A 72089-nucleotide genomic window follows, 5' to 3' on the forward strand; every position below is an offset into this window, starting at 1 on the left:
CTTCCGCTGACACGTAAGGCAGGGAGACTCCTGTGCTGTGAAACCGGAGGTGGGCAGATAGCTAAACAATAAACAAGCCTTCGTGCCAGGGTGCGTGCTTGCCTGAAAAAAATGCAAAAATGCGCCACTGGTGAATCAGCAAATCTGCTAATGTAAAAGGTGTAGGAGAGTAGGGTCTGCTATCCTATGGTCACCCCAAATTTTTGCTTTTTGCTTCACTGGTTTATGACTTAATGTGGCTGTGGGCCTGCTAATCAGGCTCACAGCCTGCTGTTCTCTCTCTAAATTAATGCCAATGCACTCTAGGTGCATTACGAATTGGAACTGGTTCACCTTATAGGCCCCTGTAAGAGTGTACTCCAGGTACCCAGGGCATAGGTGTATCCAAGGCCTACCAGGGGCTGCAGCATGTATTGTGCCACCCCTGGCCTGGCCTCCATATTTGACACAACTGGCTGATCACTCAGCTGGGGTAAGTTGGTGTAATCACCTCTTACTTAGATATAGTATCCCTATATCTAACCCTAACTGGACACATGTTAACCTATAAGCCACTCCTATGGAAGGCCTCAGCAATCCTGGAAGCAGAGTGCTTGGTTTCATGTGAGATTGTGCTCTGGCACGAGCTGAGCCTGTCTGCAGCTGTCGGGAACAACTCCCTTAGCTGTTCCGGGATATTGCCATACCATATACTCTTAAGTGCATTATAATCCTCGCGGTCATATGCTAACTTTGGTTTGGCTTTATCAAAACATGTCGAGTAAGGTGTCATACGATTTGGAATACTATCCCCTCAACAGTCCTGTCAACGGGGATAGCATTCCACCCTTCTAGAGGGACACGACATGCACATAACCTGAACCCCGGTTAAAGTTAACCAGAGCCTCAGCATCACAAAATGGATGCTGCCACCACAGACACAAGTCTGACCTCCTGCTGCTGGGATTCCTTCCAGCGAGGGAGGCTGGGACAAAGGGTTTCCTGCCTTGGGAGGTGCGAGCACCACCCCAGACAGGATTTTGTGTACTGGGTAGGACAGGGCTGAATAGATTGAGACATGCCTCCTGGGGCACACAAGGTGTCCCCGTGCATAAGCCAGTCCAAACCGGTGCTGGGGCTTTCCAGCCCCAGTCCTGGCACGGAGCTGGACAAAGAAAAGGGGGTGTAACCGCCCCCCTTCCTGGTCCCACCCAGTGGAGGGACCTAGCAGGTGATCCACCCCTCAGATTGGGAATAAGAGTGGGAGCAGTGCCATAGCACCGCAGATTATCCTGAAATCAACTTGAAACTAAGAAGACGACTGGAGTTCGACATTCTGCTGCACAGAAGACTGAAGAGCATCCCCCTTGTGGCCTAGGAGTGGCCACCCTGTGAACACAGGCACCATACAGCAACTCGACATCTGCTTTGCCACCGCCTCCTGCCGAAGCCCGAGCCCAGAGCCCGACGAGACCCAGACTCCCAGACATCTCAGAGCCCAATCCACAGTCCCTGTAAAGAAGAGACCCATGGAGGCACTGAGAGACGTGGGACCGGACATCTCGAAAGACTCCCGAGAAGCTGACTGCGCAGCACCCAAGGCTTCCTCCATGCTGTGCTTTGGGGTTTGAAAAGCCCAACCAGCGAGCAGCATTTGCACCAAAGATCAGCCCCCCAGCATCTCCACAATCTGCGTTGGGCCCTTTTGCACTTTGCCACTTTATGCCACGTGGCTAGCGGCCATCTTGGCGACGAAACCTACAATCAACACTGCGGGTTTGGTTGCTCCAGACTTGCCCTCGCTCCCCTGAAAAGGAGCACCCGCTCTGACCTTGCTGGTCCGAGTGATAAGCTTTCATCACTTCCTGCGTGGCTTGCATTAGCCAAGGCCTGTTTGCTCCAATCAAGTTGCCGACACTGCCATCAGCTAGAGCCTTTGTGGGACAGCTCGTGACCGACTCCTGGACGTCCTCGACCTCTTCGTGTCCACGTGGCTGTGGAGATAAGCTACACCTCATCGCCTGTTTGCACCCGACATTGCCTGGTTCCATCCTGGTTCCACGGTAGTCACTGGCTAGTGACTTTGAACATTGTCCCCTCTGCTTTCAGGTCTTCACCACTTCAGATCCACCCTTGGATCTACCGGAACTCTGCTCGATGACCCGCCTGCAGCATCTTCATCTTCAGGCACCATCGACCTGCGTGACGAAACCCGACACTACTTTGCACCTGTGCACCCGCTTCCTGTGGGTGAGGTAACTCAGCAACGCCGGTGTTCCTACACTGGTACACACCTCTAGTGTTTAGGTTTTAAGTTTTGTCCTTCTAGGTCAGTCGGAAGGTTCCTTAAACACTAACTTTGTAACTTTTACGCACCATTGACATTGCATTGGTGTATGCTATGGTGGTCCCCCTGTTAAAAAAGGCCAATAGTGACCCTGAGGTGTTCTCTAACTTTCGCCCAGTGTCTTTGCTGCTGATCCTGTCTAAAATCCTAGAGAAACATGTTAATAGGCAGCTCTCAGACTTTATCAACGATAACAATCTTTTGCACTTTTCACAATCTGGTTTTAGGAAAGCTCATTCCACGGAGTCCACCTTACTTGGGGTCACAGAGGTCATTCGCCAAGAACTCAATGGGGGAGGCACGGCGGCACTCATCCTCTTGGATTTGAGTGCCGCATTTGACACCATCTGCCATGCAACCCTCATCGAGCGCATGGAAGACATTGGAATTAAGGGGAAAGCACTGAAGTGGCTGGAGTAATTTCTCCGGCAACGAACATACCAGGTCTTCTCCAAAAGCAATCGATCAGAAGTACACACATCTCCTTATGGAGTGCCGCAGGGTTCCATATTAAGTCCCCTTCTGTTTAACGTATATGTCACCCCCCTAGCCGAAATTGCCGAAGAAATGGGTCTCACCATTTACTCTTATGCGGACGACACGCAACTTGTGTTCTCCCTTTCATCTACAGATAAATCTGCTGTCTCTCCTCTCCGGGCCGGACTACTTAAAATGGCCACCTGGCTCCATGAAAATAAATTAAGGATGAACGGAGACAAAACAGAGCTACTAATCTTTGGCAATCAAAAGAATCTCTGGGGCCCAGCCCGCTGGCCCGAGAAGATCGGCGCTGTGCCGACTGCGGTGCAATCCGCACGCAACCTAGGGATAATTATCGATGATAAAATGTCTATGCAGACACACATAGCCAAAACTGCCTCCACATGCTTCCTCATCCTTAAATGGCTGAGGAAAATATTGTGGCAATTACCAGACAGGGCTCAAAAGACTGTTATTCAGGCCTCAATTATGTCACGATTAGACTACGGTAACGTCCTGTTTTTGGGAGTTACATATAGCACACTGAACCAACTGCAAGTAGTGCAGAACTCCGCGGCAAGAATGCTTCTCAATCTCCCAGGACGGACAAGGATGACAGAACATCTTAAAAACTTACACTGGCTGAGGGTGACTAGCAGAGTAAAGTTCAAAGCACTGTGCTATGTGTACAGGATCAGCTCAGGAATAGCCCCGAATTATCTACGTAAAATGGTCCAAAAATACTTACCCACGCGTAACCTACGCTCAGCAAATCAAGCAAAATTCATTGTGCCCAGGGTAAAAAGGGCTCGGCAAGGAGGGCGCTCCTTTTCCTGTATAGCGCCGACATTGTGGAATTCACTCCCCTTACAACTAAGATTAGAAACCTGCTATTTACGCTTCCGCAAGGGAGTGAAAGCATGGCTGTTTGACCAATAATTGCTTCCTGCTCTCTTACAAGTAATACGGATTCAGGGTGCCGGGAAACCCTCAGGGTAGCTGTTGCGACATACAATTGCAATAAATAAATAAATAAATAAATATGCGTGCACTTCAAGCGCTGCACCCGAGTCCCGCGGGCCTTTCCTGACTTCTTCACTGTTAGTCCAGAACAGCTCCAGCGATTCCCCAGGCCCTAGGCCTACTTCCTTTCAGCTAGGTGGTTCTTATACCACTATTTTAGTATATGGTTTAGTTGGCCCCTAGGGCTCATCCATATTGTGCAACTTTTGTATATTTAAACTGTGTTTTGTTTTAACGCATTTGCTTCTGTGCTCATAAAGAGTATAGGGGATATTGTAGTAAATAAATATATATATATATATATTTTCAATATATATCTGTGTGTTGTCCTTTCATTTGGTATTCAAGGGGATTGTGTATGGTAAAACAGCTTGCTTCACATGCCTATACAGAGTTTAGCTTAAGACTGCTTTGTCCATGCTACCTCTTGGATAGCTGGTCTCTAAGGTTGACTTACAACCAATCATCATAAGGGTTGCTTGGCATGGTACAATGTGATCACTAGAACTAGTGAGCATCATATACCAGGCCAACTTCTCACATTGGTGAGCAGCGATTGGGATTTGAACTTGCTGTTGTTTTACCATTACAATATTTGAGAGTATCATTTGAAAGATCATACAGATACCTGCTAGGTACATATAAAACAAGACTAGTATACATAGGTTCTACTGAACTTAGTTGTTGTAGAGGATAGGGAGTAGCACACCCTGACTACAACTACTAGATAGGTTTGGTAGGTAAACACCAGTGTAGGTAGATTGCAGCATATCCACCCACACTAGAGCAATGTCTGGAGCAGAGGGGTCCACTGGACCTGCCCCTGTTGAGAGTGACCCTACAAGGGCACCATCCAAATTTGCTATGCTTAATTTTAAGGAACTGAGGCAGATCTGTACCTAAAGAGGTCTCAAGACGGGTCCAACCCCTACCACAGCCCACCTCAGAGAGCTTTTAGACCAGTCTGAAGCTCTAAAGCCCTCTAAAGCAGACCCCACATGGAATGCTGATGGAGGCTCTCCCACTGAAGATGATAATATTGACACCCCTGTCCCTGTAGTCCAGATAGATGAGGATGGCCAAGTCACTGGAGATACTCAGCCTGATGAGGAGGAGGAGGAAGAAGAGGAGACAGAAGGGGGGAGCAGTAATTCTGACGATGGTAGACTTAGTCAGGTGCCAGCCAGCAGGCTTAGCCAGGCTAACTTAAGTGTATTTGGGACTGAGCTAAGGATGACCTTACCCAGACCCCCAAGTGGACTTAATCAGGAGCATAGGAGGAGGAGGAATCACTCAGGTGAATCCAATACCTCCCAGGCTTCTAGAGGTTCTCATGGTCACTCCAGAAGGGGGGTGACTAGCCCTCAGAGAAGGGAACATGAGGCCAAAATGAGAGAGCTGAGCTTAGGATCCAAAAGCAAGAATTAAAGTTGCCCTGGCCCAAGAGAAACTTGCTAGAGCAAGACAGCCTAGAGAGGGTGGGTTAGTACCCACTGGTGGCAGCATTATCCCTAAGGATAAAGACAGGTCCTATGATCATAGAAACCTGAGTAAGATTGTGCCCCCCTACAAAGCTGGGGATGATATCCACAAATGGAGGACTGCACTTGAGAGAGCCCGCAGAGTACAGCAGATCCCTCAGGAGCAGTGGGCAGCAATCATGTGGCTCTCCTTTGAAGGTAGAGGCCGAGACAGACTCCTCACAGTTAGTGACGGGGATTCTAGAAACTACCTGGTCCTGAAGAGTGCTCTGGTTGATGGGTTAGGCTTAACCACTGAACAGTACAGGTTAATGTTCAGAGAGACCCAGAAGACACAGACTCAGGACTGGTCTGAATTTGTTGCATGTGCCACTAAGGCTCTGGAGGGATGGTTGCTGGGAAGTAAGGTTACAGACTATACAGGATTGTATAATTTAATTATGAGAGAACAAATCTTAAACAATTGTCAGAACCAGCAGTTGCATCAACACCTGATTGACTCAGATCTTACCTCTCCCCAAGAATTGGGAAAAAAGGCAGACAAATGGGTTAGAACCAGGGTTAAGCAAAAGAACCAGAACCAGAACCAGGGTGGTGACCAGAAGAAAACAGACCAGAAGGGTGGGGAGCAGAAAGCTAAAGACCAGAAGTCTTCAACAGGGCCCCAAACTAATACTGAAGGTGGGTCCCAAACTTCCAAGACGAAGAAGAAAGAAGGTCAAAGAAAACCCTGGTGTAGTACATGTAAAAACACCTCTCACTGGACAAGTGAGTGTAAAAAGGGTGGAGCCCTCAACACTGCAGCCCCTACGGCACCTGCACCCACTAGTACAGTTGGCAGTGTTGGTCCACAAACTAAGGGGGTAGTGGGTATCACCTTGGGAACTGAGGGAGATTCTGGCCTAGTCAGAACCCCTACACAGGCTGTTCTGATTTGTGATGGGGACATAGATTTGACCCCTACTATAAGTCCCAGTAATCTGGGCAAGTACAGACAGACACCTTTGATTAATGAAAAAGTGTCTCAAACATACAGGGACACATGTTCCAGTGTCACTATGGTGACACCTAGCTTTGTGGACCCTGGACAATACATACCAGGTGACAATTACCTGGTGACCAATGCCAGCAATGTCACTACTACCTACAGTGTGGCAATTGTTAATTTCTCCTGGGGAGGGGTAACTGGCCTGAAAAGAGTTGTGGTTAGTGCTTATCTCCCAGTTGAATGTTTGTTGGGCAATGGCCTGGAGAGCTCTCTATGGTCAGAAGTTGAGTACAGGACTCATGCAGAGATGTTAGGGATATCATCACATGTCCTTGCTGTGACCAGGTCACAGGCCAAAAAGTGCCTCTCTGAACCTCAGGTCTTGGATCCTGGAACAATGGACTAAGCACCTTCCAAGAAGAAGAACAGGAGGGTAAAGGCTGTGCCTTCCCAACTGCCTACAAGTGAGGATCAGCCTTCACATGAAGATGATCTTGAGACCCCTGAAGGAACTGTCCTTGAAGAACTTGAACCTGATCAGGTTGAGTTTCTGGGGACAGGGGGACCTTCTAGGGCAGACTTGGGGCAGGCTCAGTTAACCTGTCCTTCTCTTGAACCCCTCAGACAGCAGGCTGCTGCTGAGTCTGCTGGGAATGCTCAAGGTACCCATAAAGTATATTGGGATGATGGGCTCCTTTATTCAGAGGGTAGAGACCCCAAGCCTGGTACAACCAGGAGGTTGGTTATACCTCTGCAATTTAGGGGCTTCCTTCTTACCTTGGCCCATGATATTCCCTTAGCAGGACACCTAGGCCAGAATAAGACTTGGGACAGGCTTGTCCCTCACTTTCACTGGCCTCACATGTCTGAAGACGCCAAGGAGTTTTGTCGCTCCTGTGTAACCTGCCAAGCCAGTGGTAAAGCAGGTGGCACAACAAAGGCCCCCCTGATACCACTACCTGTGGTGGGGTTCCCTTTGAAAGAGTGGGGATTGATATTGTAGGTCCAATGGATCTCCCTACAGCATCTGGGCACAGATTCATACTGGTGGTGGTGGACCATGCCACCAGGTACCCAGAGGCAAGTCCTCTTAGGACCACAACAGCCCCTGTTGTGGCCAGTGCCTTACTTGGAGTTTTCTCCAGAGTGGGGTTTCCTAAGGAGGTAGTATCTGATAGAGATGCCAACTTCATGTCAGGATACTTAACAGCTATGTGGAAGGAATGTGGTGTCAACTACAAGTTCACCACTCCTTATCATCCACAGTGTAATGGGCTTGTTGAAAGATTTAACAAGACCCTAAAGGGTATGATCAAAGGATTACCAGAAAAGCTCTGGCGGAGATGGGACATCCTTCTACCCTGCCTTCTGTTTGCTTACAGAGAGGTCCCACAAAAGGGGGTTGGCTTCAGCCCCTTTGAATTGTTGTTTGGGCACCCTGTAAGAGGACCCCTATGTCTGGTGAAGGAAGGATGGGAGTTACCTCTCAAAAAGCCTAAATAAGACATAATGGACTATGTACTTGGTCTTCGCTCCAGGATGGCTGAGTATATGGAGAAGGCATCCAAAAACCTTGAGGCTAGCCAAAAATTACAGAAAACTTGGCATGATCAAAAGGCTGTCTTGACTGAGTATCAGCCTGGACAGAAGGTATGGGTGTTGGAGCCAGTTGCCCCAGCAGCACTCCAAGACTAATGGTCTGGACCCCATACAATTATTGAGAAAAAGGGAGAGGTTACCTACTTGGTGGACCTAGGAACTCCCAGGAGCCCCCACAGGGTGCTCCATGTCAACAGACTGACGGGCATATGTTGACGGGGCAGACATGGGCTTGCTCATGGCTACAGATGAGGGGCAGGAGGAAGAGAGTGACCCTCTCCCAGACCTGTTAACTCAGAACCCTGAAGATGGCTCAGTTGATGGTGCGGCCTTAGGTGGCAGCCTCACTGAACATCCTCAACATGACTGTAGACAAGTTCTGCAGTCATACAGACATATGTTCTCATTGACACCCAGTCAGACTAACTGGTGTACCCATGTGGTGGACCCTGGTGACAGTCTTCCTGTGAAAAGAAAGATTTACAGGCAACCTGACCATGTCAGGGACTGTATAAAGACTGAGGTGCAAAAGATGCTGGAATTAGGTGTTATTGAGCCTTCAGAGAGCCCCTGGGCTAGCCCAGTGGTTCTGGTCCCCAAACCTCACACCAAAGATGGCAGGAGAGAGATTAGGTTCTTTGTGGATTACAGAGGACTCAATGCTGTCACTAGGACAGATGCACACCCTATTCCAAGGGCAGATGAGCTCATTGACAAGTTGGCTTCTGCCAAATATTTGAGCACATTTGATTTGACAGCTGGCTATTGGCAAATCAGATTATCTGAGGACTCCAAAGCCAGACAGCATTTTCTACCCCAGGAGGACATTACCAATTTGTGGTGATGCCCTTTGGTTTGAAAAATGCACCTGCCACCTTTCAAAGGTTGGTGAATCAAGTCCTTACTGGGTTGGATGACTTTTGCGCAGCATATCTGGATGATATTGCTGTCTTCCGCTCCACCTGGGAGGATCACCTGGTCCACCTGAAGGAAGTGCTAGAGGCTCTGCAAAAGGCAGGCCTCACTATCAAGGTCACAAAGTGCCAGATAGGGCAGAGTAAGGTTGTGTACTTGGGCCACCTTGTAGGTGGAGGCCAAGTTCAGCCACTGGAGAGTAAGATCCAGACCATAAAGGACTGGTCCCCTCCAACTACCCAGACTCAGGCCAGAGATTTCTTGGGCCTGACTGGGTACTACAGGAAGTTTGTTAAGAACTATGGGTCCATTGTGACTCCTCTGAATGATCTGACATCCAAGAAGATGCCCAAAAAGGTTCAGTGGACAGTAAACTGTCAAAAGGCATTTGATGACCTGAAGAAGGCCATGTGCTCTGCACCTATCCTGAAGAGTCCTGACTACTCAAGAGAGTTCATTGTCCAAACAGATGCTTCTGAGTTGGGAGTGGGAGCTGTGCTTTCACAACTTAATGTAGATGGTCAAGACCAGCCCATTGCTTTTATTAGCAGAAGGCTGACCCCCAGGGAGAAACGTTGGTCAGCTATTGAGAGGGAGGCCTTTGCTGTGGTGTTGGCCCTGAAGAAGTTGAGACCATACTTATTTGGCACTCACTTCAAGATTCAGATCGACCATAAGCCCCTCTTATGGCTTAATCAGATGAAGGGTGAAAACCCCAAACTACTCAGGTGGTCCATTTCCCTACAGGGGATGGACTTTACAATGGAGCACCGCCCAGGGACTGACCATGGCAACGCAGATGGTCTCTCCAGGTACTTCCACTTAGAACATGAAGACACAACTGGTCAAGGTTAGTCTAATGTCCCTGTGTTTGGGGGCGTTGTGTAGGAGAATAGGGTCTGCTATCTTATGGTCACCCCAAATTTTTGCTTTTTGCTTCACTGGTTTATGACTTAATGTGGCTGTGGGCCTGCTAATCAGACCCACAGCCTGCTGTTCTCTCTCTAAATTAATGCCAATGCACTCTAGGTGCATTACGAATTGGAACTGGTTCACCTTATAGGCCCATGTAACAGTGTACTCCAGGTACCCAGGTCATAGGTGTATCCAAGGTCTACTAGGGGCTGCAGCATGAATTGTGCCACCCCTGGCCTGGCCTCCATATTTGACACAACTGGTTGATCACTCAGCTGGGGTAAGTTGGTGTAAACACCTCTTACTTAGATATAGTATCCCTATATCTAACCCTAACTGGACACATGTTAACCTATAAGCCACTCCTATGGAAGGCCTCAGCAATCCTGGAGGCAGAGTGCTTGGTTTCATGTGAGATGGTGCTCTGGCACAAGCTGAGCCTGTCTGCAGCTGTCGGGAACAACTCCCTTAGCTGTTCCGGGATATTGCCATACCATATACTCTTAAGTGCATTATAATCCTCGCGGTTATATGCTAACATTGGTTTGGCTTTATCAAAACATGTCGAGTAAGGTGTCATACAATTTGGAATACTATCCCCTCGACAGTGATGTTGACGGGGATAGCATTCCACCCTTCTAGAGGGACACGACATGCACATAACCTGAACCCCGGTTAAAGTTAACCAGAGCCTCAGCATCACAAAATGGATGCTGCTACCACAGACACAAGTCTGACCTCCTGCTGCTGGGAGTCCTTCCAGCGAGGGAGGCTGGGACAAAGGGTTTCCTGCCTTGGGAGGTGCGAGCACCACCCCAGACAGGATTTTGTGTATTGGGTAGGACAGGGCTGAATAGATTGAGACATGCCTGGGGCACACAAGGTGTCCCCGTGCATAAGCCAGTCCAAACCGGTGCTGGGGCTTTCCAGCCCCAGTTCTGGCGCGGAGCTGGAGAAAGGAAAGGGGGTGTAACCGCCCCCCTTCCTGGTCCCACCCAGAGGAGGGACCTAGCAGGTGATCCACCCCTCAGATTGGGAATAAGAGTGGGAGCAGTGCCATAGCACCGCAGATCATCCTGAAATCAACTTGAAACTAAGAAGACGACTGGACTTCAACATTCTGCTGCACAGAAGACTGAAGAGCATCTCCCTTGTGGCCTAGGAGTGGCCACCCTGTGAACACAGGCACCATCCAGCAACTCGATGTCTGCTTTGCCGCCGCCTCCTGCCGGAGCCCGAGCCCAAAGCCCAATGCGACCCAGACTCCCAGACATCTCAGAGCCCGATCCACAGTCCCTGCAAAGAAGAGACCCATGGAGGCACCGAGAGATGTGGGACCGGACATCTTGAAAGACCCCCGAGAAGCTGACTGCGCAGCACCCAAGGCACCCACGGTGCTGTACTTTGGGGTTTAAAAATCCCCACCACCGAGCAGCATTTGCACCAAAGATCAGCCCCCCAGCATCTCCACGATCTGCGTGGGGCCCTTTTTGCACTTTGCCACTCGATGCGTCATCCCGGCCACTTGCCACGTGGCTAGCGGCCATCTTGGCAACGAAACCTACAATCAACACTGCGGGTCTGGTTGCTCCAGACTTGCCCTCGCTCCCCTGAAAAGGAGCACCCACTCTGACCTTGCTGGTCTGAGTGATAAGCTTTATTCACTTCCTGCGTGGCTTGCATTAGCCAAGGCCTGTTTACTCCAATCAAGTTGCCGACACCGCCATCAGCTAGAGCCTTTGTGGGACAGCTCGCGACCGACTCCTGGACGTCCTCGACCTCTTCATGTCCTCGTGGCTGCGGAGACAATCTACACCTCATCGCCTGTTTGCACCCGACATTGCCTGGTTCCATCCTGGTTCCACGGTAGTCACTGGCTAGTGACTTTGAACATTGTCCCCTCTGTTTTCAGGGCTTCACCACTTCAGATCCACCCTTGGATCCACCGGAATGCTCCTCGACGACCCGCCTGCAGCATCTTTATCTTCAGGCACCATCGACCTGCGTGACGAAACCCGACACTACTTTGCACCTGTAAACCTGCTTCCTGTGGGTGAGGTAACTCAGCAACGCCGGTGTCCCTACACTGGTACACACCTCTAGTGTCTAGATCTTAAGTTTTGTCCTTCTAGGTCAGTCGGAAGGTTCCTTAAACACTAACTTTGTAACTTTTACGCACCATTGACATTGCATTGGTGTATGCGTGCACTTCAAGCGCTGCACCCGAGTCCCGCGGGCCTTTCCCGACTTCTTCACTGTTAGTCCCGAACAGCTCCAGCGATTCCCCAGGCCCTAGGCCTACTTCCTTTCAGCTAGGTGGTTCTTATACCACTATTTTAGTATATGGTTTAGGTGGCCCCTAGGGCTCATCCATATTGTGCAACTTTTGTATATTTAAACTGTGTTTTGTTTTAACGCATTTGCTTCTGTGCTCATAAAGAGTATAGGGGATATTGTAGTAAATAAATATATATATATTTTCAATATATATCTGTGTGGTGTCCTTTCATTTGGTATTCAAGGGTATTGTGTATGGTAAAACAGCTTGCTTCACATGCCTATACAGAGTTTAGCCTTAGACTTCTTTGTCCATGCTACCTCTGAAGTAGTGTGGCTCACTGGTTAGAGGCGGCAGACCCGAGAGCAGAGGACGGCCCGGGACCAGGGTTCGATTCCCGGCGCGGCAGGTTTCTGGACCAGGGTCAGCGGACTCAATAATTCTCTCGGTTGGTGCCCACTCTGATCAGCGATCACACTCGGCAACTCTGGGCATTAGCTTGCCTCATCTTCACTAACGGCCCCACCAGACCGCCGGGAATGCCTGGTCTCACCCTGGAGATACCCATTAAGGGACCATCTCTCAGGGAAGCCAGGAAGGGTTTTGCAGCGGTCGAAGCGCCTTGGGACCCTACGGGTAAGTAGTGCGCTATATAAATGCCTATACATTTACATTTACATTTACCTCTAGGACAGCTGGTCTATAAGGTTGACTTACAACCAATCATCATAAGGGTTGCTTAACATGGTACAAGGTGATCACTAGAACTAGTGAGCATCATATACCAGGCCAAATTCTCACAAAAGGTGCTTGGTAGCTGGTGCTGGCTTGAATTGATGGATTCATTAGAATCGTTGTGATGATAAAGATTTATTCTTTTTGGTTGGTAGTGCAATAGAGTTACCAGCTGAGTGTTGAAGTGTTTGCTTTTAAGGGACAGGTATTTGAAAGAAAATCTTTATGCACGGTCTGGATATAACTAAAATCTATGGGGCCGATTATGATGGCGGTAAATTGTGACCGCCGGGCCGGCAGTGAGGCCCGCCGGCCCGGCGGTCGTGGATTTACCGCCATCGTCCTTAAAATTCCCACCGCCAAATTAGGACGGTGGTGGGAAGGGAAAAGATACCTCGGCGGACGGAAAGACAGTCCGCCGTGGTCCCGCAAGGCGGGCCTTTTTCGCCCGCCTTGCGGGACCAGGTACAAGGGGTCAATGAAGGCGGTGCCGTGAAGGCACCGCTGTGGGCATTTGGATGCCTGTCTTTTGCGGTGGAGTTCCTGCTGCAAAAAGACAGGCAGAAAATGCCTTTGGGGGCCCGTTGCGGGCCCCCAGGGGGTTGGGGGGTGCACGTGGTGCCTGCCATGTTGTACAAGCAAATGTTAAACATGTGTTTTTACATTGTGGCGGGTGCTGCCACCCGCCACAATGTAAACATACAGAATGCGCTTGCCAGTGTGGCGGGTGCATCCTAATTAGTTTTGCGGGACCGCCGCACCTATGGCGGGCAGTCCCTTTTCCACCAGCGATGGCGGGCAGACAATTGGCCCGGACTGCAGGTAGTCCAGAATACGGCTGCCCGTCTAGTCCTAAATGCCCCCCCTCGCTCCCCTTCTAAACCCCTACTGGAAAAGCTCCATTGGCTGCCTATCAGACAGAGGGCTAAATTCAAGGTATGCTGTACCATACATAAGAGTCTCAATGGTATGGGCCCGGCATACCTGGCCACCAAATTTGTCCCCTACAAGCCCTCCCGCTCACTTCGCTCGAGCGAACAAGGCCTTCTAGTAGTGCCTAGGGCAAGGAAGGCAAGACAGGGCAGTAAAGCTCTCTCAATAGCTGGACCGTCTCTTTGGAATAGCCTTATCAATTCCCTAAGGCTTTGCACAGAATACCTTCCTTTCAGGAAGATGCTAAAGACCCTCCTTTTCAGCTCCTAGACAGCTCACGTTCTCTCGATCGCACTGTGGCAGATGTCAAAAGCGCGGAGATGCTCCCATGGGAGTCGATACCAGCGCTATACAAGCCAGTAAATAAATAAATAAAATAAAGCACCAGTTCATCTTAAACCTTTTTGCAGGTTTTGTAGCAGTCTATCTTGCACATTGTTTAATGCAAGTTTAAAATAATGAATTTCATATTTACAGTGCTTTGTGTCACAAACTGTGACCTCGTAGCCCTAAACATACAAAAATCACTATACTCCACAGCCCCATCCAAAATGTAACACTGTGGCTCTCTGGTTACACCCAGGTTACTATTGCACTACAGTGGATTTGCCATTGATTGACTTAACTTAAAAAAATATTTCTCATTTAAGCTGTGCCATTTTATATGTCGTTAAACTGAAGGTAAAAGATAAAAACAACAACAATAATTTAACCAGACCCCATTGCATGCAGCATCAGAGTTCCCATTCTGTTTTTTAATGCAATTTGACCACTGCTTCAACCAATGGGTGGTTGCATGCAAATAACCATGCACCACCAACAGCAGGGTTAGCTTTAGGGCTGGTGGTGCATTGTGTGACAATGTTTGTTGGTGCCCTACAATGACATCCTTCTCCACAAATTCCTTCACAACTACCCAATCGCAATGCCACTTATCATTCCACAGTCCCTCTCTCATGTGCATTTTATGTGTTTTATAGCACTACATTACTCATACCAGTGTAGGGTGTCAGAGCTCTTTACATCACACACACACACACACACATTATACAGAACCAATGAATCCTACATGTCTAAATCAGTCTGTAGTAAATGTTACATATGACAAGGATTACAAGGTGAAGGTATCATGCGTCATCCATACTAGTAGGCACTATATTTTAAGAGTGTGTGGTAAAGAGAGGCACAAACTCATTATTCAAAATACCACAGGGCTGGTGTTTGACCTTACTGTTAAGAATGCATTTTTACACAAGCAAATGCTTTTAGCAAAATTAGAATAAACTTAGAAAAAAACATACATTTATAACCCATACCAAGCAGTTTGTATAATACTCTTTCATGACAGTTAATAAGTAACGGTGCTATATTAGGATTGTAATTTATAAACTGTAAGTAACAAAAACATCTCTCTGACAAAAGCATTAACCCACTGAACTATGTACATTATATGCCCTTTTGTGGTCTGCATGGTACACATGCTTTGCAGCAGGCATATTAACACTGCTTACTTTATGATGAGTCAAAACTTCCACTAGACAAAACTCTGAACTCTCTCTCCAGCAGGTCCATTAATCACCAGAGTTATCTTGACATTTTTATTGTTGCCTGAAGATTGATGAAGGCAAGAAACTGTGCAGCTGGTAAATTTAAATCCATATTATATATTTGAAAACTCCACCCCCCCTCTCACCCTCGAGGTCAGCACCCGGCATAGTGGCACCAGTCGCACTGCCCTAAGGCTGGCCCTGACCCACAGGACTTTTCTTTGATGTCAATCACATCAGCCCCAGAGCTACTTTGCATTACTTTAAACCATGGTCCACTGTAAATGAAGTTTAGCTCTAGAAGGTAAACCACAAATCAACAATTTGCACCAATTTGTGTCAATTTTGTAATGCAAAACAAGTGCAAAGTGTTATTAAATCTGCTTCTCTGCGTAAAATCAAAAACACAATACTCTTAGAATCCATCTATATTTCTTATTAGCACATTACTATTAGAAATGTGTTCACTTATGGCACTGATGTATTTCATTTACACCACTGTTCACTAACATGCTTTCCTTTTGTAGCATTGACTTAATATTTACACATCTAAATTGGTACACAGTCTTGTCAGGTACAGACATTAGTTAATACTAGACTATCACATTCAAACGGACAATACTGTATTTTGCCACATTTAATAATAATCCACTTGGTGGGGCATTGTTTGTAAGGGGAGGTTGACAAACGTCTACCTTCCATAATTCTTTGAAGGACCTCCACCAAAACTGTGAGTTGACTATTGAAGGGAGCATCTGTTTTGTATATGAGACAGACTAACTAAATAAGATCACTAAAGCCAACATTCATTTCAAGTCAATATTATACTCATTTTGGTCTCAGCCAGCATTTTAGAAGGCTACATCATAGTTATTTTCCATTGCAGTGGGCATCAATTTATCTTATGTCATGGCATGGTAACCACACTCCAGTCATGTTTGAGCCATTACATTTCTAAGGATTAAATGGTTTTGTAAGACTTTACAGGCACATGCATCAACCATTTTTGCTAGCGGAAATGGTGAGATTCGCAAAAATCAGCTGCTTGCACCCGCAAAAAGGGCAATTTCGAAGCATCAAGGTTCAAGGTACTCTCAATTTGATAATTCACAATTAATTGCAATTTCTCAAATTGGAATTGCATTTAAGGAATCACAATTTGTGATTCCTTAAATGCAATGCAAGAACCACTTTAAAATAGTGATTTCGCTACAAGAGGCCACAAATTACCATGAAGTTGAACTTGATGGTAATTTGCAAAAACTTTAAAAAATGCACTAAGGGCATTTTTCAAAGTCGTAGGTTACACACAAACATGCCCTTGGGGCATGTGTGTGCGCAACATATGTGTGTGAGAAGTTGGCCTGGCATATGCAGTCCACTATTCTAGTGGGCACCTTGCACCAGTCTAAACAACCCTTATTGATGGTAGGTTAAAGACAACCTTTATAGAAAGCTATCCTAGTGGTAGCTGTGGAGAGCAGCCTTCAGGCTAAGTCTTGAAGGAATGTAAAGCAGCCTGTTTTACCAGTCTATAATCTTGTGAACACATCCCACTAGTCTCTTTATGAGGCTGGAGGCAAAAGTAAACTCAATAACATACAATAAATTAGCACAATATAAGTTGAGCCCTAGGGGCGTACGAAACCATATATCAATAAAGTTTTATCAGAACCATGACTTGCATAGATACAAGGCCTAGTGCCTGTAGAACCGCTGGGGCCACCAGGAACCACCCAAGGTAGTGACACAGGGAACCCACGGGGGACGCGTGCAGTGTCTAAACACAGCCGCGAATCACCATTAACTTCTATGGGGAAAGTCACGGTTGGAAATTTAAAGATAAAGGACACTTAGAGGAGGACTTTGAGCAAACCCTTTTAGACTTAAGGGGTTCTAGAGCCAACACCCACCGGAGTACCGGAGTACTCAAGTTACCTCACCCAGGGTAGCCGGGCACATAGGTGTCTTTTGGTGTTGGGTTTTGTCGTTGTTTTCAATGGCGATCTGCTGCAAAGTGCTGCTGCTGAAGAAGTGGAAAGTGTCCAGAGTGATCCAAGCCTAGATCGAAGATGTGAAGAACCTGAAAGCAGAGGGGACGGAGTCTGGGTCACTAGCCAATGACCAGGGGCACGATAGTCAAATGCCCACAGATGTCGGGTCATTTCAGGTGAAGAAGGTGAAGCTTGACTCTTCAGCCAGGAGGACCAGGAGGCATCGACGAAGACCAGGTACTGGATTCAAGCTGTCCCATAAAGGATGTCGAGTGCTGCGGTGTCGGTGCCCGGATTGGACCCAACAAGCCTTGGCAATAGCAAACCATGCAGGAATCAAAGAAATGCTTTGGTGCAGACCAGCAAGGTCTTAGGGACTCACCACTCTGTGGGGAGTCAGTGCAAGTCTGGAGCAACCAAGGAAGCATAAGGAAAAAAAGAGTTGCCTTCACAGGGACCCAGTTGATGGACTAGGGATCGCAAAGGAGACAAAAAGTGGAATGCAAGAAGCAGACACACGGAACACTTGTGGAGTGTAGGCCCCCAATCTTCGGTGCAGATGTGCTCGGGGCTAGGTCTACAAGTAACCCTAAGCACAACTTCAAGGGATGTTGAGAGGTTAATGCACTAGCAAATGTGCATGGTGTCCAGGAGTTCCAGTTCCACATCACTCACAAGGGTTGCAGGTCTCAGCTCTGTGGGGGACTCGGGTCGGCTCTGAGAAGTCTGGAAGTCCTCGTCCTGAGTCGCAACTACTTGGGGGTCCGGCAGCAGCTTCAGAAATGCAGACCGGCAAGATGCTTCTTTGGTGCGTGTCTGAACAGGGGAGTCACTCCTTGACCCCAAGGGAGATTCTTGCATCCTCTAGTTTTTAGTAGAGCATCGAAGTTCCAGGATTTAGTTTCAGAGTTTCATCCAGGTATAATCTAAAGTCCTGTTGCCAGGGGTCTCTTACTTATACTAAGAAAAGGGGTTGGACATACTCTGGGGACCCACCTATGGGAGGGTTTGGAAAGAGGGGTGGCTACACCTATTTCCTTTGCCCCTGCAACCGGTTTCAACTGGACTATGCACAGGTACACCAAATGTGCCCCCAGTGCAGACTTCAAAGCACTCTCAGAGTGCACCCACCCAGCCCCAATACACTACATCCTGTCTGGGAGGTGGTTACACCTCCCTGTGACAGGAAACCTATTGTCCAGGCCTCCCCTGACGGAGTTTCAGTCAGCAGCAGGAGGCCAGACTCGTGTGTGTGGCTGCAGCAACCATTTTGTGATGCCAGGGCTCTTTAAAACTCTTACCAGGCAGACCAGTGTGTACATGTCTCTCCCTCTAGAAGGGTGGAATTCTATCCCCGCCACCAGGACTGGCGGGGGAAGGATTCCAAGGTGTTTGACACCAAACACAAGATGTTTCCATGCAGCCATTCCAAAGTTAGCATTTAACGCAAGATTATAATGCACTTAAGAGTATATGGTCTGGCTGCATCACAGAACAGCATCAAAGAATAGGCTCGGAAAGCTGCAGAGGGGCTCAGCTCATGCATGGGCACCCTCTCACACAAAACCAAGCACTCTGCCTTCAGGATGGATAAAAGGCCTGTCATAGGAGTGGTTTTTATATGTCAGTGATTAACAGTAGATATAGGTAACCTATATCTTAGTAAGGTGTGCATGCACCACCTTACCCAGGCTGCAGTAGCTGTCCTGTGGTGCCATTTTGGAACATTTCCCAGGAGTGGCATAACACATGCTTCAGCCCCTGATCGGCCTCTGGGGTACCCATGCCCTGAGTACCTGGTGTACCATATACTAGGGACTCACAAGGGTAACGCATTAACCAATCTGGAGTGTACCTAATGTACATGCAATCAATTTAGAGAGGAAGCAGCTAGGCTTGGGTTCTGGCTAGCAGGGTCCCAGCCAGACTAAAGTCGAAAAACATTTAGAAAAAGGAAGGTGCACTACATAAAAAATCAGGAAGAAGATTCTTTAAGGTTTCTTCTTTTTATTCAGTTTCTTTGAAAAACAACAACGGCACACAGCCAATGCGTTTCGTTCCCCCGTGCCGTGGGAACTTCATCAGGGCTTATGTAATTGGATGAAAGTTGGACTGGATTCTCACCAACTAGACTGAAAAGAGATGTGTTTCAAAACGTGGAGGCCAAATACGTATCACATTTATTGGGTATTGGTATTCCTGCTGGAAATAAAAATTCCGTAGCAGAGAAAGATGAAGGTAACCCGATGACTCCAAGGATTTCGAAATAAAAAACTATGTTATGCCCCCTCCCTGAAATCTCAGGTAGAGTTGTAGAGTGAAGGCGGTGTATTCTTGTACCACCACTGAGGGTGTGGTCCCCTTCCCAAAGACCAAACAGAAGGCAGAAATATCGAAGGATGGAGCATAGTAACGCGTCTTTCCATCGCCGATGGAAAGACGCGTTACTATGCCCGGCAGCCTCTTATCAAGGAATTACTGACCCGTTCTTTGCACGGATACCGCCTATTTACATTGAGGGTCTCCACTCCTTCGATATTTCCAGTTGGTGATAATCCAGTCCAACTTTCATCCAATTACTTAAGCCCTGACGAAGTTCCCACGGTACGGGGGAACGAAACGCGTTGGCTGTGTGCCAGGCTTTCTATAATTCCTGGTTAGCCTCAAGGTTTTTGGTTGCCTTTTTCATGTATTCAGCCATCCTGGAGCGGAGACCAAGTACATAGTCCACTATGTCCTGTTTAGGGTGTTTGAGAGGTAACTCCCATCCCTCTTTCACCAGACACAATGGGCTTCTTACAGGATGCCTAAACAGAAGTTCCAAAGGGATGTAACCAACCCCCTTCTGAGGAACCTCCCTGTATTTAAATAAAAGGCAGGGTAATAGGATGTCCCATCTCAGCCTTAGCTTTTCTGGGAGACCCTTGATCATACCCTTTAAGGTTTTGTTGAACCTTTCAACTAAACCATTGCATTGTGGGTGATAGGATGTGGTGAATTTGTAATTAAATCCACACTCCTTCCACATTGCAGTCAAGTAACTGGACATGAAGTTTGCACCTCTGTCAGAAACTACCTCCTTAGGGAAACCCACTCTTGAGAACACTCCCAAGAGGGAGGCCTATAGGAATTAATGTAAAGGCATTCCTTAATTGAGACTCACAATTTGCGAATCGCAATTAAGGAATGTTTAGGAATTGCTATTTTAATAGCGATTCCTACATGCATAGGCTTTTGAGAATCCTTATTTGCGATTCCTTAATAATCGCAATTAAGGACAAGCAAAAGCTTTCCTTAATGTATGTGCCTGTTAGAGTTTAATCTAGATAGAGACACATAGATACTCATGGGATTAACTCTGACCCTGTCCCAAAACATAATAAATCTGATTTTTGGAATCTATTTAATGTGTATTGGATAGTGGTACCCCAGTGTCTACCCTTAGAGATTTAGCTTTATAAATCTTCAGCAAAGAATTAGCATACTTGCACTTAAAAATTTCTCGAAATGTTGAATTTTTTCCATTAATATAGTTCATGACATTGCATGAATTAGCAACCTTGGTAGTCAAGGAAAAAGACTAGGTGAATTGAAAACACAAGTCATCATAATCGAGTGCATTTGGAAGTTGTGTACCATATACAAAGACGTTTGGACGGATACCAACTGGATGCCCTGTCCAAATAGTACTGTATCCTACAAATCATACTTAACAGTAATTGTTTACACTATAGTATAATCCACATAATGTAGAATTAGTTCACAAGTAAGACAGTGGAGATGATGCACTCTACTGGACACCATGGGTGGTCCTCAAAATATCAATCTATTCTTCCCCCACTACAGCATACATATGCCTAAATACCTGAATTCAGTTTTTATGAAGCTTAGAAATCCCTTGTCTATCCCCTTGACTCTTAACAAATTCAATAATATTCTCTATCAACACTGTCAGAAGCGGTGCATTTATCTATAAATGTATGACATTTATCCTTTTTCTATTGTATTTGTTAGCGTTTTTGTGCAGTGCAAACAAAGCCTATTGGGGCAGATTTCTTTACATAAATATGATTTTACAGAGATACTTTATGAGCATGAGCTGAGCCCCTCTGCAGCTTTCCGAGCCTATTCTCGTTTCTGACAAACTATGGCGCCTATTAGGATGGCGGACGGACCTGCGTCCGTCCGCCACCCCTGAGGTGGAGGGACCATCCGCAGGGGCAGCGGCGGTCCCTCCGGTGGAATTAGGATGTGACCGCCACCCTGGCGGTCACATCCCGTATATTTAACTTTGCGGCGGGTGCTGCTTTAAGCAGCACCCGCCGCAAAGTTAAATATGCATGCTGTGCATTTGCATGCACAAAGCGGCAGGCACCGCGTGGTGCCTGCTGCATTGTACATGCAAATGCAGGGGGGTACCATAGGTACCCCCATGTGCACCCCCCACCCCCCTTCACCCTGGGGCCCCGCAACGGGCCCACAAAGAAAATACTGTATGCCTTTCTGTGGCGGCATTGCCGCCACGGAAAGGCATGTTCTGAAGCACATCCTAATATGGCTGGCGGTGTCTGATAGACACCGCCACCTTATTAGAGCTTTTCCACCACAGTCGGAAGCCGACCGCGGCGGAAAAGCAGCGGACGGTCTTCCTGTCCGCCGATGACCCCCCAGCCATCCTAATGTGGTGGGGATCTTTTCATTCATCGCAGCGGTGAATCCGCATCCTCCGGGCCGGCGGTGGCTTCCAACGGCCCGGAGGATGCAGATTCACCGCAATCCTAATTGAGCCCTATATTTGTTACAACATCAAGAGGCATAAGATACACATTGACAGACTTCTAGGGGTAAAATAAAAGGGTGTCATGGTACCCAAAGCTGTTGGAATAAAACAGTGTTCTTGTAAATGTTGGCAGATGCAAAATAATCTACAAAATGAGAAATAATTGTAGTTTGTGATATTTATAACTGGTAATAGTATAACCCAAAAGAATCAAATTTACATGAGTGTTAACAGCAATAAAATAATCAGCAGTGTAAATGTACAATATAATAGAATTAGGTTAAAATTATTTTGAGTCATTTGCTTCATGAGCTATTAATATGTACTCCGTAAAGGACTTACCCATCATTTTCTGTCCCTGTATAGATATTAATATGTACTTCTTGAGGGCCTGACCACTCACTCTTAGTTGCTATGTAACATGAAATTAGACCTACAATATAACACTAGAAAGTTCTATTCAGGTTCTGATTTCTTCCTGGGAAATCTTCTATAGGTTGTTTGCAGCTATATTAATAAGGGAAATATGACAATATGATTTGGGTCCTTACTCACTTCCGTAAATATAATTTCTGTTCTTGCCAATGGCTATATGCCAGGGACATTAGGTGTGGTCCAAGCTACCTTAGTTGGCATTTAGTAGACCCTACTATGGTTATTAGTAATTGTATATAAGTAATTACAAACACTGCCTTGCTCTATTACTCACTGTGGGCCCAATGGGAAAGGAGGGTTTAGGTACCCTTAAAAGCCAAACTCATAATTATTGTACACTGATGTTAGGGGGAAGATCGTCTGTGTAGGCATTAGTACTTACTTGCTTAGCAACGAGGCAACGCAACCGCGGAACCACGTCCTTGAGGTAACAAAACTAGTTTTTACTGGCGCTGTCTCACACGGATCACAGATTGATTCTTTTGGAGGCCATACAGACAGAGCTAGATCGCGAGTGTGCCCCCCATACAGATACTTTGATCTGAATATCAGGTGAGATAAGCCACATTCCCAATCTCCGATCTGCCGGAAGTCAATGCCGCTTGAATACAAGACAGTTGACGGTACCTACTGCGGCTGCATCAATTGAGCCTTAGAATGCACTAAAATATGCTCGGCTGACCGCCACCCTCCCCTCTCTTTCTTCCAGATCGCTTGATCCATGCGGCTGGTACCCCCTATTGAGGAGCGTCTAAGAAAATAGAGTTCCATTTGTTCGAAGAGTGAATATACAATAAACAAGTTTCTTTTATCAGGGTGAGTGAATTCGCACTGGCTTGTAGTTGGATTGGGCTAATTTGAAATAGATCCAGTTGCATGTATTCAATGATTCACGATGCTATAACATTCCTTGTTGCGGAATGACAAATTCAATACCATGCGCTTTTATTTAACAGATTCTACTCCCAAAAGAGGCTGAAAAAACAACCAGTGATTGTTTCACATTACCCCTTCTGGGTCCAATCAACAAGGGGCCCCTAGGTGAGTGCCATAATAACCAGTCGCTCGCCTCAGTTTGTAACTCGTTTCTTAAACTTCTTAATAAGGTCACGCAAATCCATTCCTGATGGCTTACCTATTTAACCAACAGGCGCCACATCACTTCCCCTTCCCCATGTCCTGAAGAAGACCCGCACCAGCCCCATGAACAGGGCGTCCATAGGGTCGAAACGTCGACGATATAATACCATCGGACCAGTTGAGAAAATTCAGTTAACAGAAGCCAACTGACGTGGCATACTGGACTAATAAATATAGAATATCAAAACTGGCCTTTAAAAATCCTTTCTCTTGTTTCCCCTCCCCCCTCACTCACTTGTATATAAATCACCATTTTTTATGTCACTTGTGCACAATATGTCACATCGAACTCACTGTATTTGATGCACCGTTCAGTATAAAGTATATTTGATTGCTGATTTACTCTTTATGCATTGTCACAGGGTTTCTATGAATGAAAAATAATTCAAATATTAAAATCTATAATTACCCTGTACGTTTTTGGTTTGGATTTGCATTTACTGATTTTTTCAAATGGAGTATTGATTGATGTAACCCATGGCTAATTTATATTTGGAATGATTCATTCACATTTTGAAGCAATCAGGTTGCATACCCGACAGAACCATTGTATACACTAAACTGTATTGCCCAGGTTCTGAGGGATACTGGGTTACCCCATAATAGTTTAACCTCATTGGGTGGGCACAGTGAGCTCCGCACAAGAGAAGGAAGGTTCTGCTATGTCCGTTTATGTCCGTTTATTGCTAACTCTAATATATGATGTTTTTAATTTTAGATTTGAAATTTACATTAAATTATGCACATTTACTTAACAAATTTCACTCTAATTACTTTTTCCTCTTGTTCATAAGCCTTACACCATGTCTTACCAATAAATATATTTAGCTCTATATATTAATTAATTACATTATTTGATTTATTGCAATTAGTTATGTTGTGCTTTTCCTTTCCTGGGGCTGTCCCTAAACCTTACCATAAATGTTATTTTAATTGTATTATAATACATTTTTTTAAATCTAAATGCTTTTATATAAATTGCATTAATTCAAAATTAATTTTTGGCAGTGGAATACCTCCAATGAAACAATAATGTGACCCTTAACAAATACCTTCACTCCACCAAAGTTTTTTTTTTCTTCTATATTTCCATTGAATATGTGATCACTAATTTTTCCTTGTTAAATACGGCATGCTTACATCAACATAGATGTAACCATAATCCTAATCCTAAATACCGATAACTGTTTTCCTATATTATTTTAACTTACATGTCATATTTTTACTGCAACTATATCTCATTAGAATTATTCATTTTATAAATATGTTATTCTATTTTTTGATTAGATAGTATTTGAAGTATTTTTAACCTTAAAATACAATGTAATATAAATTATTATGTACATATTTTTGTCATTTATTTTCAGCGTTAACTAAAATCTTTTTACAATATTGATGTAATTTTATTCAAGTGGTGATATGCAAATTGTAAAATGATTGATTCTCTTTTCATGTTATTTATTATTATTAGTCAATCTGTATTAAAATTCCAAGTATTATACAGTGTGCACTGATTTGTGTTTTACAAGGCAATGGCATGTGAAAAAATATCAAACCATGCCTTAATATGCCAAGAGGAAAAATGCTAAGATGTAAGTGTGTCACTATGTGTTTGTTGTGAGGAAATGTTGTTTCACCATACATTTATGCATGGTATGTGTTGATTACAAAGTCGCACCATCTTGGTCATTGGTTTAAGAAAAGTTCGAAAATCCCAGTACCAGCACCAAAAGAGTAGTGCATGCAGTTCTGCCATACCACATTGGATTCCCTCTGCACAGGGTACATGGCCCTGTATGACTAGGGTAAATGTAAATAAATGTAAATCCAGTACTTGTATAGCGCACAATTCACCCCCGAAGGGGTCTCTCGGCGCTGGGGGCCGTTGGGAAGATTAAGCGAGCTATTGCCCAGAGTCGCATGGTGCTGGGCAGACCCCTGCTGCTGGAGCCGGGGATCGAACCGTGATCCCCAGCATCCAGCGTCAGTCGCCCTGGCCGTGGCGCCACATCTCTCTTGTCCCTCGGGCCACATGTACGACCATTTCATTTTGTGACTCGTAAATTGAGATGTTTATCTACTCGCAATTTGCGAGTAACAAAATAAAATGTACAACAGTGCTTCGGACACTGTTTGTGCTTCCCAAATGGGTTGTGGGGACCTGCCTCATTAGTATTCATGAGGCAGGTTCTAATATGCGACACATTGGGAATGGCCAGCAGTCACAGGGATGGTGGCCTGCTGAGGTCAGCAGACCATTTTGTCTGTAACTGCTTTATAAGTAAGTGATACGCAAACAAATGATGGGCGGAATGCTGAATAAATCATCCTTTCAACCCCAGTCAAAAGATCTGGGTTAAATTCTTTGTTCGTTTGCTGACCATGCCACCCCAGTTTAGACCCAGCCATATGCAAATCAGTCTTGACCATGTGCCTCATGGAAACAGTCCAGACCGAACTGCCAAGCCAGGTTGTCCCTGGACCAGAAACAAGCATCATGGGACCAGTTTCTGGGTATTACCCTTCATCAGCCAGGCTACCTTGAATCCAGTGGCACAGTGAGCAAGGGACCCACGTCTGGGCATACCCATCCCAATTAGGGTGAGAAGTGCTACACAAACAAATGGTAGACGGAATGCTGAATAAATCATACATTCACCCCCAGTCAAGAGATCTGGGTTAAATCTGTTGCTCTTTTGCTCACCATGCTTCCCATTGGGTGCAGGGTCAGACTGATTTGCATACGGCTGTATCCAAACTGGAATGGCATGGTGAGCAAAAAAACGATGGATTTAGGCCCAGATCTCTGTACTTTGGTGAATGTATGACATTGTTCAGCATTCTGTCCATCGATTGTTCTTTTTGCATTTGCTTTTTAAATAAAGCAGTTTATTATTTTATGCAGTCAGCTTAACTCAAAGGAAAATGGGATGCATTAAAAAAGAAAATTGAAATGTTTCTGTTTCATTTTTTGAGAGATGGCAGTGGTCGGTGGGACCACTGCCTGCTCTTAACATGCATTTGCAATGCAATATGTCTTTCATTTGCAAGAGTATAAGCTATTGGCTTTATTAATGACAGTGCCTTTTATTTATCTGTTTTGCTAATTAACACATAAATAAAAGGCATCGTCATTTACAATGCCAATAGCTCAAACTCTTGTAAATGCCATACCTATTTCACTTCAAAGAAGCGATTGCCATTGTCCCGAGGTGCTTAGAGAGTGAAAGAGCGCATAGCACACCAAATGTTGTAGGAAAGCATGTTGTGCCTGCAGTAGGAGAAACTCATTAAAGAAAATAAGGGCATGTTATCAAGCAGGGCATTAAAATTATCGCTGTTTTAGCGGCAGAAGACTGCTGCTAAAGCAGCTATAATGGGCTTGATAATATGCACTAGAGAATTCCAATAGAAGCCCATGTTCACACCAGAACATGGGTTTCTATTGGAATTCTCAAGGGCATATTATCAAGCCCATTATCGCCGCTTTAGCAGCAGTTTTCTGCCGCTAAGACAGCGATAATTTGTAATGCCCTGCTTGATAATATACCCCTAGTGCTTACAGACTAAGGGGCACATTTACAAGGGCTTTATCTCCACTTTTATTGCTTAAAAAGCCAAAGAAGTGGAGATAAAACTATCGCCCTATTTACAAGATGGTGCTAACTTGAATAATTTCAGGTTAGCACCCTTTTTCCCCAACGCCTCCCTTTGCATCTCTAATGAGATGCAAAGTAGGCATCGCTGGGCATATACCAGATGGACAACCTTGCAAATATCGCTGATGTTCACATCGCTATATTTACAAGGCTGCCCCAGCATTTTAGCACACGTTAGTTTTTCTTTAACGTCTGCTAAAATGCAGACTTACCTATCCCTAAAATTGGGGTGGTTTATGGTGATACGACCCTGTGGGTCGTATCAGCGAGGTTATCACCGTTTTGCAGAGAAAATTGCTGGAAAAACAGCGATGTTCCCTGCAAAACGGCGATAACCGCGCCATCTCTGGAATTTTTATCACCCTGGAGTAATGCGTTGTTAATAATGCGCTACCAGGGATATAAATTCCAGAGATAGCCTGCGATAATAAAATTATCGCTAAGCACGGCCAGCAATAATTATCGCTGGCCGTTGATAATATTCCCCTAAATGAGACAGACTGTGTAACAACAGAAGTAAAAAGGCCAGTCCTCATGGGAGATTACAAATGAAGACAAGGCGGTCGGGACCGTCTTTTGCACTGGCGGCACCCTGTGCAACAATGTTTGTTGGCGCCCCCTTAATGACCACATCTACCATGGATTCCCTCACTACCACCATTTAACAACAGTGCTCCTCAATTCTCTGTAACCACTCTCTGAAACTGATTTAGTTTTAGAGGCCACTCATACCAGTGTAGGGTGTCAGAGCACTTTAAATCACACACACATTGGCACCGAGATAATCATGTGTGTGTAAATCAGTGAATAGGAAATGTTACGTAAGAGGACTACAAGGTGTAGGAGTCACATGTCATTTATGCTGGTAGGCAGTATAGTTTAAGAGTCCTTGGTCTGGAAAAGCACAAATTCAGAATTGTAAACATATCATTGTTAGGGGTTCTCTTTAATTATAAGAATTGATTTTTACCCAAATTAACCCTTTTTGTAAGTTTACGATAATGAAAGACAGGGCAAAAACATATAGCTCTGATATATATCTTAGAGTTTGCATGCAGCTCTTTGATGACAGTTAATAGCTCACTGTGCTATATTGCTATATTATATATTTACATATCTGTACTTTGTCATCTGCATGGTACACATTGTTTGCAACAGGCATATCAACCCACTGCACTACCTTACGAGTTAAAACTTCCACTCCACGCCTATCTCTCTCCAGCAGAAAAATGAATCACTGGAGTGATCTTGACGTTTTTATTGATGGGCTGAAATTTGCTGTAAGCAAGGAAGGCGGTGGCAGTAGGTACCTTTAAAACAAAAATATACTTAGAAACATGGCGCCCCTACCCCAAGTCGGCACCCAGTGCTGTGGCACCAATCGCACCGCCCTAGAGCCGGCCCTGAAGGCATTACTAAGAAGGGACTAACAAGCCTATTACCGAATCGGAAGCCAGCATTTACAAAGGACAATGATGCAAGTCAACGAAAAGTATGTACGGAGAGTGGGAGGAGCTTCAAGTCTGTACTCAAATACAGCATTCCTCTCAGAGCAGCATATGCACTGCCCAGGTTCAACCTAAAAAACGTTTTCACTGCCAGACACTAAGGGGAAGGGGTCCCGGACCCCTTTTCATTTGTGACTGGCTTACCACCTACTCAAACTAGGTGGTAAACCTTCCACTATCAAAACATTTGTGCATGGCCTTGCGGCTCAATATTAGGAAGGAACACCCTTCACAAGCCAGTAAAAGGTTACCAACATGCTAAATCGGGTTGATACATGCTACAACACATTTTAGCTGTCGAAAATGTACCAAATTTCCGTTTACGACTGCTAAAAACAATCATACATGTGGCTCCCTGACTCTTCTGACTCATTGGACCATAAACAGCTGCAGAGTCTCGGCGCCAAGAACACCAAAGGAGTGCTTGCAGTAGCATCTGCACTAATTCTCTTTACTCTTAAATGTGTTTACTGACACATCCCAGGGAGACTTTGTAGGTGTTAGGAAACCCACCAGCAGTACCTGCTGGCATGTTTTACTAAATAGGTATTACTTTTATTTTACCCGAGGTTCAGCACAGATATGCATCTTTTTTCAAAAAGTTGTTTTTGAAGCAATACAACTCATTCCCTCATAAAAAGCATAATTTTGTGTTAACTAGTTTCAAATCTGTCACCTTATTTGTCCATGTCAAATGTTCAGCTCACGAAGCCATTCTCCCTAAGAGTGGATATGTTTGAGCGTTTTGTATCCGAATAACCAATCCAGAACTGATGGCTTTGCTTGAGACTGTTTTAAAGCGGTTTGTTGGAAAATGTAGCCACTACTTTCGGTGCGAAACATAAAACAGTTCTATAAAACATTGGCAAAAGCTGATAACAGACTAGCGTAAGCAGCAGCAACACTGGGCAAGGGGTGCAAGGGAGTTAGACAATTTACCGATTAAAAACAATATCTAGCAGTAGTCTTTGTAATATTCCATCCTAAGGTCAATTAAGCAATGAGGCAGGATAAGTTTACGATAAACCATCCCACTAATGAGAATAAATCTCTACTAAAAACCTTATCATCTTGGAGCAGCAGGTGTCTCCGGATCCCTCGGGTATTATTCCAAGAGAGCAAAGTACTTCTATTACCCTCTCTAGTGTGAATTTGGTTTTGGTGTTTCTGGATGCCGAAAATAATCGATTGAATGGGGAGTTTCTATGACAGCAGGTGTAGGATTTAAGAATTTCGACCCTTTTCACCTGATCAGTAAAAGAAGTTATATCGGAGCAGAGGCTAGACTAATGATTATTCGCGGTTATCAGCTGGATATTCCAACATAGGAAATGGCACCAGAAACGAATGCTCTCTTTCACCCTTCTTAGCTATCTTACATATTGACCTATTAGTGTTCATTGCGGTAAAAGGAGTTAGCAATTGCCTTTTATCCGAATTAAATCATGATGATTTGGTTCCCTCAGTGAATATTTGGGTATCAACATTATTGCAAATAGAGAGCATTTAAACAATTACATTTTGACCTTTTACTGTCTAAGGTCTATATGTAGTTATATTGTTGGTGGGATAGATTTGATTAAGTAGACAGTAATTCTTCACTATCTATTTTTGTTTTAAGTCTAGTGTATGCTAATTTTAACGAAGTGAAAGTGGTTAGAAGGAATTGTACCCCCAGTTTAATAAATGGAGATTGGTTTCTAAAAGATGTTGAGAAATATTATATGTTTTACAGGAACACCGGTCCCTAACAAGGAAACAATTGTAGAACATAATATATTACAGAAATGCAATGATTTCTATATTCAACTGTCCAACTGTGTTGCATGTCAGTTTACTTTTGAAAGCAAGTGATTTGTGTTTGATGCCATCAGAATTTCTCTAGAACATTTTCCTAATTATAACACTTCCAATGTGATTAATGCAATTTTGTGTCTTTGCAACATGATCTACATTGGCCAAACGACTCAAAAAGTAAAGATTCACATCAGTCAACATCTAAGCTGTCTCTGCTGCAAGGCTCCAAATGCCCTGCTCATGGATCACTTCTATCTAAAGAGACACACAGAGGACGGCATTTCCTGGCAAGTTATCAGTATAGTTAAACCACCACCCAGAGGTGCAGACATCAAGCAAATCCCTGACAAGGAACAACTTAAATGGATCCTTCTCTCCAAGAGCCTATACACAGGTCTAAACCGGATGGAGGACTGGACCACTCTCATATAGCCTCTAATGAACTTCCAGGAACTAATTAAACGACTGCAACCGGTTCACATATGTAAATACAAATCTCTGCACACTGTGCCTTGAAATAATGAATGTGACCCAAGCCTAATCCTTCATGCTTCAGTTGGCTCACTTTATCATGAAAAATGTCACATCTCTAATTAGCATGTTGTAGTGACACTGCTTCAAATGATACATGATTGCGGATACCATTCAATTGATATATTTCTATGTATCACTCTCTCCCTCAACCACAATATGGTCCTTTTTATATGCTTTTTATAGCAGCTCTTTCAATATTCTGCTCCATTACCAACCACTTCCCTTGTTTCTGTGCATATTATTTGTACACACCATAATCATTGCAAATTCAGTGATGCTAGTAAATCGATAAGTAACGTTTTCCCAGTGTTGCTGCTCCAAATAAGGTATGACTATTTGAAACATAACACTGATATATTGCTATCTATTGTTTTCTCTTTCAACTGTGATATGAATCTATATACCAACTGTCTGAATACGGCCTCAACCTGTCACCTGTTTCTGTGCACATTAACTGGATCACCGTTACTGCGTCATTAGTTTATTTTCAACCTTAATGCTCTCCCCTTAAATCAATTCTTGCACGCCCCTTCCCACTGTTCACAGCGGCTGAACGCTGCCACCCTCTCTGAAGGTTGCTTGCTCACACTTACCATGGTAAGAATCACCATGCATGCAGGGTCACTTCTTATTCTGATGGTTATTTGTCTTTTTAACTGTTTCCTCAATTGGACCGCAGAATTTTGCTCAACTCCTTGAACGCAATAAACTACTTTGCCTCAAGGGTACGTACCCGCTTGTCTTCCCCAGTACTCACAATGCCCTCACTATTGCACGGATTTTCCCCAGCAATCGTTAATCCATTCAACTTATTCCCACAGCACTATCAATTATAAATTTTCCTGTGAACACTGGTCGTACCAGTAACGCAGATCTCTTTCTTGATCAAACCCACTCTGCACCAGATGGCATCCAGGATTCCTTATCCATCGATTTTGAGCCACAGCCTCCACATTTTTATAGGCCCTTATTAAACAATTTTATTAAATATACCACTGTATCTCAGTCACTAATTATTAAAGTCACGAGAGTAGTGCAAGTGTTCCTCAACTTAATTACCAATGGACACAATCATAACAAATGCCACTGCATGTCTGTGCCAACTCACGTTACAATACTCTAAACACACAATCGTCTATGAAATGCGTTTAACATCTTTAAATTCAATTGAACTCTATGTCTAGTGACTGTAATTTTGTATTGTGTTGTTCTTTGTACGCTATATCTTGCCTTCTAAATATGACCTGTAAAGCGTTCTGGTACTCGCAAGAGTCCTGTTCGCGCTATATAAAACCTTCAAAATAAATAAAAAAATTAATCTTTCAAGCATGCCTCACATCCAATTTCAATGCATGCTGAATATTGAATACTGCTAAGCTCTTCAAGCTTTACTCTAATTATTATTAAGCAATCACAGATCTTCCTCTTTCTAATATATTTACATTTTATTTCCTCTTCTCCTTCCCCCTTCTTCTCACCCTTTCTTGTTTCACACTTGAACACACATCTGTCTCATGCACTAATTGTCTTGTCCTGAAGAAGATCCCAGTATTGTGTTAAAGGGTACAAAACATTGTCGACTATTTGCACTTTGATACAACCTTATATTTCTCATTAGTATTTGCTAGGGAGATTTAATAATGTTTTTGCTGGCCTAACTGATGTATTGCTTCATGTAATGCCTAAGTTCTTCCCCTTTTCAATGTACATGTTCCCACTTGGAAGTTGTTCTTTTAATTCCTTACATTAAACAATCATGTCCAGTTTCACAGTTAAATATATATATCATTGTATTTCCATATAAACTGTTCCTGTAAAACATTCTACACCCAAGATCCCTGACCTCAAATTGTGTTCCGTTTTTTTTGTAAAACACGAGAATTATTATATTACATCTGTCTCTTTGCATTTAATATGGTTTCTGACCACCAATGAGCTCAATAATGTGGATCATGTTTGGCTTATGATCACAGGAACACCTTGCTGTACTAACAACTTGTTTTCATTTTCTTTAATGCAATTTACATTTTGACCAACTCTGAGAATTTTTCACACTATTTGAAGATACAGAGGCACTAGGGGGTTTGTTTATATATTTTTGGCATAGAGCAGTGTCTCATATGTTCTTGCTGCACTGCTCTACATCAAACGAAAGGGGCAGGAGTGTGTGGTATCTATGAGATACAGGGCATTCCTGTCCTCTTTTTCAGCGCTGGCTGCCTAGCACTAGTGTAGGCACCCGTGCACCATGGTGCAAGGGTGCCTGCATTGAAATCAGATTGTTTCCATGCAGGAAGGGACACTTTCCTTCACAAAAACAACTGTTACACCATCCCTAAGGAGGTGCGGGCTTTTGACAAATTCCCAAGTTTACAGCAGTGTGATGCAACACAGGGACTTGTGCTGCGCTGCCTCACGCCATATCTACAAGGCCATGAAAAGCCGCACACAGTGTGGTTTTATGTGGACTTGTAGATATTGCTCTTCAGTGTACACCGTTGGAACATCATTAAAAGTGACATTCCGGCAGCGAACAGGTCTTGTAAATGAGCTCCTCGGAACATACACCATCATGGATGGACACATATCTATCCTCTTCTATTACAGTGGGTGGATATGGAGAGTGTCAGACTGGGAAGGAAAAATAAGCCTGGCCACCAAAATAAAAGTGGCCCCTATTAGTGACTCAGCTAAAAAAGTGGCCCATGCCAGTGAAAGGCGGCAGTTTTGAAGGCGCAAAGACATGCTGTATAATCATTTTTCAAAGTATGAAAGACTGCATGGGTTTCAGCTTGCCTCAAGAAGTGTTTCATTTAATATCATAGAAATTAACATACAAACTGGCCCAACTGGCCATAAAACAGTCTGACAAACAGGCAAAAAGCGGTCCACACACTAACCTGTCAGAGAAGCCCATCGGGCACTCCCTGATTGCTCTGTGGGCCAGTCTGACTCTGGATGAAGTGATTGAGAAAATGTTTGTGGCACATACTGCGGGACAGCTAAAACCTGGAAAGGATTATCTGGACTAACAACACAGTACTGATTCCCTGATAAAGGTTGCTTTTCCTCTATGAAAGCAAAGTAATATTAGAGATATCCCAGTAAGAGTATATAGCATAGTGCCATTCTGTACAACAAAAGGCACCTTCATAAATACTGTGTTACACCATAACCCTGTTTTAGTTGGCATGAATTGAGTGAAATGTGGACAAATTTATGAGCCTGATTACAAAGAAGCGATACTTATAATCGCTCTCCACCTTTCTTCTACAGATCCTCCTTGTAACCACCACTCTCAACCTCTCTAGTTTGCATTCAATATTGCCTAAAGCCTGCTTGCTCCCCATCACCTAAAGTGCAATTTGGACTGAAGGCCTCATAATGTCTACTTGCTCCTGCAGGATTGTTATGTTGAAGGGCACATATCCACAGTACGTTTGGAAAATTAGAAAAATATTCCCTGATGTTGAGTATGAGGGGCAACCAAATCAGAAAGTGTGTTTTCATCTCGTAAAAGCTAGATTGGATGTATGTGGAATTAGGCAAACCTATTGTAGTATTGTCTGGGAAAGGATGAGATATTTATTCTAAACTGGAGAAGAATTTAGATTTTAAAAATAACTTGCAAATAACGTAAAGTTTAGGGAGATAATTTGGAGTAATTGTGTCTAAAATAGTAAAGTTCAGAATCCCTCTTCTTGTCTACTCCTTCATTCATTCCTCCTTTTCTCCATGTGACTATCCCTCTGTTGAAGCATTACTGTCAGATGTTTGCCACTGTCACAGGGGTTTTCATGGCCCCACACAACATGCTACCTTTGTGGAGAATGTGACCCTAGATATAAGCACAGGAGTCTAATCACAAAGAGGGGCGAACCCCCGCTGAACTACAGTCCCTGGAACTCCAGCATCTACAACCCCTTTACTACGTAGTGGCATACAAGCCCCTCGCAGCCCAGCTACATGTGCTATGCACAGGTCACACCTAGGTGAAGTACGGGCCAAGGGCTGGCCCCTCAGAGCCCAGAGGAGGCTGAGCTGGGCCATTTCTCTTGGCTTGAGTATCAACCACTTCAAAGTACTGTGTTGACATATTTACCCTGAGGACAATAATTTTCCCTTAAACATGTTTGAACTGCTGTGCTCGGGCGCATGATGTTTTCATATAATTACGCTGAAGAGAAGTTTGTTTTAGTTTAACTTGACCTGGAGACACGGATTCATTGTTTTCTTAACATTTGTACCCACTTTATATTGCTATGTTGAACCATATCTGGGGAGTGGGGATTAATGCTTGTTGATATAGGTAAATGGAAGGCCACAGATGAGAACCAGGGTACAGTTAAACTAAGCCTGGGCAAAGCACTATGCTATGCTCGCGTAGTTTGTGAAGTTTGCGCCTCTTCGCACTACGCGAACTGCATGTAGCACAGTGCAAACACGAGTAGCGTAGCGTAGTGCGGCGGTCATTTTTTGCTTGCTCGCGGTCCTCAACGTCAAGTTGGCGAACACGAGCAAGCAAAATGACATTCCGGCAAGACTTTCCTCGTTTGCGATCAGCAACATCAAGTTGCCCCTCGCGAGCGTGGAAAATAAACCTCCTGGCGAGATTCTCAATGCGGGGAGGTCAGGTTTCTCATTGCGAGTGGTTGCGTATGTTTGCGACCGCTCTCGATGAGAAACTACCAGTCCGCGTTGAGAAAGCTGCTGCTCGAGTAAAAATCTACTTGAGTGGCAGTAAAAGACAGCTTACACTGTGCAAGATGCCGTTTTCAGTGACTGCACAGTGCGGGCAAGCATCCGGCACTTTGCAATCATCGCGAACAGGGTACTACGCAGTTCACGTAGTGCTACCCGTAGCTCGCGAAGTGCACTTCGCGTAGCTACGCGTAGCGCTACTTCGCAAAATTCACCCAGTGTTATGCTAAACACTCAAACAAATCAGAAAAATGAGATCCAAACACCTTAGATGAGATTAACCATCTAATTGAAGAGGTAGAACTCCTTATTGGCCCAGACCATTCCCAACCTAATGAACCCAAGAATGGCGTTAAACATAAACCAACTTCCAAGCAGCATTTCACCATAGGGGCTATCCCCAAGGAAGGGCTTATGGGAAACAGAAGAACAAAACGGAGGCAGTAACTAAACAGGGGCAAAAGCTAAACCCAATTTTTAGTTACTTATCTGGGCTGTCAAAACATGAGGTCAATTCGAAGATCATTCCAGTTAATGTGGATGACTTTAACTATCCAACAACTAGCATCCGCACCCTAAAATTCCTTGGATCAACTTGTATGCTTCCCTTGCAGAACTGTCCCGGAATATAGCGCATACAGAACCAACTATAGAGGGTGTTTCCACATCTTTATTAAATGAGGTAGCCATTGCCCATTGAAACAAGCACATCAGGTATCTAAAGGGAGAAACTGGAAATATTAAAGCAATGCTCAAATTCCTATACTCTGTTCAAAACAGCATACTTGTGAACATCCCCTTTTAGACAAAGAAACTGTCTCATCCCACTCATCTAGAGCAGGATCAATTGTGTCACAAGAAACAGCACAATACAGAGGCTAGTAGATGGGCTCCTTATCAACTTCCCCTTTTAATGACCCTTCCCCTTGAAATATCTAGATTGACGAGGGAGCCCAATCACATTCCATCCCGAGCCGTGCAAAACCCCTCACCACACTGCGGTCAATACAACAGCTAATCAGGCCGATAAATGGTCTCCAGCACTTGCCAAGGCATCCTTTTGCCTAGGCAAAGTCCTCTCTACTGGCCACTGGCCTCTGAGTCCAGATTTTCAGTATTTCTCATTAATGTCCCTAAAATTCCATTATCCACGTCCAAGGAAGATGAAAAAATGTTGATTAATAAATGCATTTACTGGATGGCAGTTGAGGGATTGCAGCTTGAAATTGGAGAAGACATTAGGGTGGCACAGAGGCCTTCTCAGCAAGGTTCACAATCTGATAGTATTGAACTATCATTCAGCCAGAGTGATTTAGGAGACAATTTAGTGGTCTTCGAAGCTTGTACCTTGCATCTGTTTAATACAAACTGTAGGAAAGTGAGATCTGCTTTTATGGTTACTCCCACTTTTTGCCTGGTGCTAAGCTGTTATTGACTAGTCTGACTGGGATCCTGCTAATCAGGACCCCAGTCTATCTGCTTTCTCCCTTAAATTGTTGATGTTCAAATCCCGGATTGGATACAGGGGTACCCCTATCAGTCACTAGTATATGGTACTAAGGACCCAGGGCATAGGTACCACAGAGGTCCCCCATGGGCTGATGCATTCATTATGCCACCCATGGGAGACCATTCAAAATGGAACTACAGGCCTGCCATTGCAGCCTGTGTAAGCTGGTGCTAGCACCTCTTACACAAGATATAGGTTTCTTGTATCTAGGGTCACTGCACTTAAAAACTATAAATCACCCCTCTAGCAGGTCTTTACAATCCTGAAGGCAGGGTGCATGCTTCTAAGTGTGAGGGTGCCCCTGGATGAGCTGGACCCCCTACAGCCTATGGAGTCCATTCTCCTGTGTTGTAAGTGAAGCAGCCATATACTGTATAGAGGGGCGCCATGTAATTACCAGATGGCCATCTCAAAACTGGCTGCAACAAATCTTATCATGTTTGGTATCCACCATGTTGGGATCATACCCCCACACAGTAAACTATGTGGGAGGTATGATTCCAAGCACTGGAATAGTTCTTTGTTAGGCTCTCAGTGTTCCCGGTGCCAGCCTTCTAGACCCCGACAGCACAAAATGGTTGTAGCCGACCAGAGACCCGTTTCTGCCCTCCTGCTGCTGAACAAAGCTGGAGCAGGGGAAGGCAGAACAATAGGTATCCTGTCACAGTGAGGTGAGACCACCTCCCAGACAGGATGTTGTATATTGGGGCCGGGTGGGTGCACTTGCCAGCTTCACTGAGTCTGCATGTGGGGCACATTTGGTGCCTACTTGCATAGTCCAATTCAAACCAGTCCTGGGAGCTGAAACTGGACAAAGAACATGAGAGTAAACACCCCCTGTCCAGACCCTCTTCTGGGAGGGTCCTCTGAATCATCCCAACCCTTTCCTAGGGGTACTTAAGGGCTTACCTTTGGGTGGGTCCCTAGATTTGTCGTGGGACAAGATTCAGATCAGACACCACTTCTTCTTCTACTGTCTGGGCACTCTGGCCTTCGCTGGACTCCGTTGGACTTTATTTGGGCTCATCTTCATCTCCCTTCCAGTCTGCTGCATTGTCTGTGCCTGTGCATCATACAGGAACCTTCCAAGGCATGTTGAACTTGGAAGTGAAAAGGTGAAGGAGTCTCTTCTCTGCATTTGCAGGCACCGCAACTAAGTCGACCGGTCTGCTGATCCTGAGCTCCTCCAGACTCCGTAAGGTGCTGTAACAAAGGTGGTAGTTTTCCACAGCTCATGAGGCCTGCCCTGCCCTCTCACCAAGTTTGAGGCCAATATCCCTCGTAGGGGATGCAATAACTGAACCCCTATGCACGCATCAACTTGCAGTAACAAAGGCTTGTTGGCTTCATTCCAAGAGGATCTTCGAGGTCCTAGTAGCCCCACACTCGAGCATCTCCAGTGACCAGTGTCTTTGGCCACAACGCACCGTTGTGCACCATGGCCTACATCTTTTGGTGAGCTGCTTGAGGTCCTCTGACGACTCCAGTGCCTCCGGCTTGTAGGTGCATTTGAGGGTCACTTTTATTTCTTTTGGGGTCCCCTGATTGCTCTAAGCCTGCCCTGACTACCCTGCTTGTGGTGAGTCCTCTGAACCTTGCTGGGCCCGACATTGCACCTTGTTTGACTTCTGCATTGGTTGCATTTGCCAAGGCTTGATGGTGACACCGCCAGACACCGACCCCTCAGCACTCGACATCTGATGTGGGACAGCTCATGCACTACTCCTGGTCTTCCTTAGCACAGCCTGGCCCTCACAGATGCAGAGTCAAGTCCATCGTCATCTCTCCTGCAACACCAGACATCGGAGGTCATTCGTCTCCTGGTCACTCCTGAGTGACATAGACCCTGTCCACTCTGCTTGTAGGAACCTCTCAACTAGAATAAACCTTCAGATTCCACCTGACTCTTTTTCCTTCTTCAGCAGCGGCACTTTCCTGAAGTCCTCTATTGGGTTTGATGGCGGTTTCTGACACCATATCACACCTATGCATCCGGCTTACCTCGTGTAGGTAATATGGGTACTACAGTATCCACGGGTGGAGCGGATCTCCAACCTTCTGTCTTCCATAGGGTTTCTTCAGTGTCCACTGGGAAGGGTACTTAATCTTTAAAAATCCAACCGCGATTTACACGTAAACTTGTACAGAGCACGAAGTTGTGTTCTCACACTGCACACACTCACTGTGGGATCCAGACTCACTCACCTTGGGTGGTTCCTTGGGTCCCCATCGCTAATACGCCCTCCCATCATTGTCTTGAACCGCGTTGTGGTTCTTATACCACTTTCTTAGTATATGGTTTTATCCCCCCTTGGGGCCCACTGTGTATTCTGTGCTATTTACTGAAATTCTATGCAAAGTATTGTGTGCATTGTGTTTATCTCTGTGTAGGAGATATCTAAATGTGTTACAGAGTATAACAAATACATATTTTTATAAAACCATGCGTGGTTCTTTTTCACTTAATCCATACTATAAGATTGCATTCTCGTTCAAAAAAAAAAGCTGCTTTACACTCCTTCTGGACTAAGCCTGAAGGCTGCTCTCCACAGCTACCACTTAGAGGGTTTTCCAAGGTTGTCTTAGACTGCTTAAATCACCATAAGGGTTGTCTGGACTGGTGCAGGGAGCCCACTTACATAAGTGTACATCATTTACCAGGCCAGATTCTCACACAAACATACAATTTAAGTATAATTTAGCGGTGGGGGGAATTTGCGAAATTCACTTTAGTGAAAATGTCAAAAATCTCTGCAAACACGTGGAAATATCGCAAAGACGTGGAAGATTTTTTCCCGCCTGTTCGGGATATTTTCCCCGTGATCGCGTTGAAAATGTCATGCCAACTTACCCATGCAGTTGCTCTTGGGCGCGACCATCTTGTTTTCACTTGTCCAGCCCGCTTGCGAAGCTTACTACCTGTTCCAGGTCGCGCAATGCATGCTCGCACCCGTTCGCGGTACGTATTTCCTGTTCGGGAACGCTTTTACGTGTTTGCGAGCTTTTTGCGTGCTTGTGGAGAAAATACCGCACAAACTTACCCACGCGATTGCAATGGGCAAGGCCATCTTGTTTTTCACTCTATTGCATGGTTCAGGGACCTGCTTTGCAATCCATCTTCTAGCTTTTGAATCCTTTGTTTCTAGACACTTTTTTAAAATCTATTTTATTTATTATCTCTCTGACTATTTTTCTTCTTCTATATTTTTGGTTTTGGTGTACTTTTTGTGTGTTTTTAACTACTTTTCCACTCTTTTTCTATTACCTGCTTTTTCTATTTCTTTTTTTTTTTTTCTTTTATTAATCCTCATCTGCCCGACACACGTTCCATAGATGCAAAGAAGACAACCCGACCATCTCACTGCCATTGGGAGCAAAGCCCTGGTAATTGAGCCGCTTCACAAGCTAGGCAGAACTTATTACGAGTTGGTGGGAGCTACAATGCACCTTGTTAACGCTCCTCTAGGCAACTTCATGCCTGTTTGGCCATTAGGTAAATAGCGGAGTCGGGGCGGACCACAATACTAAGCCATGGAGTAGATGGGCATAATCATCGGATCTTTGGGGAAAAAAAAAAAACCCCAACGAGCCGAAGTAAGCTTTACTTCCAGTCTATCAAAAGTTTCCAAAATGTGAGGCTCTGGGTTCTACAAGATCTTTTCAAATCTATCTTGGATGTTTCATAGAGTGAGGTTAGCCAAGCGGAGTGTGTGGGGGGGATGGTATCCACCCAATGTATACATATCTGCCGTCTTGCCAACAGGATGGCATAGAATAGAAAAGACCGCGCTGCCCCAATGATATTCTGATCAAACCCAAAGATGACAAATGATAGCGTTAGAGGAATGTTGGTCTTGAGAATTGAATCTAGAGTAACTTTAATCTCTTTCCAGTAAGCGGATATGTGGGGGCATTCCCAAAACATATGTGTATCTGGGGCTGCTGGTAGTTGGCATTTATTACAGCATTTCCCGTCCTGATATTTAGATAGACGTAAAGGGGAGAGATACACCCGGTGTAGAGTAAACAGATTGTTTCCTCTCAACCAGGCGGGTTTAACTAGTTTATACAAAAGGGAGAAGGATTTTATCCACAGGTCCTCGTCTAATGACGCAATTTCACTTCCCTATAGCTCCATTGGGAGATTGAAATCCCCATCTATCTCTTCCAATATGGACCAGTACCAAAAAGCCACCTCCTTACCTCCTGTCTGTTTTTCGACTAGGTGCTGTTCTAGGGGGCTGAGTCTCCCAATATTAGGATTTTTCCTAGTTAATTCTCTGGTCCAACTACTAATTTGTATGTACTTAAATCTTGACAAAGTTGGCCCAACTTTCTCCCTAAGCTCCTCCCACTCTATCAAGATACCTCCAAATATCAGTTCACCCCATCTTGAGAGCCCAGCTTCAATTAGGGGGGCTGCCAGGGAGTCTTTCAGACACAGTGGAAGCCCAGGAGAGTCCCATATCTGAGCATAGTTGGAAAAATATGCCAGCCCCACTCTACGTTTAATTTGCACCCATGACTTTAATAGTGTAAAAAGAGTCTTAAGCCTCACCTTTTTAAAAAACTTTTGGTCTCCAAACTTAAATAGAAACCCGTCTAACGGGAGGTTTGCCCCACCAGCATTGCCTTAAACAATCTCCCATTTGAAGTGAAATCTGGTGACTTCAGGAGCATTCTTGAGTGAGAGAGCTGGAATGCCCAAGAGTAATACTGCAAGTCTGGGAGGGCCAGCCCACCTTTTTCCCTCCTTCTCCTTAATTTTTTCCAGGCCAACCTAGTAGCCTTATTGCCCCAAATGAAAGAGTTGATTTCTTGCTGGCACTTAAGAAGTTGCTTGGAGTCAAAAGCCAAGGGGATAGAATTAAAAATAAAAGTCAGTTTCGGAAGGATAGACATTTTTACAATGTTGACTTTCCCAAAAATTGATAATCGAAGACCCGCCCAGGATCTCAATAGGGCCCTACATTCACGGAAGACCAGATCTAGATTAGCCTTTGCTAGGGTGTCAATGTCTTGCGTGATTTTAACTCTGAGGTAGCGGATTGAAGGTGTCGCCACAACGCTTGGATTAGCAATGTTCCACGTCATGAGTTCAGTCTTCTCAGCGTTGATATCATAGCCCGATATGTTTCCAAATTCTTTGGCCTTTTCAACCACAATGGGGAAGGCATTTGCTGGATCACTGGTGTAAATTACTATATCATCGGCATAAAGCCCTACCCTTCTTTCCCAACCGCCAAATTCGAATGAGGAGATTCTTGGATCATCCCTGAAGGATTGTGCAAGTAGTTCAATATACATATTAAAAAGTAGGGGGGACAGGGGGCACCCCTGTCTTGTTCCCCATCTAATCTGAAGGGCTGAGTACATGAACCATTAACCAAAATGCTCGCACTGGGATTGGCATACAACAGACCAATAGATCTCCGAAAGTTGGGCCCAATTGCAAATTTCTTCATGACCTCAGCTAAATATGCCCAATTTACTCGGTCGAACGCTTTTGTTGCGTCGAGGGTCATAATGGCCAAGGGAAGGGAGAAAGTTGAGGCAATGTCCACTGCCCCAATTAGGTCATACGTAAGGTCTGAAAGCTGTCTACCTCGAATTAAGCCCTTCTGGTCCGTATGGATTATTGAGCCAACTTCGCGTCCCAACCGAGTCGCCAACACAGCCGCAAAGAGCTTATAATCGCTATTTAAAAGCGAAATTGGCCTATAAGAGCCACATTTGGCCGGATCTTTCCCGTATTTCGGGATCAGGACGATAGTTGCCTCCCCCCATGATTTAGGTGGGGTAGCGCCGTTGGCTAAGATGTCATTAAAGAGTCTAGTAAGTACTGAGACTATTTTGGGTGCCAAGACCCGAAATAATTCACCCGGAAGACCATCAGGGCCCGCCGCCTTACCCCCCTTCACCTTTTTAATAGCTTCGCTCACCTCTTCCTCTGAAATTGGTCTGTCAAGCCGGTCACTCTGTTCCGGGGTGAGAGTGGGAAGAGTTATCTACTCTAACCATCTAAGCTTAGACATCTGATCGTCCGAGATCTCCTCCTTATAAATTTGCTGAAAAAACTCGAGAAATGCTTCTCCGATGTCTCTGGTAGAAGATCTTTCATGGGTCTCCCCCTCTACGCTAATATACTTGATGTGTTTTTTGGCCTGGTCTGATTTGATTTTCCAGGCAAGGACCTTGCCCGCGGATTCACCATATTCAAAATTTGAAAGCTTGCTTGCTGCCCATCTCAATACGACCCTCTCTTGGAGGATACTATCTAGCTTCTCCTTTAAGTTCTTTCGTTGTTCCTGCTCTTCATTTCCGGAACCAATACGTTGGTCAAGGAGGGCGATTTCCTGTTCAATGTTAGCGATCTTTGCCCTGTATAATTTCCCTCTATAAGAGGCCCTGTTGGTTATGTGGCCTCGTAAATTAGCTTTATAAGCCTCCCATACTATATCTAGCTGAGCAGAATTTATGTTGGTGTCCATGAAGAATTTTGTTTCTTGGATGAGGAGGTCAGTTTCCTCTTCCTCTAAAAGAATAGTACGGTCAAATGACCAAGATGTATGAGAGGATGGCTGAACTAATTGTAAGGAAAAAAATATAGCAGAATGATCTGATAAATGCGAGGGCAAATACACTAAATCCTTCAGGGGATCTCTTAATGAATAACTGAAAAGAGCGTAATCAATTCTAGACTTATGATTGTATTTATGATTGTGATATGATACACCAAGTGCGTTGCCTGCTCTCTCCCTCCATGGATCTGCCAATCCAAGCGTTGACATGATCACCCCAAGCGCCTGCCTGGATTTCTTATAAGTTAATGCCCTTGAGTTAGGGGATTTGTCCAAGTTTGGGTTAAGTACCAAATTAAAATCTCCCATCCAAATTATTGGATCGTGGGTTGTTAAGAGGTGGCTCTGGATTTTGTTCAAGTATGAGGGGTCGTCCTGATTAGGTCCATAATAACCTACCAAATTATATGGTCTGCCCTCTAAACTTACTTTGACGTATAGCCACCTACCACTAAAATCTTCCTCGTGGTCAATAATCTGTGCACCTACTTGCCTTTTGAATAGGATAAGGATGCCCCGGATATTAGCATTGTGGTTAGTACATATAAAACAGTCAACCCATCTAATTTTCCTCAACATATCCTTCACTTCTTGTTGGAGAAGATGTGTTTCCTGAATGACAATGACCTGCGCTGGGGAGTCCCTCAAATACTGTAATATTCTATACCTCCTACTCTTAACACGCAGGCCATTGACATTCCAGGACAAGAATTTTATCCCCAGCATCTAATATCCTTACTCCTACACCGACTCATTGAGTCAATATAAAAGAAACAACTCCCAAGCTGATTAGACAAGACTGAGTTGTGTTTAATGAGGTTTGTAAATGTAGATTGGTGTCTGACAAATGAAGATATTTTGCGATTTTACCCCTTCCGCCCCCCTCTCCCCCCCTGGAAAACCCCCCCTTACTTAACCTGGCCGTTGATGCCAGATTTGTCTCTCTGAGGAGTCCTCCCTCACCCAGCTCTGTTACGTGTTGTTAATATGTAATGTAGTCCGGCAGAACCAAGGTTGATACCCTTAAAGGGAAAATATCATGAGTGAAAAGGTGCAGAGAGTAGTAGAAGTTGAGGTAGATAAACCTCGGAGAGGTCTTCTCAGAGTTCTTCCCTGTTTTTAGAGCTTCACCCCCCCCCCTATTCCCAATCCGTGTTACTGCTCTTTTTTTTTTTTTAATTTGCTTCTCTTCTCTTTTTTTTGTTTTTTTTTGTTTGAAACACCCTCCCGTGAACATTTTTCTTTCCTTTAATTCCTTTATTTATTTTTCATATCCTTAAGTATGTTTCTAGCATGCAAAACTATCGAGTGGAGTTGATACATGAGATGACATGCCGCAACTATAGAATACTTTATGGCACTAAGAGGAAGGATGATATAGCGAACTAAATATCTTTATCTCTTTATCTCTATATCTCCTTATCTCATTATCTGTAAGACTCTAATATCTAACCGGCTCCCTGCTGATGGTCACTGATGGAGGCCAGGAGTTCATCTGCCTCCAAAGGGGAATGGATGTTGTGCATTTTGTTATTATACATAACCCTCAGGAAGGCAGGAAACCTCATCTGGACAGTGGCCCCCAGAGCCCTGAACTTCTCCATTCTCTGGCCTAACTCCCTCTGTCTATCGAGGGTTGTTTTAGACAAGTCAGACCTAACAACAAAGGAGAAATCTGAGGCTTTTAAAGATGTAGATTTAAGCGCTAGGTTCAATATCTTCTCCTTGGTGGAGTAGGTTAGAAAATTGACTAGGATCTTTCTCGGTTTTGATCTCCCCTGCTTTAGGCGGAACGGGTCTCTATGGGCTCATTGAATATCCCTTTCCAAGTCTTCAACAGATTCCTCCAAGTTCAGGGACTCTTTAAGCAAGGAGGCGATACATTTTTTCATTTCCCCCCCCTCTTTTCCTTCCGGAACCTTCAGGAGTCTAATGTTATTTCTCCGTGAGTAGTTCTCCAAAGATTCCACTCTTTCTTTTGTTGCATTTCCATCACGTCTTAAATAATATATCTTTTCTTGTGCAGATTCCAATTTAGCTTTTAATTCACCTACTGTACTTTCGAGAGTATCTGGCCTTTCAGTAAGCAGGTCTACTCTCTTATCAAGAGCATCAAATGCCGCTTTTATCTCTTGCTGGTTGCGTTTAGATTCAGCGAATCCGCTTTTGATCTCCTGTAGAAGTACTTCCATTGATATCCCTTCCTGCATTTCCCGAGTTTCACCAACTGGGGGGACAGGTCCCTCGTTATTTCCTTTGGCATGCAAGGTTGAAGATCCAGTCTCCTCCGAGATATTATCAACAGAGACAGCAGAGACCACAGAGTCCGGGACCGACAAATTTGAAGAGGCGCCCCTTTGGGTATTGTCTATACCACTCATCCTTTTATTTTCCCCTTGGGGTCTATTCTCCCCTGCTCTACAAGTGACTTCTAGGACCTGTGGCAGTACCTTGAAATATGTCCTAAGTGAGGGAGTAAGTCGCACAGCACTATTTTTGGTGTTTCTGGATTTTGGTTTGGCGCCAAGTTTTAAGTCAGAAAGTCGGGGTGTAGTAGCAGTAGTGGCAGTAGTGGCAATATGTTTCCCCGTAAAAACAAAAATAGAAGACCCTAGGGTAACCTCATCAGTACTACGTTCTACTTCATTCACTCCCTCATTCACAGTGCTAGAACCAGGTCCCTGCTCAATAGCAATGTCTATGTGGGTATCAGCAGTACCTACAGCCCTTGTTTCACCTAACCCACCCGCTGAGTTATTAGTCACCTTACTTGAGGGTAGATCTCGATCCGCTGCCCTTTCTGCTCCCTCCACCACTGCTGCCCTTACCTCAGATTTGGGTTTGAGGCGCCGTATCCGTGGTTTTGTTTTATCGGTGCGGGGGGGCTCAACACCCAGTCGCGTTACCTTTGATGTGACCGGGCACTTCTGGGATGGGTGGAGGCTGCTACTGCCTCCAAGAATCCCGCGAGCCGCCGCCCTGCGACTCCGTCGCAGCTCCACGGCTGCCTCAGCCCACCGGGGAAGAGAGGCGAAAGGTTGGACCCTGAAGCCGCACATCCACTGGGTGGGCGTTCCTTCCCTGCTCCGACCTCTCCAGCAAAAGCTGCCGACCTGCAAAACCGCCGAGCCAAGCCAACCCCGAGTGGATGCCTGTCACGGACACCACTACGCAACACCCAGGTCCGTGAAGAATCCAGCAAAAGTCCGAGGGCGCACTAGCGGCAAACAGCGGCAAACAGCAGCACGACAGATTAGGGCGAGCAAGGCCGATCTGCGCCACACAACTCCACCAGGCGTTTGCCGATCACCGAACACAGCATTCCCCAGCAACCACGCAGAACAAAGGCACCCAAACAGGACAGGGGAGAAGACCGCGAGTACACCCAGTACAACCTGTACAACCTGGTGAGTCACAGCGGTAAAAAAGATTGTGTCCTGCCGATTCCGCTACGTTTTTACTGGGAGTACGGGGAGCTCCATTAGAGAGACGCGACCTGCCCTAGCCGGCGGCCGCCATGTTTTCCTGCTTTTTCTATTTCTTTTACTTACTTTTTTAATTTTTACCTTTTCTTGTCCGCCCCCGCCTACCTCAGAACCATGGCAAAGGGTCACACAGCTCATCGCAGCCAGAGCCACGACAGCCTTCCTTGCGGAAGGCGGCGCCCACAAGGGGTGCAGGCACGGGCCTTATTTGGGGAGGTGGAGTTGGCTGCACTAGTTTTCTTTGTGCAGTGCCACCTCCCCTTAACTCTGGCAGCAGGTGGCAGGCCTGGGTCTGGGTACGGGCTCTGGGAGCATCTGCAGCGGTGGGGGAAGGTGCGCCGAGCAGTGTTCTGCTGATCTAGGGTCCGGCGCACCCAGAACCAACTGACGCACCGGTGGTCCGATATCCTGGACCAAGAGCAGGACCTGCTAGGTGTGGAGGTCCCTGGTCTTGGTGAGTAACTTATTATTACTACTTTGTGTCTGTTCTTCTGCTCTGTGTTATATATTACAAAGATCTTTTCTTTTTCCAACCAGCTAGAATGCTGCTGCTTACATTACAGGCAAATTACGTTTAAAAGTCTTCTGTGATTGTTATGATGACACAGGTGCTCTTATGCGCTACTAATCTTACTTGTTTGCAACTTTGCATTTGCGCTCGCTTAGCGGGATTATGTAAGAATTTATTTTAAAGAAATTAAGTTACGTAATGCTATAGTGACTCTAGTCCTTACTTTTTCCTGTCACTAAGAGATAGGGGCGGATTGATACTTAGGTTTAGTTACTTTGTATGAGTTTGTCATTTCTTTGTGGTATGCGTGTTGCCCCCTCTGTTACATCACATGCTGCTAGTACCCCAGTCTTTACTAGAACCTTTTCTAGTTTGTGCAATGAGTGGTATTAGGCTTAGCACTAGCAGAACATAATTAAGCATCAATCAATCAACCAAAAATTTGGTGTATACAAAAATGTAGTCATGTTTCCCCCATTAAACCATAGGCATTGTTGAGGACTAAAAGAAGTGGAAATGCATACTTAATGTACAATTGGCACGCCTGGAATAGGTGGGCTAGGTCAAGTGGTACGTCGTACTTAGGCTTAGTTAGTATTCTGGAATCCGAATGGAAGACTATAGTAAGTAGTCGATCCGCGAATCCCCCGATACTACTTGTTGACCAGATGAGATTGGTCAATTTAGTTATTGCAATTGTTGTTTAAATTACCGTTCTTTAAAAATATTTTATTTGTTTCACACCAATCATCAAAGTTTGTCACTTTCTTATAACTTTCCTGTTTAGCACACAGGGGCAGGCAGACAGACAGGGTCGCAGTCAGCGGGAGAACACCAGCAACAGGAGGACAACAACGAGGGCTCTTCTGCTGGCCCTAGTAAGTCTTCTTGTTTTTAATATTAATAATTCTTATTCCATAACTTTTACTGCACCATATTTTTCCCGAACTCTTGTTTCCGTTTCCTAGTGCTATTTTTTACAAACAATTATCCTTCGATCTGTACTATCTATTTTGAAATTCTTGTTATCCCTGCCTCTGCTATGATGACTCTCTGTACTACTACTATTAGTATGTCTGTAGTAGCTAAGCTTGCCCAGTTGGCCACTCTTTATTTAAAAGGTTTAAAATAAAACTCAGATTCACCAGTAGCTCTAGAAGAGAAGGAGTCGTGTGATGCAAGCATGCAAGTTAAATTGCAAAGGTGGCTGATAGGAATCTGATGCATGATTGGTTGAATGCCTGAAAAAATCCCGCAAATGTTAAAGACCAAGCAAGTGGGAGGATAGATACATACCACAAATGTTAAGTACTGTGCTTTATAGTGCTACCATGCCACTATGTGTGCTATAATTAACTTGTCTTATTGTTTTTGTAAGAGTAGATTTTAGAATAGTCTTGTTTTTTCTTTTTGATATACAGCTACTCCTTCAAAACCAGATCGTAAGGAGTTGGCCGCCAAGGCACGGCGCCGGAAGCTGGAGGTGATACAAGTGGAATATCGACGGCTTGTGGTCCTGGAGGAGGAGGAGGAGGAGGCGTGAACGCTCCTCCAATTCCCCGGGACCCAGCCACCGCCCTCCAGCGATACGGCATCACCATCTGGCAGCCGCCCTCCACCACCCCCTTTCCATCACTGGTGACCCCCCCACTGTGGCTGCAACAGCCACGCTCTAAAGCACTACGTCGCCCTACTAGAGGAGGTAGTGCGTGTCCTCCAAAGACAATCCTGCCAAACCTGGGAGACCCTGTTTATTGCCCCTTTTTTATTTATTGTTTTGGTGGGTAGGAATGGGCATTGGGGTTTTGGACATTTGGTTGGACTTCTTTATGGACAATTGGACATTGGTTGGGGTTAGGGAGAGGGGTGGGTCAGGTTTTGTGTTTTTTTTACATAGTTTATTTTTGTTAGGGTTCTTGTTAAATCAATATTTCTAATTTACATACAATGTTGCTAACGTTTTGTGGGTGGGGTTACTGTTTTACATCACACTGTTTCCTTGCTGGTGTAGGGCTGCCCATAGCCCGTGTTTTATTTAAATAATTGGCTGACTTTGTAAGACACAAAAAGAAAGATGCGGCACCCATCACTGATTGAGTTGTCCTACTAGTACCGTCAGTCTCTCTCTTCTAGTCTATGCATCCTTTAACTGGACTCAAAGGGGTGTGTGTGAATTGAAAACATGTCCATTATTAATGATGCCTCCCCCAAACTTCTCTTACCTCTGCTTGATGTTTAAGTTAGGCACAGCGATGGCTGCATGGTGATGATGGTTTCCTTTCCTAACATGCCATGGTTGTGGTGGTGGTAGTAGTAGTAGACACTGGCAGGGCAGCAGCATTTGCAAAAAAAGAAAATGAGACCAGAGAGAGACTGTTCGAGGAGTAGTAGAATGAAGTGCAGTACAGAACTTACCGAGAAACAATAATATGCAAAAATATTTTACAACAAAACATAACTGTGGTGGGGATAGCCTACTAAACATACTTACAAACTATAGTTGTGTTGACTCCTTGAGTAGCCCTACAGCACACCCGACACAAGAGTAACAGTTAGTGCTGTGTATGAGGATGAGTACAAATCCTATCAATGCCGGCAATTAATGAGGATGCATATGTTCCTTTGGTAATTAAAAATCACCTCTAAAATATACTGCTCAAGGGTGGCCAAGCAGAAGAAGATCCTCGCTCTGCCTTGAAATTGAAGTACTGTTGCTTTTGCCACATCTGCCCCAGCAAGCGTGTGATAAATTATTGGTGTACATTTAATTTAGTCACCCCTCAATAAGTCACACAGCCCGGGGGAAGAGGGTTAGGGTTTGTTGAATGGATGGGAAGGGGGGGTTGGGGAAAGGTTTGAAAATGAAAAACAGTACGCATGGAAAAACAACAAAACACAATCTCTGTAGACTACCCTATCCATATCAATGTGTTAAGGGAGAAAAAGGAAATGCATGCATGATGATGATTGATAAGGAGACTAGGATTACATACAGTTCTTGTTCAGTTGTTCCGGGCTTAGTTTTACTAATAGCAAATAAAATTGTTAAATATTGGTAGGGATGAATTATAAACAGAGAGCAAACCTAATGATAATAATAACAACAAGAAGAACACATTGTTGTAAAGATTGTAGACAAAAGAATGAATCAAATAATTTACAAGATAATGAGAGTTGATACTGTTACTGTGTTATACTGGTCAAAAATGTGGATTTGCATCTTGGCATTCATCTTGGTCCTCTCGTCCATCAATCTTGGGTGTCGCCCGTCGCCACTGCCTGCAAGGCAAATGTAGATTTATTGGTAAGGTAAGTGTGCATTGTAATGTTTTCCCAAGTATAGCGCAAGGCCCGGCCTGTAATTGTTGATGGAAAAACAAAAGGGATTTTGAGAAACAAAGTTGAAAGAAATGCAAAAGTTATGGTGTAGTGCAACAAGAACACTTTCTGAGGCGGCATGTATGCATCATCTCTACTCTAGTCTGTTTCCAGCATTGACCTTCAACAACAAGAGGACAGAGCAATTCACAGTGACGGCACGTCACTTAGCATATCCTCCGTTTAGAGTACTTTTTTTAAAGAGTTGGACAAAGCACATATCCGGCAACATAGCATTTCACAATTTAAGTGAGTAAATCAATGCACCGCAGTCATTCCACCGCTACACTCGACTCCACTTCTACACAGACATTTAGGTCTGCTGTGGTTGTTGTTGACGTGTTTACCTTTGATGCCGTCATGAAACGTCCTCCTGACTTGTTATTATTCCATCAATGTATTTATTTATTTATTAACAGTTTTCTATAGCGCGAACATGACCCATGGGTATCAGAGCGCTTAACATCATATGGTAGGGTTAGAAACACATAAAGCAATAAGATCTTAAAGATTAATTAGTATTACTTTAGACCTAGCCTATGAGTAGCTAATATAGGAAAACAATAAAGGGTCCGAATTGATTAAAACATGAGTAAACAATGCTTTGAGGTAGTTTTCTTAGAGGCTCTATCATTTCCATTCCCTTGCTAAGTATCTAGTCATCATATCAGTGAAAAGTATTAGGTGGCGCTTTGTCGTACCTATGGGAGGAACTTACTCATAAGAAAGATCTTAATTTCCTTCTTAAATGTTACAGTGTTTGTAATTTTTCTGATGTTTGCAGGAAGGGAGTTCCAAATTCTGGGAGCCATGCCTGAGAATGTCCTTTCATATGTTTTCTTCTTCTTGAAGATAGGTGGTCTCAGGAGCAGATAATTGGCACTCCTGACAGGTCTGTTTCTTCCTGAAATATCTATTTTGTGGGCGAGATATTTAGGTGTGTTGTGATGAATCGCTTTATGGGTGATACATGCCATTTTCAGCTGTACTCTGGCTTCATAAGGTAACCAGTTTAAGGCTTTCAGGTGAGGGGAGATATGGTCAAAATGTCCTCAAACCTGTAATAAGCCTTGCTGCTGCATTGAGGCAAGCTTTTAGGGGTGCTGTGGAAATTTTTGGTAGACCTGCTAGTGTTGTACATCCATATTCAGTCCTTGAAATAACCAATGATTGCACAGCTAGTTTCAAGTCTGTCTCCATTAAAAAAGATTTCATTTTTCTAAAATAGTTCTGGTGGAAACAGGCGTTTTTTGCCATAGATTTAATGTGGGTTTTCATATCAAGGTTCTCATCCAGTGTGATTCCGAGTGATTTCGCCGAGTCCACTAGAGTAGGGATGCAATTTAACGCTGTGATCATTTTGGACCATTCTTTCACTACGGATTGATTCTTTTGTGGTGTGATAAGTAAGAATTCTGTTTTATTGGCGTTAAGCTTGAGATGATTGTTAGTTTGCCATTTTAGAGATTTTTTGAGGGCCTCATTCATTGTGGTTATGTCTTCCAGGCTAGCAATCTTGATGTAAAGTTGCATGTCGTCTGCATACATGTGGTAAGATATATTTGATTTCTGCAGAATTTCTGTAAGAGGTTCGATGTATAAGTTAAACAATGAAGGAGATAAGGTGGATCCTTGAGGTACTCCGAGAGTGTTTGGGCATGAAGGAGAGAGTGATTGGTTTACTAGGAATCTCTGAGTTCTGTTCTTTAAAAAAGATTCGAACCATTTCAGTACAGTGCCAGACATTCCCATCCTGTTGTGAAGTCTGTTCAGTAATGTTTCGTGGTTAACTGTGTCAAATGCTGCTGAAAAGTCTAGGAGGATGAGTAGACAGGATTGATTGTGATCTAGTGCTTGAAGTGCATCATCGACAATGTGTAGGATTGCTGTTCCATGCTATGATCTGCTCTGAATCCCGATTGACAGTCATCTAACAATGAGAAGTTGTCGATATGTTTACTCAGCTGTTTCTGTACATATTTCTATATCAATTTAGCAAGAAAAGGGATGTTGGTCACTGGGCGATAATTATTTGGATCTGTTGGGTCCACTGTGGGTTTTTTGATGATCGGGACCATATTGGAATCATAGTATGGCTGATTTCTTTTAGGCATTTCGATGGTAGTGGGTCGTTATAATGGTTGTTGGGTTTCGTGGTCGCAAGCGTTTTAACAATTTCATTCTGGTCCAATAGTTTGAAAGTGTCCCAGTGTGCTTTGTTTTTAGTTGTCTTGTCCCCATTATTCGGATCAGATTGTGATGGAGGTGTATTGTCACTAATGTTATCAGTAGCGATCCTAAGTTCATCTTCCAACTTATTGGCTTTGTTAATGAAAAAGGTAGAAAATTCTTAGCAACTTAGTTGCATTTTAGCCACCTCTTAGACAGATTTTGCCATCTTGTTTGATTGTTGTTTTATGATTTCAAACAATTTTTGTGGTCTATTTTTGGCGTTGTTCAGTTCTGTTCTGATAAATTCCTTTTTTGTGTTGATGATCTTCTTGTTATATTCATTTCTGATTTTTATGAGTGATTTCAATTCAGGGGAGGATGGGTGTTGTCTCCATTTTCTTTCTGCTCGTCTCAAATTACGTCTTTCTTCATTCAATATTCCATTAAACCATGGAATTTTAATCTTTTACGTAACTCTTTTTAATTTGAGTGGGATGGTGGCATTGACTATTTCCGTTACTGTGGTAGTGCAATGGTTCGTTAGATCGTTCACATTTTTCATGTTGTCAGGTGGGTTTAAGTTTGCAGGGCCGGTCGCTCCACACACCGCGCGGCTCCCCCCCGTGGGTGCCCAAAACTCCTGCCCCCTCCGCTGCTGCCGCGAGCCCTCTGCCGCGAGCCCTCTGCCGCGAGCCCTCTGCCGCTGTCTCGATCCAGAGCAGCGTCCCTGTGCCCGTGTCTCCCGCACTCTCGCCATTTGAGTTCCAGGTTCAGTGTTATATTGTTGTGCCCATTATTGTTGTGCCAGTACCTTTGTGCCCTTCGTATTTTTGCTTAGCCCTTGTTCCCCGTGTCTGTTCCCGCTGTTTTTTCCCCTCCCCGATCCCCGCGGCTGCTCCCCTGCGGCCCTGCCCCTTTTTGTTTTCAGTACCCCTCCCTCAACCGCCCATTGGCCACCCCGCTCCCGCCTCCCAGCTGCTCCTCCCTCCCACTAGGACATTTATGGAGGTCGCCACGCAGTGGTGATCTGTGACCCTTGACCCTGCTTGCAGGGCCGGTCGCTCCACACACCGAGTGGCTCCCCCCCGTGGGTACCCAAGACTCCTGCCCCCTCTGCTGCTGCCGTGAGCCCTCTGCCGCTGTCTCGATCCAGAGCAGCGTCCCTGTGCCCGTGTCTCCCGCACTCTCACCATCTGAGTGCCAGGTTCAGTGTTATATTGTTGTGCCCATTATTGTTGTGCCAGTACCTTTGTGCCCTTCGTATTTTTGCTTAGCCCTTGTTCCCCGTGTCTGTTCCCGCTGTTTCTTCCCCTCCCCGATCCCCGCTGCTGCTCCCCTGCGGCCCCGCCCCCTTTTGTTTTCTGTACCCCCCCCTCGACCGCCCATTGGCCACCCGGCTCCCGCCTCCCAGCTGCTCCCCCTCCCACTTTGACATTTATTGAGGTCACTGCGCGGAAGCGCTCAGTGGGCGCGTGCAGCTGGCACGCCTATTGTGCGCCGAAGGCGCGCCAAAGGCAAGCTCGTCTACGCCCGTCAACCAACTCCGACGACACCTTCACCGCCGCAGAGCACCTCCACTTCCAGATACACACTGACCCCAAGACCACCCTTAGAGGCACACGCATCTACAGACTCCCGGGACCACGCACCCAATTCAGCGAAGACATCGCAGACTTCATCAGCCCGCACGCCCTCCCCTCCACTGACTACATCCTCCTAGGGTCCCTCAACTTCCACCTAGAGAAAAACAACGACACCAACACCACCACCCTGCTGGACAACCTCGCCAACCTCGTACTCAAGCAACTGGTGAACACCCCCACCCACTATGCCAGCCACACGCTTGACCCCGTCTTCTCCTCCAGCAAGCACATCTCCTTCAGCCACTCCACCGGACTTCACTGGACGGATCACAGCTGCGTCCACTTCAGCTTCAAAAAAACCACGACCCACCACCACCCGCAACAGGTTCCTCGCAGGAGCTGGAGCAAGATCACCGCCGACCAGCTCACCACCGCCGTCAGCCTGAAACCTCCCGACAGCGCAACGAACCCCAACGAAGCAGCCCGCTCCTTCACACAGTGGCTCACCAAATGCGCAGACGACCTCGCACAACTAAAGAACCCCCCCAGAAGACTCGGCAGCAAGAAAGCCTCCTGGTTCACAGACGAACTCAAAACATCCAAGAAAAACTGCTTCACCCTTGAGAAAGCCTTGCGCCAAGACCAGTCCACAGAAAACATGACTGCCCTCAAGAACGCCACCCACGAACACCACCAGCTGATCCGCACCACCAAAAGGACAACATTCAAAGAACGACTGGACAACAACACCCACAACAGCAAGGAACTCTTCAGCATCGTCCAAGAGTTCTCCAACCCCGGAAACAACGACATCACACCCTCGCAAGACCTCTGCGACTCACTCGCCACCTTCTTCCACCGCAAGATCGCCGACATACACGACAGCTTCGGCGCACAGACAACGCACCCAACCACCGAACCAATGCCCCCCACCACCACCCTCTGCAACTGGACCCCGGTCAGCACCGAAGACACCACCCGCACAATGAACACCATCCACTCCCGATCACCAACCAACTCCTGCCCCCACCATGTCTTCAACAAAGCCAACTCCATCATCGCACCCCAACTCCGGGACATCATCAACATCTCCTTCAACACCGCCACCTTCCCGGAGAGCTGGAAGCACGCCGAGCTCAGCGCCCTCCTGAAGAAACCAACAGCGGACCCCACCGACCTCATGAACTTCCGCCCCATCTCACTCCTCTCTTTTGCGGCCAAAGTCATCGAGAAGATCGTCAACAGACAGCTCGCCGCCTTCCTCGAGACTAACGGATCCCTCGACCCTTCGCAGTCCGGCTTCCGTGCCAACCACAGCACCGAGACCGCCCTCATCGCAGCCACCGACGACATCAGATCCCTGCTCGACAACGGGGAAACAGCGGCCCTCATCCTCCTGGACCTCTCGGCGGCGTTCGACGCGGTCTGCCACCGCACCCTAGTACAGCGCCTCAGCAACATCGGAATCCAAGGGAAGGCCCTGGAGTGGATCATCTCATTCCTCGCCGGAAGAACCCAGAGAGTCCGCCTCCCCCCATTCAGATCCGAGGCCACCGAAGTCATCTGTGGCGTACCACAAGGATCCTCACTCAGCCCCACCCTCTTTAACGTCTACATGAGCCCCCTTGCAGCCATCGCACGCCAACACAACCTCAACATCATCTCCTACGCCGACGACACCCAGCTGATCCTCTCCCTCACCAACAACCCCGCCACCGCCAGAGCCAGCCTTCACAAAGGTATGAAAGACGTCGCCGAGTGGATGAAGAACAGCCGCCTGAAACTCAACTCAGACAAGACGGAAGTCCTCATCCTGGGATCATCGCCCACTGCCTGGGACGACTCCTGGTGGCCCCCTACCCAGGGCTCCACCCCCAAGCCAACGGACCACGCATGAAACCTAGGCTTCATCCTGGACTCCTCCCTCTCGATGACCAGACAAGTGAATGCCGTATCATCATCGTGCTTCAACACCCTGCGCATGCTCCGTAAGATCTTCCGATGGATCCCCACCGAAACCAGGAAGACAGTCACCCAGGCACTCGTCACCAGCCGACTGGACTACGGAAACACCCTCTATGCGGGAACCACTGCCAAACTACAGAAAAGACTCCAGCGTATACAGAACGCCTCAGCACGACTCATCCTGAACATCCCCCGCCGCAGCCACATCTCGACCCACCTGAGAGACCTGCACTGGCTCCCCGTCAACAAGAGGATAACGTTCAGACTTCTCACCCACGCACACAAGGCTCTCCACGACATGGGCCCGAAGTACCTCAACAGCCGCCTCACTCTCTACACACCCACCCGCCAGCTACGATCGGCCAGCCTCGCCCTCACCGCCATACCACGCATTCGCCGAGCCACCGCGGGAGGAAGATCCTTTTCCTACCTGGCGACCAAGACATGGAACTCCCTCCCCATCCACCTACAGCTGACCCAGGACCACCTCTCCTTCAGGAGGCAACTCAAGACCTGGCTTTTCGAGCAGTAACGGAGCCCTCCCCCCAGCGCCTTGAGACCCTTCGGGGTGAGTAGCGCGCTATAAAAGTCACTGATTGATTGATTGCAACTTTCAAATAGCAAATCCATATTTGAGTCTCTGATATCTCGGATCCATCTTTTCATTTTGTTAGTTTGAATGGTTTTTATCTTCTCCCGTGATGGTATTAGGAAGGTTATGGCATGGTGATCTGACCAGTCGCAAGGTTCAATGGAGAGGATTGAGATGTCCTTATTCTTCGAGATAATCCAGTGCAGTGTTGCTCCTTTTGAGTGTGTTGGTTGAAGACATGCTTGGGATCATTTTAGTTCAATTAAAAAAGTCTTTAAAGGCATTGACCTGTTTGTCGTTGTTGTCGTTCCATCGTAGATTGAAATCACCTAAAAATATATTATTACTGTCGGAGTTGGCGTTAGCAGTGATGATCTCCATCAGTTGGTCAATGAAGTTCAGATTGTTACCTGGTGGGTGATATAGGGCATGTAAGTTGCAAATCTGTTTGTTTGCCGATCTTATATTGATCCCTAGGTATTCGCAAGATTCGAGGGGGTCCGATTGAAATTGGCCAACTTCTAAATTCAATCTATGGATACAGGCAATACCTCCCCCTGTCTTTTTCTGTCTGTCCAGTCTCAATATGTTATAGTGCGGTGGCACCAGAAGGTCCAAGACTGGGGACGAGGATTCAGATAACCAGGTTTCGGTAAGGATTGTTATGTCTATTTCCTGATTGATGATGATGTCAGCTATGTCAGAAGCATGTTTCGCTGCAGATCGACAGTTGAGCAGTAGACATTTTAACGATTTCTCCGTTCTGGTTGTTATCATGTTTAACGGATCAGTGTTTAATTGGATTTGTTGTAAGTTGTTGAGGTTTAGTTTCCTCTCATTCCTTGTGGATGTTCTGTTTGCGTCTATCGATACTCTTTTGATTTCCTGTGCTATCATGGAGGCTGATGACTCATATTCCCGGAGTAGTGATAGTATGTCTTCCTCAGTTAAATAATTTTGATTCCTATCTGGTCTATTTTGTCTGTCTGATAATGGCAACGATCTCTTGTTGTTTATAACTATGGATGTGTTTACTAGCTTTCTGACGAGTTCTACTTCATTCTGAGTATTTTCTGTGGTATCACATAGTTTTTCTATCCATTTCCGAGTGTTTTGTATTTCCTGTGATAGGTTGCTGATTTGTGTTTGGATCTCGCAGATTTTTCTCATGACCTTGGGTGCCGTAGTGTGAATAATCCTCCGTAAGTTTCGATTTTCACATTTTTTGTTCCCGAATTTCCGTTTAGAGCAATGTATCATTTACTTCTTGATACTTTCCTTAGGTCGGTTATTTTCTCTATCATTGATTGCAGATTTAGCTGTTCTATCAAGCTTTGTTGAACATCGGCTATTGTTGTTATTATTTTTATTTTGTGTTCTCTCTGATTCATTCTCGACTAACGTATTTTCTGTTCCGTCTATGGCTCCTGGTTGAGTGACTTGTTCCCATGGGTTTCTAGATGGGGTGCTGTTTTGTTCAGGTTCCTGTCGGTCTCTGGATGGAGTAAAACTTATGGGGTTGGTGTCGGATGAGATAAGGTTGTCTGTTGGCGTATCCTGGAGTTGTAACGGCCTAGTATCTCTTATTCGCATAGCTTGTTCCGGTTCCTGTCGGGCTCTGGCTGGGGTAATACTTATAGTGTTAGTGTCGGATGAGACGGGGTTGTCTGTTGACGGATTCTGGAGTTGTAAAGGCCTAGCGTCTTTTAATTGCGTAACTTGATCCGGTTCCTGGTGGTCTCTAGTTGTTGAGCTACTTGTAGTGGGATTGTCGGGTGGGACAGGGTTGTCTTCTGTAGTACTCTGATGAAGTAGTGGGTTTGTGTTCTCCACATTTCTTTTTAGGGAAGAGAAGATGTTGTCGAATTTTTCCAGTTCGTCGTTAGAGGCTTGGATCAACACTATTCCATTCTTAAATATAGTTATGCAAATGTCCGCTCTGAGGTTAGGTGATGCTCTGGTCATAAAATTTGTTCCATGTGGGATGTTAGTTGTGGCTTTAATATATAGCATGTTTGAAAAGGCATTGCACCATTTCGCCCTCTCCTGGTGAAGAATATCATATCTTTTATGATGATTCCTTTATCCATGCAAAAGGAAGTGTCAGAAATCAATGTGTCAAGGTTTTTCCTCATGAGGTTATGCTTGAATTTTTTGGCTGCATTTTTAGAGAGATAGGTAGGGTATTTTATGTTATATGCGTTCCTACCTATTCGTTCCAGGTAGTTGTCTTCCATTTTGTGAATTGTGTTGGCGTAGTAAAAATTAGATGCCTTCTTCCTGGTGGTATTGTATAAATTACTGAATATTAATTATTATAAATATACCAAGTGTTATAACAATAGTATTCTCTTTAGTAAAAGTAATTAATTAGTAGGTTCTGAGTTTAGATTCCTCTTCCAGGTAGTTTCTTCTGTATTCCTCTAGAAAATGCTCTCTCCATACAAGTGAATAAATAGTAAATATTATGTTCTTATGGTGTTTGAGTAGACTTTTCAAGATGTCTGCCGTTTTCGTTATCTTTCTATGGGCTGATGTCTTTCTCTCTTTCTACACTCTAAATGTGTCCTCTTTCCCTTTCCATCGTCTGTTTAAGATCTGGAGTTGGCTCCTTTCTCCATGTCTAGTGAATAATCAGTCCTCTTTCAGTTGCTCCTCTGCAATGCCGCCATTTTGGAGTATTCTATCTGCAGTATGTTATGCAACCCCTACCAAGGGAAGGTAGCAAGAGCTACCTTCCCTTTTGTAGATTGAATAGTCGAATTGTCCTATGCGACTGCCATTTTAAGGTCAGGCGCGCCGCTTTGTATTTTCCTTCAATTTCACTTTCTGGGCTTTTATATTCCTTTTCTTAGTTCAAACCCCGCTTGCGTTAGGGAGAGCAGGGTCTATCTAATTTCTTTTCAATTGCCTCATCGTTGCTCCGCCTCCGCTCCCGTCCCTCTCCTCTGCCCAGTGCAGCGTAGGTGTGATGGTCCGCGATTTCCACTTCCTCGCTCCGCTTCCTGGCAACTAGGCACGTCGCTCCGGTTGGGCTACCTTTGTCATCCCAGGTTCCTGGGGGCCAGGGCAGCGCAGAGGATATCATGGGGCCGTTGTTGTATCTCGTAAGGGGGTGCCAAGCAGCTAGGGGCAAAGCAGCAATCTAACCTTCAGTGTCCGGCGTCATCCGATGTCTTCGACATGGCGATCGACAGTGCCAGGAGCGGTTCGTCCGAGAGTCACCATCCCGTGTCCTCGAGTGCCCTCTGATGCCGACGATGGGACAGGCTCGTAGTTCGGTGAGGAGAAGTCGCGCAGGACTACAGTACCTTCCCAGGGTATGGTCACAGTATTCTTCTTCTTCTGCCTCCTGTATATTCCTTAGTTCCGCTGTTAGTCGTGTGTCTGGAGGGGGGGGTTAATCAGGGATTTAAACTATTTGAGTTATCCCGAACCCCAGGAGCTCTCGCAAAGAGCTCCTACAACGTGGCCATCTTGGATCCATCCGATACTTGTACTGACCGACTGTGAAGATCGGCCTGCGGTAGAAGTACAATTTTGTTATTACACAAAAAGAGTAGAAATATTATTGACTTGAGTCACTCTTTAGTGTGTACAGTAAGACTACTAGTACACTTTGACTTCACTTCATGCACAACAAACAAACAACAAAAACACAAACACCAATCACTCATAGTCAGGTGTCCAATGCATGAAATTCATTTTCATTACCTGTTCCATCTCATCTTAAGTTAACGGGACGTCTTTTGCGCCATCATCATCATTGACGGTGCTGTTGTCATACTCAGTGTGCAGATTGCGTCCCCTTCCTGTATTCAATCAAAAGCAATGTATCAAGCGCCAGTAGAAGTACAAATTTCTTATTAAAAATAGTTGCATGAAGGGGAACATTGCCTTGAGTTACGTTTAGTGTGTACTGTAGAAAGATGATTAGTGCACAATGAAATAACTTCATGCACAACAAACAACAACAAAATCACTCAGTCTGCGTCCAATGCATGGCATCAATCATTACCTGTTCCATCTCATTTTCAGTTAATGGGCAGTCCCTCTTGGCTCTGAAAGGAGGATAGCTACAGTAGTTATCATGTTCCACTTATTTTGGTGGGACTAGGAAAGATTTTATTTTTTCTATTATATTGCATCCTCCAATCATCATCTGTCTTGAGGGCAATGAATTTAGGAAGATTCAGGAGGATGGAGCGGAGGAACTGGATTCGAGGGCTGTACTGTGAAATGAAGACACCTGAAACTTGTATATTGAAATAAGAAGAGTAGAAGATGGTGGTGATGGATATCTTGTGATTCAAAGTTTGTAACCGGAAAGACAGGCACACAAATAAAGTAAAATAAGGGAGGAAGACAGTAAGTGCAAGCCTAATTGTCAGGGAAGTATAGCTCGTCCTCAAACTCTGGGGGTTCAGCCAGTAGTAGGTAATCATGTAACACACTACTTCCGTCACCTGAGCCGCGTTCCTCATCTTCCTCCCTTACTTCATGTGTTGTGTAATTCGTTGGCATGAAGTGCTGATTCATTTTGATCATTGTTAACCTCTCCACGTTTTTGGGCGAGAGACTGGTCCTTCTCATTGTTACAATGGAACCAGCAGCACTGAAAATACATTCGGAAGAGACACTTGCAACAGGGCAAGCCAGATAGCTTATCGCCAGCCTGCTGAGCAGTGGCCATTCAGCCCTTTTCCTATACCAATACTGCAATGGGTTTTGATCAATGTACACCTCTGTTGGGTCGTCCAGATAGGCCTGGACCATCTGCTCAATGTTCAGGGGTGCTGCTGCTAACCTTTTTTCAGGCTCTTTTCTCTGTGCATTAGCACTGTGCTTAATACTAATGCCTAACTGTAAATACCAATCGTGTAATGATTCTACTGGGCCTAATGATCCAGTTGTTGTTGCTGTTGTCGATAGTGATGGTGAGTGTTGTGAGCCAAACGCACTGCCCTCAGCCTCCGAAGTTCCACTTGATGCCGCATTCCCTGCTGCAGTACTTCTTGTGGGTTGATCTAGCGGGCTTTTAATTAGCAGCCGTTCATTTTCCAAATTACTCGGTGCCTCAGCTATCCAAGGTTTGTAGCCAGCAACATTCATCTCTGAAAAAGGAATTAATGTCTTCAGTGCCAATTTTGCCCGTGGATCCAGAATTGTGGCTGTAATGTAATGTTCTTGTGACAAAATCTTATTTTGCACCCTTGTATTTTCAGCTAAGCGACGGGCTAAGCTCTTCATCAAGTCATAGGCTCCTTTTTTTTCCTCTACACCTTTGTATGATTCAGACACCTTCTTCAGCTGATGCTCTAGCATTTGCAATAATGGGATAGTTTGGCCCATTGTATAGTCACGTGTGAAGACCTCAAAAGGATAGAGCATGTCAGTCGGGCACTTAACTAGGCACCATTGGCCCATCTGAAGGGTCATGCCTTTCACAGAAGCATCCAGTCTTTGCATGACATATTTATTGAGTGGCCTGTACTGCTCAAACAGAAGATCGAGCATGTAATACGTTGAGTTCCAACGTGTTGCCACATCCTGGATGAGTGCTTTGACTGGCATGTTATATTCACGTTGAATGATCCTCAGCTGCTTGCGAGCTTTAAAAGAATGGCTGAAATGAGTGCATATTCTTTTGCAGGTGGTCAGTAAGTTGCTGACTATGTGTTCTTTTTTCAGAAAGTCTTGAACTATAATGTATATGCAGTGCGCCAAACACGGGACCCTGAAATAGGAACCAAGGTGCATGGCCTTAAGTACATTACTGCCATTATCTGTGGCAACAAAACCAATACTAAGCCCTCTTGGGCGCAGCCATTCAAAAACATTGCTGCGAAACTCTTCCAAAATGTTTACAGCAGTATGAGATTTCCCCATGGCGAACATGGCTACAGTTGCATGTTTCCGAGTAGCTTTAAAAATCTCAGCTGTGTCAACTGCACCTCCTTCAGATAGCTTATCTCTAACCCCCACAAAAGAGACCCAGTGTGCAGTGATGCACATGTAATATGTGGCTTGGCAACTGATCCACATGTCTGTTCTCAGGTGGATATTGTGAACAGCACTCTGCTGCAAAGCTTGTCCAACCAATTCCAGCACATCATGATGTAGTGCCCGAACAGCAACTCTTGCGAAATTGGACCGGCTGGGAACCTTCAATTTAGGGCAGATGGCTGACACAAATTCAAGGGAACACACCCCTTCCACAAATGAAAAAGGGAGAAGTTCCAGTGCTAACATTTTAGCCAGCTTCGCATTGTACAACCGTGCCGTTGGGTGGTTGCGTTGGAACTGCCCCTCCAACATAAGCTTGCTCTCACCGGTAGGCTGGATTACTTTCCTTTGTGGTGCTGTTGTTTTCATTAACCCACTTAGGCTCAACAACGCAGTTTGTCTCATTGCAGTACTCAGTCGCTTTGGTGTCTCAGCCTGACTCTGAGTATGGCTCTTACTGCAGTGCCACTCAGATGTTACTGAGGAGGATGTGGGCGGTACCACTACACTACTGGGGATAGGGCTAGAAATGCCTCCCTCTTCTTCACCTTCCACCGCAATAATATCGTCCCCTGATTCTTCATGCCCAACTTCAATGGGTTGAGTTTTTTTACTTTGTTTTCAGTGAAGTAGGTGATTCGTCCACACGATAGTGTGGTGTATTCTGAGATGACTTGCTTGGCCTCTAGTTCCATAGTTTGTACCAAGCTTACCCCGCCGAACACCTTGTCGACAAATTGAGCATATAGCAAAGTTCTCCTCCTTGGTGCTAACAGAAAAGCAGTCCCAAACTGGGGAGGAGAACTTTCTGGCACTGATGGATGTGCCACTTTCAATACCAGATGAACTGGAGGGTGTGCTTGGAATGTGACTCTGTGCAGCTACAATGGTGTACTACCACTACCTACTGAGATGGTTGAGCTGGGTGTAGGTCCCTGCCGGGCCTTTGAAAATATTGCAGCTGGAGGTCGTGGTGGTGTAACCTGTGTTGGTGGTATCCGTGCTACATCCTGCTCAGTAGCAGCCTTTCTGGATAGGGTGAGAATGTTGGTCAACATCATCCCCCTCTTCTACATCTACCTCCATAACTCTAAGTTTTTCTGGAACCTTCCTTTTCAGAAGCATTGTCTTGTGGCGTGCATCACTCTCAGACTGAGCTGGTGGCTGTCAGGTGGCATCCCGATCATCAGAAGCGGGCTTGAAGAAGAAGATGATGGACTAAGCCTCCTTTTCCTTGCTGGTGGTCTGGAAGACAATAGATCTTCTGAAACAGTGGTTTGCTCCACTTTGTATGTAGGAAGGTCAACTTTCTGAAATGCCCCTACTTCAGGAGCAACAACTACTATTGTGGACTGTTCTTGCGGCTGCTGCTGGTCTTGTGGCTGCTGCTGTTCTTACTGCTGCTGCTGTTCTTGCGGCTGCTGCTGTTGTTGTTGCGGCTGCACACTTATCTGCTGAGTTTCTGCCTGCATTGATTGTGTACTACTTTGCGATAATGACATTTCAACATCGCTGCTTGTTAGTAGACTGGCTACCTCTGCGACGCTCAAGGGCTTGGGCCTAGGTTGGTGGGGTTGGACTGCTGGTGCGGAGGTGCTGCTCCCAGCTTGGTTCCCGGACAACGCTGCTGCAGGTGTAATTTTTTTGGTCCCCAAAAAAACATTGGCCAGCACACCAGTCGTGGTTAATGGCACTTCCTTTTTCTGTTCCTTCTCACCGGCAACTTTCTTGGTACTGGACCTGGTACCTTTCTTTGGGGCCATCATCTTCAGATGTCAGGCAGGACGCAGGTGCACAAGTTGTGGTCACACGTGGACGTGATGCGTAGCAGGACTTCTGTCTGGCTGGCAGTACAACGGGTGATGGTGATGACACATCCTCCTCTGGCTTTTTGTGCATCTAATAGCAAATACACCAGGAGAAGAACATCTGTGAAATGTTGCATTTGTTGTTGTGATTCAGTTACTACTGTACTAGTACAAACAAAAGATATAGTCTAGCCATTTCTGAGACTTGGTCACAAGGGCTATGTTATACTACTGTGTACACACTACACTCTCAGGAAGGATAGGAAAGAGAATAAGAACCACCAAAATAAAAATGTAATGGAAGTGGGATGGACCCTATTTGCCATTAACTTATTTGAGCATCACCTCATTCATGGAGCTGCTGCTGGCAAAGGGGGTGGATGGATGGAAGCAGTAAGCCAATAGGAAAACCATGCAGGCCTATATGGCAAAAGCAGGACACTAATAACTCCCACCTCCACCAAGCCACCAGCCACATGGACACTCACAAATCACAAGCAACAAGCAGGGGGCTTGGGAAATACCAGGAGCTGACAAAATTCCTATAAAAGTCAGGCAAAGGATGCATGCTAAAGCACACTGCTCTGCCTTTTTAATGCAATAAAATGCAAAAACAAAAATTCACAGGCCCCAAAAAGGTCTGCAGGGTGCATTGCATTGCACGCCAACACACACCAGACACACACAACAAAGGCATCTCTTTAAGATACCCAGCATGAGAAAGCCCACCCCCAAAAAACACATTTTCCAACTCAATCCAATACCATTCATGCCCTAAATGATGTCTAAATTCAACAGACCACACAGAAACACTTGATTAATAAAGCTGTGGCTACCTGCTCTGAGCCTACCGGATGAAAGTAGGCCTGTTGGCAGACAAGGCCAGACAAGCTTGCAGGCCTAGGCTTTAAAATGCCACCAGCCACATGGCCAGACTCAACAACAGAAAGCCCACGCCAAAAAAAACACATTTCCCAACTCAATCCAATGCCATCCATGCCCTAAATGATGTCTAAATTGAACAGACCACACAGAAACACTTGATTAATAAAGCTGTGGCTACCTGCTCTGAGCCTACCGGATGAAGGCAGGCCTGTTGGCAGACAAGCCCAGACAAGCGTGCAGGCCTAGGCTTCAAAATGGCCACCAGCCACTTGGCCAGGCCCAACATCAGAAAGCCCACCCCAAAAAAACACATTTCCCAACTCAATCCAATGCCATCCATTCCCTACATGATGTTTAAATTCAACAGACCACACGGAAACACTTGATTAATAAAGCTGTGGCTACCTGCTCTGAGCCTAGCGGATGAAAGCAGGCCTGTTGGCAGACAAGGTCAGACAAGCTTGCAGGCCTAGGCTTCAAATGGCCACCAGCCACATGGCCAGGCCCAACATCAGAAAGCCGACTACAAAAAACAAATTTCCCAACTCAATCCAATGCCATCCATGCCCTAAATGATGTCTAAATTCAACAGACCACACAGAAACATTGTTTAATGCAGCTGTGGCTACCTGCTCTGAGCCTACTGGATGAAAGCAGGCCTGGTGGCAGCCAAGGCCAGACAAGCTTTCATGCCTAGGCTTCTAAATGGCCACCAACCACAAGGCCAGGCCCAACAACAGAAAGCCCACCCCAAAAAACACATTTCCCAACTCAATCCAATTCCATCCATGCCCTAAAAGATGCTTGAAAATGAAATACATTCAAAAACACCAAAGGAACAGTTGCTTCATCATGCACACACCCATGAGGCCATGACTAGCTCTGGGCCTACTTACTACTACCGAGAACATTTTAAAAAAATGGAATGATAGTTACCAAAATTAAATTGTAGTTGCAACAACTGCAATGCCCCCAATCAAACAGACACAACAACCACTTGCTTGTAAAATATCCAATTCAAAAATCCTCAAATCCAATGGCAATGATGCAGCAGACAAAAAGAGTGATCTTTCCAGCTCAAAATCCAAAGGCAGATTTCACAGGAGATGGACAAAGCACTGGGAGGAGCCTGCTGGACAGGAACAGGAAGTTGGAGATTCTGTGGCACTTCCTCCCTCTCCCCATTTAAAAAAAGGACTCCTTGCACAAAAAAGGACAGCCAAATGTCAATCTGAGGATTTGTTTTTATCCAAATCATCATTTGCAGAAGATTTTATGCTGCTAGAGCTGATATTCTTCTCCAGATTCAAAATTTTACATGTTTAAGTTCTCGAGCTTCACATTACTTCCGCCGGATGTCGATGGTTCATCCAAAATGACGTGTTTGCATTCTCTTGCTCCCTGTCGCATTGGATATGACGTGTTCGCATCCTCACGCTCTCGCTCGCGGTGGAGAATGACGTGTTCGGGTTCTCTCGCTTCTTGTCGCGTTCGATATGACGTGTTCGCGTCCTCACGCTCTCACTCGCGGTGGAGAATGACGGGTTCGAGATCTCATACTCTTGTGGTGCATGATCACGAGACAAATGAATTGTGAGATAGCGCAAACAGCTACCAACATCTCATGGAGCACGCGACCGGATTGGGAAAACTTGTCGGCGAACGCGGGGATCCGGGTAAGGTGATCGCACGCATGAGAATGTATTTTCACAGCAAGAGCATGAAAAAAATTTCCGGTACGCTGCGGATCGTGGAAATGTTGCCATTTTCGCGCTCTCCGCGGAACGCGAAAATGTCAAATTATCGCAATTTCCGCAAGCAGAACGGAATTTGACGCTCACCCCTAGTATAATTCCCATGAGCTTTGAACCCAGCTTGGTACAAACTCCCTTCAACCCCTAGCCAATGTAGGGTTCCTAACCCGAGACATCGACTGACAACCATTGAGGCCGCCTGTAGAACACCCTCCTGATCCTTCCACTAGTGTCCTCAGCACAGATATCTCATTGACATCTGAAGTGCGCACTGTTGGTGCGCTCCCCATTACAAGCAATCAAAGGGCACACGTGCTGACACAGACTGTCGAGAAACTGAAATGATCTATTTTGACTTGACCCCCCCTCCCCAGGTTAAATCACAAATGCCCAGGATTTCAAGGAATATAGCTGTATTGAGATGAAAGAGTACATCCCCACCCTAGAAAACCTTTATCAATTAATTCCTATCTCAAGAAACATGGGCTACTCATTCATGATTTAAACCTGGCTATTTGAATTTTTTTTTGCCTGCGATACGTGGCCTAGTGGGTCACGCTGACTCTGCCTGCGGGCTTTGATATTTATTTATTTATTTATTTATAGAAACATTTGTAAAGCGCGAAACGAAGGCCCGTGGGCATCTCGGCGCTAAGTAACTGCAATGTTTGGCCATCGAGGGGAATAGGAGATTATTGATTAAAAAGACAGGTTTTTAGGTTTTTTCGGAAAGACCAAAGGGACGTGCTGGTCTTTATAGAATGAGGCAGTGTGTTCCATAGTTTTGGAGCAGCCACAAGGAATCTTCTGTCACCCCAGTTGACAGATTTAGTTCGGGGGATCACCAGTTCCAGGGAGCTGGAGGAGCGCAGTGCTCTGGATGGACAGTAGGGGGTAACGTTCTGAGTGAAGAACGCTGGGCCAGCGTTGTGTAAAGCCTTGTATACCAGGCACAAGGTTTTGAACTTAATCCTCTTCCTCACCGGAAGCCAATGAAGCTGTTTCAAGGTGGGTGAAACCGGGTGGAATTTGGGGATTCGCCCTAGGAGCCTGGCAGCCACATTCTGTATAGACTGCATTTTTGTTAACACTCTCTCCTGGGCTCCTAGAAACAGAGCGTTACAATAGTCTAGGGTGGAGAGCACCAGGGAGCTTACCAGCGTTTTCGCAGTGTTTTCAGGTAGGAAGGGCAAATTTTTTTTGATGAGCCTGAGTTTATGAAAGGCTGAGGAGGAAATCTGGTTGGCATGTGGTAAGAAGTTCAGACGGTTGTCGAACATGACTCCCAGGTTCCTCACTTTGTCAACCGGGACTGGGGGCTGGCCCATGGGTGACGGCCACCAAAGGGGGGACCACTCCGGGGAGAGATTGACAAAAATTACAACCTCCGATTTGTCGGAGTTTAGCTTCAGACAATTGTGTGACATCCAGTTCCCGATTGCCGACATGCCCTGGTTGAACATGTTGGCTTTCTGAAGCCCGTCGTTTTTGACGGCAAGGACCAGTTGAGTGTCATCAGCATATGAAGTGAGGCTCATCCCGTGTGCCCTGATGACATTGGCAAGGTCCGACACATAAATGTTAAATAGTGTCGGACTAAGGGATGAGCCTTGGGGAACTCCACATGGTAGTGACAAGGGGGAAGATTCAAAAGGTCCCACAGTGACGACCTGGGTCCTGTTGGCCAGGAAGGAGGCAAGAAGATTTTTGGCATTGCCTCGAATGCCTATACTCTCGACACGGTCGACCAAGGTAGTATGGTCGACCGTGTCAAAGGCCGCCGACAAATCTAGTAATATCAGAACGGCAACCCACCAACGCTCACCTGGAGGCTCTGTTCTGCCGCTGTTTGCCCTGCCATCACCCTAGGGACTGCATTGCCCTCGGTGCAACATGGATTTGCTCAGCTGTTGCGGGACTCTCTGATGAGGGGGAGGCACCGGGCCATCTCTGCCTATAAAGCGCTGCCTCTCCACCTGCAGCGCGGGTCCCTGTAATTGCCTGCTTGCTGCCAAAGGTCACTCTGACTCTGCCTGTGAGCTTTGATACCCGCCAACACTCACCTGGAGGCTCTGTTCTGCCGCTGTTTGCCCTGCATTCACCCTAAAGACTGCATTGCCCAGGGTGCAATGTGGATTTGCTCAGCTGTTGCGGCACTCGCTGACGAGGGGGAGGCACCGGGCCATCTCTGTGCATAAAGCGCCGCCTCTCACCCCACAGTGCGGGATTTGCCGGGCCAAGGGCAGGCCCGTCTTTGCCCGTCACTGACCGGAGGTGGCCGGGCTGGGCCATCCCTCTTGGCTTGTAGTTCCAGGACTAAGGTAATTATATATGATGGCTACAACAAATGTCCCCTCCCGCATCCAGTGGAAACGTGCATCTGGGACAAAACGGCCCTGTGTACAGCCAAATAGTCCCTCACCAACTTTGCCCACAGCTATTGACCTAATGCTTCAGAAGGCGATTGGGGCAGTTACCTCAGAAATCGAACTTACTGAAAGACGAATATCTATTACCCCTGATTTTTCTCCTTTGGTATCGCCGACTCTAGCAAATGTTGTGAACTCCCCTGAACCTACTGTACATGAAAGTGCCCCTTTACATGATTCTGTGCAAACCCCTGCACTTAGTACAAAAACCTGTAGAGAGGGTATTGCTGGCGTGACTCGGAAAGTTAGGAAAAGAAAGCAGGGGAACAGTAGGGGCTCTCAAAGGAAAAAAGGCAGAGGATTGAGAATGCGAAAGGCATACCAAATACATCGAGCTTAGAAAATCCCTTGGGTAATAATCATGTTTCCTCGTTAGCCCAACCTTATCCATCTTGGTCCCAAACATTGATATCAGATCTTCTTACCCAATGCAGAATCATTGTGAAGGAAGAGGTTGCCCCTATTCTTGACCATATTCAAAAGCAAGCAGCTAGCGTGGATAAAGTACAGGTAATTTCCCAACAGAATGCCAACTCTAGCACACCATCTAGATCTCAAAATATGAGGCCCGAGCTAATTCAATCAAACACAGAAACTATCCTGTAACTAGACCACGCTGATTGTAATAAGGCAGTATGTAACATCAAAGCTGTATATAAAAAAAGTACTCCTGTACTAGATGGGCAAGTTCAATCAGGACACCAGGGTCTGACAGAACCTAATCGGTCTTCAGGGAGGGAGGCCAAAATGCAAATCCAGCGCACTGGGGCAAACTTAATTAGTAATGCTGTAATGTCCAACATACCCACTGAAGGGAATGGAGGTGGTGGCCTTTTAACAAGAGAAACTTAAATATTGTCCCTTCCAACCATTAACTTACCCCCAGCGGCGGTCCCATTTGTAATTATTTTGGCTGGAATTCCCGAACTTAAGCACGGACAGAAGGAATCACAGCTAGATCTCAGAAATAAGATCTTGTTCTGGTTGGCAACACACAAACAATTTCCTTACAATAGGGCTGGTGAGATTCTGATGGTACGGAGGGTGACTTGGGTGGGTCCTACAAAAAATCAATACAAGGGTACTGTGTGATTGTTAACTTCAAGTACCCAGAAGTTGTACGTAGGTTAGTAACCCAACCTTTTTGCCCAACGGAACAACAAACGGCCATCAGAGTGTTTACTCTGGATTTCTTTTATCCCTCTTCCCGAAGTATGGGTGAAGCATATACCGCCTTGGACTGTGGTAGATGGCGAATGGAATCTCATAAAACCCCTACAATTCTTCCACATTACTCTTCCTTCTTTAATATTCCGGTCTCAAATCGATTTGGGCTCCTCGAGGATGTAGATTGACTGGGAGGGCCTGAAGTCTCTAAACATGATAAACTTGGATCATGGGCCCCTGATGCATCATCTCATTTAGGCCAGGTCTATCAACATCTCGAAGTAAATAGTGGGGTGGGACTGGATCTACAAAACTGGGATATTCCTCTTTGCAAGAAGTCCAATGGACCACTTGAAATTGGTGGACCTCCCCTTACGGTTGTCTACAAATCTATAGGGTTACACACGGAGAACAAATCCACCAGTGCCTGTGGAAGAAATAGCACTATTTTTCCAGTCGGCCCAGTCCCTGTGCACTCTGTCCCACCAGGGGGGG

This window comes from Lissotriton vulgaris, chromosome 4_1 (assembly GCF_964263255.1).
Source record: "Lissotriton vulgaris chromosome 4_1, aLisVul1.2, whole genome shotgun sequence".
Taxonomy (NCBI): Eukaryota; Metazoa; Chordata; class Amphibia; order Caudata; family Salamandridae; genus Lissotriton; species Lissotriton vulgaris.